The sequence below is a fragment of the Vigna unguiculata genome, chromosome 1, assembly GCF_037176805.1.
Source record: "Vigna unguiculata cultivar grain cowpea cultivar isolate G323 ecotype 2 chromosome 1, ASM3717680v1, whole genome shotgun sequence".
In the NCBI taxonomy this organism is placed as follows: Eukaryota; Viridiplantae; Streptophyta; class Magnoliopsida; order Fabales; family Fabaceae; genus Vigna; species Vigna unguiculata.
This window is the reverse complement of record NC_140792.1, coordinates 29,780,700-29,840,441: the sequence shown is the minus strand read 5'-3', so window position 1 is coordinate 29,840,441 and position 59,742 is coordinate 29,780,700. Positions and strand designations below refer to the sequence as shown.

The 59,742-nt window shown below is 30.7% G+C and overlaps 5 protein-coding genes and 2 pseudogenes across 5 annotated transcripts; 2 read left to right on the top strand and 5 right to left on the bottom strand.

Annotated features, from left to right (window-relative positions):
* Window positions 1-13,524: 13,524 nt before the first annotated feature.
* LOC114165184 (BTB/POZ and MATH domain-containing protein 4-like) lies at window positions 13,525-16,923 on the top strand. Its single transcript, XM_028049850.2, has 4 exons — window positions 13,525-13,957; window positions 14,769-15,120; window positions 15,806-16,085; window positions 16,563-16,923. The coding sequence occupies exons 1-4, from the start codon at window positions 13,575-13,577 to the stop codon at window positions 16,715-16,717; spliced, it is 1,170 nt and encodes a 389-aa protein (XP_027905651.1). The 5' UTR covers window positions 13,525-13,574; the 3' UTR covers window positions 16,718-16,923.
* A 3,530-nt stretch (window positions 16,924-20,453) lies between these two features.
* LOC146888850 (cation/H(+) antiporter 15-like) lies at window positions 20,454-22,182 on the bottom strand (annotated as a pseudogene).
* Window positions 22,183-24,193: 2,011 nt separating this feature from the next.
* LOC114192327 (Ribosomal protein L25/Gln-tRNA synthetase, anti-codon-binding domain-containing protein) lies at window positions 24,194-27,179 on the bottom strand. The gene is made up of 3 exons (XM_028082055.2): window positions 26,669-27,179; window positions 26,385-26,514; window positions 24,194-24,838 (listed from the first exon to the last, which is right to left on the bottom strand). Exons 1-3 carry the CDS (start codon window positions 27,080-27,082, stop codon window positions 24,615-24,617), a joined length of 768 nt encoding a protein of 255 aa, XP_027937856.1. The 5' UTR covers window positions 27,083-27,179; the 3' UTR covers window positions 24,194-24,614.
* A 1,061-nt stretch (window positions 27,180-28,240) lies between these two features.
* On the bottom strand, window positions 28,241-33,806 carry LOC114162821 (guanosine-3',5'-bis (diphosphate) 3'-pyrophosphohydrolase, putative (DUF2215)). The gene is made up of 10 exons (XM_028046803.2): window positions 33,592-33,806; window positions 33,221-33,434; window positions 32,605-32,762; window positions 32,327-32,472; window positions 32,154-32,216; window positions 31,965-32,057; window positions 30,911-31,075; window positions 29,913-30,004; window positions 29,247-29,416; window positions 28,241-28,787 (listed from the first exon to the last, which is right to left on the bottom strand). Exons 1-10 carry the CDS (start codon window positions 33,692-33,694, stop codon window positions 28,471-28,473), a joined length of 1,521 nt encoding a protein of 506 aa, XP_027902604.1. The 5' UTR covers window positions 33,695-33,806; the 3' UTR covers window positions 28,241-28,470.
* Window positions 33,807-41,327: 7,521 nt separating this feature from the next.
* Window positions 41,328-42,054, bottom strand: LOC146888849 (uncharacterized; annotated as a pseudogene).
* Window positions 42,055-43,540: 1,486 nt separating this feature from the next.
* Window positions 43,541-52,131, top strand: EGY1 (Peptidase M50 family protein). Its single transcript, XM_028084965.2, has 10 exons — window positions 43,541-44,046; window positions 44,665-45,126; window positions 45,291-45,431; window positions 46,156-46,257; window positions 46,499-46,710; window positions 47,940-47,990; window positions 48,131-48,200; window positions 51,309-51,377; window positions 51,659-51,709; window positions 51,821-52,131. Exons 1-10 carry the CDS (start codon window positions 43,696-43,698, stop codon window positions 51,977-51,979), a joined length of 1,668 nt encoding a protein of 555 aa, XP_027940766.2. The 5' UTR covers window positions 43,541-43,695; the 3' UTR covers window positions 51,980-52,131.
* A 2,113-nt stretch (window positions 52,132-54,244) lies between these two features.
* On the bottom strand, window positions 54,245-55,745 carry LOC114190209 (uncharacterized). The gene is given in 2 exon segments (XM_085666542.1): window positions 54,245-55,307; window positions 55,309-55,745. Coding segments are annotated over 2 exon segments (1,500 nt in total).
* Window positions 55,746-59,742: the final 3,997 nt, after the last annotated feature.

The window sequence follows — 59,742 nt, the reverse complement described above, 5'->3', positions numbered from 1 at the left end:
GTAAAATCTATTTAAAGCAACAAAAATAATAAAATGATATATACTATATGTCTTCTAGGACTTTATTATACAGTCGGTTGTTTGGATCACAGAGGCATTCAGTTGGAAATGAAAGGTTAAGCATATATATATATATATATGTATACATTATTATTGGGATTATGCAATACAATTTGATAAATAAGTAAAAGATTTAAGACTTCAGACTGTTATATTATTTTTTTTCATTTTATGAATGGATTTAATAATTTAAACTTGTATTTTTTTTTTCATTCAATTCACTGATTCAGTCTTAGAAATAGGAGCTTTTGAGTGTAATCAAATTATATATCTATCATTAGTTATCCAAACGAGTTTAGTCTTAGTTATTTAAGAGAAACTTCTTTTCTTTTTTTTTTCAAATTCTTGTATTTTAAATTGTTCATATTTAGCAATATAAGTTCTTACAAAATTGAAGGTTATATATATTTGATTCTCAGTTGTTCATAAAAGATATTTGTACATATGAAATAGTGGAACTTCAGAATAGTTGTAAGTATATGTACCCAACATTTCCATTCTAAAGATTCCATAAAATATCATTCATTAAGAGTGATACCTTCTCTAGTATTTGAGTCAATCAATCTTTCTTCTTTATTTTATTAGAAGAAAAACATACTAATTAATTTGCATTTTAGAAGAAAAGCAACTTATTTTTAAAAAAAATTAATTAATTTATAACGTGAAGAATTAGCTTAGTAAAATCTTGATAAAAATGTTTTTAGCTTGCCTTACTAGTATTAGACCATGTCCAATGTTAATATGCAGTAGATGGTTTCAATAAATCGTGTGGTCTCTTAACGTTTACTAAACCATGGACCGTCTAATGAGACCGTTTGGTTAGACACTATAATAATTGTTTTGTTCTGCAATCAGAAGAATTGTTCATGTTTCTTCCTCCTTAGTTTGGCGAGTGTTTCATGTGTCAGTCATAATTGTATTTATCCTATAAATAAGTCTTTCTAACTCTTTCTAACTTCATTAGAAGCTAACTAAAAAGTTGAGTTGTATTCTAACTGAAGGTTTTCTAAGAGAACAACTGGGTTAAGTGAAGTTGTATTATTTGGGTTAAAGTGATTCTCCCGTTTGAATTTTGTTAACACTTCAATTCAACCAAACCGTGTTACTTTTGTGTATGATTATTTTTATTCATTTGTTTACCTTCTACCATCTAACAAATTTGAATTTCTCTATTATCAAATTTTTGTGTTACACTGGTGCAAAAATTAAATTTTATGATGACTTATTATGATGGATAATTCAGTCGTCATAATAAGTGAAAGAGTGATAAAATTATAATATGATGAGAATTTCTAAACTAAATATATCGAGAACTGGCAAAGAAAGTGGAAGCAGTGACATTTTTGTAATAAAGTGCAAGATTTTTTATGTCAATATACCTAAAACTGGCATAGAAAGTGAGACATTATATTATTTTAAGGGTTAAATATGTTTTTGGTCCCTCAAGTTTCAGTGAATTTTGGAATTAGTCCATCATCAAAACTTTATACCAATTTAGTCATTCATCTTTCAAAATGCGTAAATTTAGTCCTTTTAACCAAATTTTGCTAAGTTTATCTCACGTTTCAAGCACATTTCATGATAGTATTTAAGTTAACATTGAAGCAAAAATGTGTCAAACAGTGTAAATAATTTAAATACTATCATGAAATGCGCTTGAAACGTGAGATAAACTTAACAAAATTTGGTTAAAATGACTAAATTCATGCATTTTGAAAGATGAATGACTAAATTGGTCAAAAGTTTTGATGATGGACTAATTCCAAATTTCGCTGAAACTTAAGGGACCAAAAACATATTTAACCCTTATTTTAAATTTAAAATAAAGATATTATGTCAGTTTTTCACTAAAGCCAACATAATATGTCTAATTTCCTTTTCCTCCTCAATATTCTCCAACTACATTTACACTTTCTTCCTCTCTACACCATTGTCTACTCCTCACTCTAGTGGCCATCTCTCCTCCTCACTTCGATGGTTGTTGCTCTTGTGGCGCTCATGTTTTCTCTCACAACTCTCTCATTTGGTAAAATGTGTTTATTGTGTTTGTTATGCCGACACTAGAGTCCTAGACCTTCTTGGTGAAGAAGTACGCAACGAGAGTGGTATTGAAGGCGGAGAAAGGGGTACTGAGAACGCAGACCTCGTGGATGTGAATGAAGAGTTTGAGGTTTAAAGATTTGAGATCTTGCGCCATTGTTGAGGGTTTGAAGGTGAAGAACAATGGTGGAATTAGGGCCTCATGGAAAATTTGGAAATGAAATGAGAATGGATCTAAATCTGATGAAGATGGAACGAAGAAGAGACATGGAAAGTTTCAATGCCAGCTGTTCCAAAACCGACATAAAAAGTGAAAATTCTCTATGTCGACTCTATCTATGCCAATTCTAGAATCGAAATAAGAAGTTTTTTTTAATCAGTATAAAAAGTCTTTGTTGCACAGTATGATCAACGTTTTGCAATGAATTTATGAACTAATTCCTACCATATAAGTTACAAGTTATTTACTTTAATTTCTAATTATAAATTATTTAATTCTTTTTATCATTATCTCTTATATTTTAGTACATTTTCTCACCATCTTTATTTCTTTTTTTTGCTTATTTTTACATATTTCAATTTTATATAAACAATTACTTATTAGAAATTAAAGTAGCTAACTAACCATTATTAGTTGTTGACTTACTTTTCAATTTTTTTAGTTCAAATTAAAAAGTATTTAATATTGCAAACTAAAAACCATATTGAAGATAATATGCAATGAAAATTGTAAGAAAAAAATCAATGTTACAGTAATTTAAATTGAGAAATGAAACATTTTAAGTTTATGAAAATAAAAAATAATAATTAATATTCACTATATATAAACTTAAAACTTAAATGACTTATTTAATTAAAAAATATATGCAACTTTAAGAAAAATAAACAGAATTACCAAGCAATTTAATTACTTGAAAAAATTAAAAGTATATAATAATAGTTTTTTGTCTACAAAATACAACGTAATCATATTTTGTATGTCATTTTATATTTATCAACGAATTTATAAAATAATTTTATCAAATACTTCCAGTTAAATAAGCTAATACATTATATTGAAACTTATAAACTAAAAGTTTATTAACTACTTTATTAGTTACTGCCTTTCAAATAAAAAAGTTTTAATGATATATAGACGACCAATTGAAGATTCAAATATACGCCAATAATACACGAAGAAAATTAAGAAAAATGTAGTTTATTATATTACGGATATAGGTTGTTATTATATATATATGGTAAGATGATTATGTGGCATGTATACCTGGTACCATGTTATTTGAACTTATATAGATATTGGTACACTATAGAGAAATAGTTTTTGCCACTATTTAAAGGATTGTGAAGCTAAAGGTTGAATTACAATTTATTCAAAATCTTTGTAGTGTACTTTCATGTACCCTTTATGGTTATTCTCATTCTACCTTTAATTTATGACTCATCTAATGTTACCCCATCTAGATTAGGTAAATATAGATCCATGCATTTGTGTCTATCCATGAGTCAACATTCCCAGATTCATTTCATCTATAAGTTGGTTCATTTTAAAGTGATTACATTCTACATTAGGTCCCATTATTTTCTTTTACCATGCGTTAGATACTTACATTTTACTTGTTTTTAGTTTCTCTTTACTTTTTTTCTTATTGTTTAGATTGTGGTTTTTCTACTATTGCTAGACGACATTATCTATCATAAAATAGTGTGGAACAAAGAGAGATATCATTAAAATATTCGTGTCTATGGGAGGTATTCCTAGATAAAAACTAAGGTGAATAGATAGTAATCGCAGATAATAGATATGTGTAGATAGAAAGTATTTTAATATACATTTATAAATAGGTTAGGTGCGAATATTATAGTATTTGTACCTATTACCTAGAAAAAAATTACTTTTTTATCCACTAACACAAAAAAAAAGACATTTTATGTCTGCGATTCATGAGTGATGATCTCTGACGAGTACCTAATTGTTTGGTTTTGCTCCATTCATAAGAAACCCAACCATGACATGAAGAAGTATCTACAAGGGTAATGTTATAAGTTCCATAACATCCAATTAGTATATAACAATTATGACTGACAATTTTTCAATTTAACCAGAGTTATGGTAGCATCAAACCAGTTACTAAACAGAAGATAAACAAAATGTTCAATTTATAACTCCAAAGGTTGGGAGTCACGTCTATAAGTTAATTAATATTTATATAAGTTATATGTTAGAATAATTTCTCTCTTTGCTATTTTAGTGTAGCAGGCAAAATAGTTCTTTTGAATGCGGACATTATGTGATGTATTGGATTAAAACTATAATTAGGGCAGGAATTGATGATGATTGGATAAAGGTATATTTGTAAACACTTATTACTTGTCAATTGTATGCTTTGTAGAACTTCACACATACTTTAATCTAATAAAATATAAATTTAAAATTTAATTTTCGTAAATTTAATTTAATAAAACAATTTTTTTTTACGGGTAACGGAAACCCACAAGTATAAATAGTATGATACCTGTACCCGACCCATTTATAAGAAGCGGGTATTAAAATACATGTTATCCGCTACCTGCGGATAACAAATACCTATGGGTACCAACTATCCATCACGAATGTTATCCGCAGATTTCCACAAACACAAGTAATTTTGTCATCCCTACTATAAACCATTAGAATACTAACAACATCAATACATCAATAGAAAGGTTAGAAACACCCAAACCATTACAATAGTATCGATGTTTTTCAAGCCATTATAATATTGACTATGCTTTTGCATTTTGTTTTGTGAATGGTATGAATATATAAATGTATAAACGTGGAGACACATATGATAGAAAAGAGATAAAAATGATGGAGGCAAACAAAAATATTAAAAAGATCGTGTGAGTGTTATTAGGAGACAATAGCTACTTTTAGTATATATGGGTAGATGTTTTTCGGAGTAAATAAAGAGAAGGAACTATCTTATAATCTTCTTTTAACTTTGTGAGTGCAAAGTAACTAATGTTCTACCAATAAAATAATTATTGATTTGTAGCGAAAGTAGAAATTAATTAAATTTTAACTTTTTAAATAAAAAAAGTAGAAGAAACCAAGATAATCGAAATGAAATCATCAGACAAAATAAATGTTTCGTGTGTATCCAAGATTAATGGCTAAAAAATAAAATTATATTAAATTTTAGTTAGGTGGTCTTGTGATAGTGTAACTTTGTATTAATTTTTAATTGCAAAATGAATTTTAACAACTAATTTATTAATCTATAATTTGATGAGATGTGATCACTACACAGTAAAAATAAAATTTTTTAACTTAGATTGGTTTAGGTTTAATTTAAACTAAATACATTGCAAAAAGAAAGAAAGTAAAGAATACATAAATTTATCCTATTTTACAATTTTGTACCACGATTTTATGATATTACTATGTTACAATTATACATAGAATATAATTTGTAAATATGATGTAAAAGCATAAATCTTATTATTCTACGATTTAAATATTAATTTTTGATCCCTTGCTTGTAACTGATATGGAATAATATAACTCCTAATAATTCTTACTGTGCCCCCATATAATGAACGTTTGCCTAAATTTCAAAATCTTGTGTAACATTAAATGAATTTAATTACGGTTTATTATTTAAATCTTAAATAGCATTTATTATTAAGAATTAAATCATACATAACGTATCTAATGCATTTAATTATTTATTGATTGTATTAATTGTAACGGATGAGTTATAGAATTTCATTGAACGTTACACTTTAGGTTTATTTGATAATAAAACTATTATTTTATAGTAGTCATTCCAATTATTCTTCAAAAATAAAAATTTGTTTATTTATATAATTAAGTAGGAAAGTTAATTATTATACCTTTTTTCTTTCAGTTTTATAATTTTAATGCAGTTTTATAATTTTAATGTAGGTTTAATTATGTTTTAGATAAATTTGAAAATTTATAATTGAGTTTCTATTATATTTTTGTGATTTATTGAGTTTTCGATATATTAAAATTTTTACAATTGAGTTACCGCGGTCAAGTTTACTGTTAATTGGATGACATGATAACATAAGTGTTCCACATAATACTCTCTTACAAGAGACATTATAATGACCATGAATCATTATGATCTCTTTTGGGTTTTATGTAGTTAAAGAAAATTATTCTCAAAGCAAATTAAAATTATAGAATTAAAAGATAAAAGATATAAAATTAGACAATAATAAAATTATTAACTTATTAAATAAAAAATAAAATTTTATAATTTTAATTTCATATATTTTTATAATTTTTTAATCATCTAATTTTACCGTTAATATTTTATATTCTATAATAAAGTCATTATAAATTTATAAAAAATATAAAAATATATTATTATATTATTATAAAATTGTAAAATTGTAAAATTACAAAAATAATATAATTATGAAATTATAAGATTAAAAAATTAAAAATTTTAAATTATGACATTATAAAATTATAGAATATAAAATATGAATTGTAAAATTAGATAATTAAAAATTTATGAAACTAAAATTATAAAATTATATTTTATAAATTTTATTATTATATAATTTTATATTTAATATATTATTTTGTCTTTTAATTTTATATTTTTAAATTTTTTATTTTAGTTTGCTTAAATATATTTTTATTAAATACAGTTAATTATGTGATAACATTTAAAGTGTAAGGTGACTACCACCACATAGTTAACACACAAATTTGAGTGGCATGAACGTAATTTAAAAGTTTTAATATTTTGAGGACTTTATATATCATAATAATTTTTTAACAACTCAATTGCAAGTTTTCAAATTGATCGAAGACTCAATTCATAATTAAGTCTTTTATGTATATTTATTTGTTATTGTATTTATCTAAGTTAAATATGTTTTACATTTGGTTTGATTGATGATTTAATCCTCCAATTTCATAATTTTATTATTATCTAATTTTATATATTATTTTATCTTTTAATTTTATATTTTTAAGTTTTTAATTTTAGTTTGTTTAAAAATATTTGTTGTTACATACAGTTAATTCTCGAGGGAAATCTCATCATTAAATTCTTTTAGTATTATGTGGTAACATTTAAAGTGTAAGATGACTACCACCACATAGTTAACCCTCAAATTTGAGTGGCATAAACTCAATTTAAAAGCTTTAATATTTTGAGGACTCAATAGATCATAACAATTTATCAAAAACACAATTGAAAGTTCATGAATTTATGGAGGACTCAAATCATAATTAAGTCTTTTAATGTATATGTATGTGTTATTGTATTTATCTACGTTAAATATGTTTTACATCTGGCTTAATTAGTAATTTAGTGCTATAATTCGGTACTTTAGTTCATTTTCATCCTCTTGTTATTATTTGGTTCAATTTAGTCTTCCAATTTTTTTTAAATGTTTAATTTGGTCCCCTTATTAATTTTTATTCAATTCAGTCCTTTTTGTTTTAAACAATCCAATTTTGTTCTCTCCGATTTGAGACCAAATTAATAGTTAAGCTTAATTATAACTTATATATATATATATATATATATATATATATATATATATATATATATATGTTAAAATAATTTTTTATAATTTATACATCAAGTCACCCTACCTAAATACTTAAATGATTTAATTTTTTACACCACACCTAAATACTAAAATTTTTTACATTTAGGTGCAATGATTTGATGTATAAATTCTAAAAAATTATTTTAACATGTACATATGTTGTAATTAAGCTTATTTTGTCCTTTTCAATTTGAGACCAAATTATTAATTAAGTTTAATTACAACTTATATTACATTTTAAAATAATTTTTTATAATTTATACATCAAGTCACTCCACCTAAATACTAAAATTATTTAATTTTTTACATCCCACCAAAATACTCAAATTTTTTACATTTAGGTGGAATGATCTGATGTATAAATTTTAAAAAATTATTTTAACATGTACATATAAGTTGTAATTAAGCTTAATTGCTATTTTGGTCTCAAATTGAAAATGACAAAATTGGATCTTTTTTTTAAAAAAAAAAAAGGATTAAATTGAATCAAAAATAGTAAGGAACTAATTGAACATTTTTAAAAGGTTGGAGGACTAAATTGAATTCAAAAGTAGCAAGGGGACCAAAATGAACCCAAGCAAAAAATTGGAGGACTAAATCAATAATTAAATCTTTTACATTTTTATTTATGATGTTTGGACTAAAACAAAAATTTTAGTTCCTCATCAAAATATATACAAAAAAAAAATTCTTGAAACCCATAAATTGAAAAGTATCGAAAAACAAAATTGAACTTAAAAAAACACATTTATAATTCTATAATACAAATTCAACAAATAGAATAAAAACAACAACACAAATAAAAAGATAAATATACTAATCATAAATAAATGAGAATAAAAATATTAGTACTATTTTTATGTATGATATTGGACTATTTATATCATTTAACAGTTTCTACCATTGAAATGCTTCTAGAATGTTATATAACACGTAAATTTTTTGTTTTATATATATATATATATATATATATATATATATATATATATATATATATATATATATATATTTTGATTTTAAAAGTTTAGAGACGGACTAAGTTTAAGATAAATATAAATTCTAATTTTGCATTAAGTATAGACAAACATATTTAACTTTTTTTCTCTCTATTATATCACACTTATCACTTTTCCTTCTCCCTATATTAATTAAATGTCAGAGTATAATTAAAATATATATATATTATCTTTTTAAAATTTTTAAAATGACAAAAATAATATTCTCTAAAAAACTGGCAATTATTTACTTAATCATAAATTGTACCAATTTCTTAGGTAATTTCAACATAAATATTTTTATTAACTACGAAATTTGTTTTGAAAATAAAATGAGAATAGTCTCAAACCAAAAAATAAAAATAACCTAATTATTGAAGAAGGAAAATTATGACAAATATTAATTAAGAATGACAAAATAAATTAATATACCCTCATTATAACAAATTCCACCGATATTCATTGATTGATTCAAAAAATTGGGATACCTAAAACAAATTTAAGAATAATGTCTTTTATTTTATTGTTTTTGGAAGCTTTTTTTTATGCAAATTATCTATTAATTTGTCGTAATTAACTTTATTTAACTTTTACACTATTATCCAATTTCAATTCGTATTCATTCACTTATTTCATTAGAAATTTCATCTTCATTATTTACCAAAAGGATCTAACCTAATTAATAGTTATACAATTCAATTCAAACAAAAATTTTAGTTCCTCATCAAAATATATACAAAAAAATTCTTGAAACCCATAAATTGAAAAGTACCAAAAAATAAAATTGGACTAAAGAAACACATTTATAATCCTATAATACAAATTCAACAAATAGAGTAAAAACAACAACACAAATAAAAAGATAAACATACTAACCATAAATAAATGAGAATAAAAAGATTGGTACACAAAGGTAAAATGAGACTCAAGGAATGAAATTTGTCAAAACCCTAAAAAAAGAACTTTACAATAGAAAAAAGCAAAGAGAGACAATGAGTGAGATTAGTAAATGATAAGTCACATAGAGATCAAAGAAGTAAGAAGAAATCAAAATGACTATAACTAATGATTATCTTTTTCCTATACAAAATTATAATTTATTGAAAAAAGGTTTTAACACATTAAATATAAAAAAAAAGAAAATTGAAGCCTTATTTTTTTATATATAATTTTATAAATAATTTAATTGAGGAATATTAGTACTAAAATAAATTCAGACCTTTACTTTTTGGATGTTTAAAACAAGTGTTTTACTTTAACTTTATATCGATTCTGCAATTAGGATGAACTTATCTTCATGTATAGAAAAAGCAAAAATCCAAACACACCATGTGAAGAATAGGACTAGGTTGGAGTTGACACATTAATTTCTTTTAACATATATTAGTGAAAACACATGCACTACGTCTATGTTGTTGAAAGGGGAGCTTGCTCAATCCAACAAAGTTGATTTTGATGATGTCCAAACTCCTTGTGTCACTGTTCTACTGTTTTAGGCTTAGTCCTGAACTTATCTTTTGTATAAGTGATGCATATCTAGGATTACATGTAAGTCAAGCTTGAACTGTATAAATTAGCTGTCAATCTATTGAAGATGTCAAATGCAGAACTCGTTAATGGATTAGATATTTAACTAATGGATTATCAGAGGGCATTGCGCTGATGCAGTGAAAATTCACCTACGATAATCGATTAGGTAAATTTCCTAATTCACTAATCTCAACAGTAGAACTCTGATTTAAAAACAGATTTGAAATCAGTTTGAAAATTACGCATCACTGAATCAAGAAGAGATTTTTTTGAGATTGAGATTCGTAGAGTTCTTGCTTTATTGGGAGATCATTCAATTGGACATTCAAGAATATTGATGATGGATTCAATCTTGGAGGGTCAAACCTGTCATTAGGATTGAGTGTCACATCTGCACATCTATTAGGTGTATTCGTTCCTTGTTCTCTTTTGAATTGTATTTCTATTCACTATTGATTCACTGTGTGAGTGAAGGTCTAGGTGCAATTGTGTGGAGGCATTGCCTCTAGGGGAAGTTCTTGATTTTTAGATCAAGCTCCTTAGTCTTTAGGGTCTTGAATTATATAGATGTTCTTGTAATTCTTGTAACTCTATTGATTTAGTGGAATTCTCCTAAATTCAGGTTGCTTAGGAGAACATTGGACGTAGATTCATCTTGAATCGAACCAGTATAAAAATTGTTGTGTTCTTTTGCTTCTTTCATCTTCTATGTCTTTCCTAATTGATTAAATCAGTCCATTGACTACAGATTTGGAAAACTGGTTATTGGAGTTTTAAAGATTAAAGATACTTTCAAGATTCCTTTTAAAACAGTGAAAAACCAAAATAACCAATTCACCCCCCTCCCTTAGTTGGGTTATATTAAACACATATGTTTTAACATATGTTCATTTTTTTAATTTTAAAAATATAAATAATTTATAAATTTTATTATAAATATTTTTTATTTATTTTGTAGATATTTTCTTATCAAAGATACTTAATTGATTAATTTAAAAGAAAATTTATATGGATGAAACAATTAAATATAACAAACACTACAAGAAAATGCTTAATTAGTAACCATTTTTAGTGATCAAAAGTTGTTAGTCACTACAGTGACAAATTTAGATACTAATTTAAAAAATAAAAAATTATTCGTTACTAAATTAGTCACTATTATAAATAAAAATTTATAATTGGTCACTAAATTGATCATTAATTAAGTAGAAACCAATATAGAAACTAAGTCATTTTGGTAGCCAAAATCTAAGTAGTTAATATTTAGTGACCAATTTTCTTTGGTAGTCAAAACCATGGTAGCTAATTTTAAAGACCAATTTAGTGACCAATTATAATTTTTTTATTCATAATAGTGACTAGTTAATAACTGATAAGTTTTTACTTTGTAAATCGGTATCAAAATTGGTCACTATGGTGACTAACAACTTTTGATCACTGAAATTGGTTACTAATGAAACATTTTCTTGTAGTGAAAGCGATTATTGGTAAAATGGTAAAACAATTATTTTAATTTTAAAAAAATAGTTATTTATTAAAGGGTAAAATTAAGAACAAATAAATTGAGATAATTGTTGTTTTACCTATTAAAATAATAACAAATTAAATATTTATATTTAAAATATATCAATTAAATAATACAATAACATAATTTATTTTATTTTAATAAATTAATAGAATATCGGATTGCTTATCTTTTTTTTTTTTCTGTTAAACTGCAGATTGATAAATTATATACTAATTATATACAAGAGGTCTTAGGAATGTGTTAACCTATATTCAAAAAAACTATCAAAACTTATATAGTTATAACCTAAATAGTCAACCCCTTTACGGACATATTTTCTTTTTGGCACATATAGTAAAGGTTAAAATATCCTTTTCATCTCAATTTTCGTTAAGTTTTGTTAAGTTTTATCAAATCAATTATAATTTTGTTTTTATGTTCAAATATGTCTCAATTTTGTGAATTTTGTTCAATTTGGTCCTTTTTTGCTAACATCATTTAAATTATTAACGGTAACGAAGAGTGACTGTCACGTGTCACTTCATAATTTCTTTGATTTATTTTTTAATCTTTTTTAAATTTTGTAATTTTTTTCTTAATTTTTTAAATGTCTACGTGGCAACCAGAAGTGTACCATGTCATGTGTCACTTTGTGATTTTTTTGATATTTTATTTTAATTCTTTTAAATGTCCACATGTCAACACAACAATATGTCACATGTCTGAATTAATGTTTTATATTCAATTTAGTCCCTATATTTTTTTTTTTTCAATTTAGTCTTAATTTTGTTTTTACCTTGAAGCAACTTTGTCTCTCTCCAGATTGAGACCAAATTTAATTTTTATATTAAAATTCACACTTTTATTAAACATTTTTGTTTAAGGTTACAATTAATTTAAAATTATAACAAAAATTTGAAGGATAAAAGACTAATTTTAAAATTTTAGATCAATGATGTTAATATTCATCATTGCAATTTTTGTTGTAATTTTAAACAAAAAATATTTAATAAAAATGTGAATTTTTGCAAAAACATCATTATAACTTTTATATAAATATTAAATTTGGACACAACTTCAAGGAAGACAAAATTATTCAATTTTAAACAAAATTGAGACTTAATTGAACAAAAAATAACAAATATAGGGACTAAACTGAATATAAAACATTGATTCTAACACTTGACACGTTGTTGAGTTGAAACATGGACAATTAAAAAAATTAAAAAATTAAAAAATTAAAAAATATCAAAAAATAGATATGAAAAAAAGTCAAAAACACTCTGAAGTGATATGTAGCGGACATTGTTCATTGTCTTTAATGATTTAAATGATATTAACAAAAAAATCAAATTCAATAAAAATAACAAAAATTAAGACTTATTTAAATATAAAAACAAAATTATAACTGATTCGATAAAATTCGTCGAAAATCGAAAAAAAAAATGATTCTAACCTATAATAAACTATTCATCACTTGGCACATATAATAACCTAAATGGTCAAGCCCTTTACTGGACACCCGTTACCTTGTAAAAGTAAAAAGTAGGAAAGAAATATAAATTTGAACCGGCGAGATTAATCATGCAAATAAGGATAAGATGAAAAAAAGTATTAAATCAATTAATAAATAAGGTATTTAATACGCATTAAACATCTCTTTCAAAATGAATAGAAACCGTGTCTCATGCACACAAAACATTAAATTTTCCTTTTAAATCATTAAATCTGTTCTTCAAACAATTATTTTCTCTTGAAATCATTAATTATCTCCTCCGTTTTAACATTTGAAGCGAACAAAATGAGAAGCCATTGACATATCCCGCAGAGTGAGTGTTGGTTGGAAAAATTGGAAGATGGCGATGGAGGAGGTGACAGAAGAGCGTAGCAGCAGTTCCGAATCCGTGACAGAGACAGTGTTGGGGTCTCACACGTTCGAAATAAAGGGCTACTCTTTGACAAAGGGAATGGGCATTGGAAAATGCGTTGCGAGCAACAAGTTCAGCATTGGAGGGTACGAGTGGGGGATGCAGTTCTACCCAGATGGCAAATACTCCAAAGATAACTCCACTTATGTTTCTCTCTTCATCACACTCTTCTCCAACGCCACTGATGTTTCCACCTTTTATGAAATCAACTTGCTCGATCAGAGACCAAAACGGAAGCGCCATGCTGCTACCCACTACGATCACTCCTTCCAATGCGGTCCCTGCGTTTTCAAAAGCCGTGGCAGCATGTGGTTCGTTTCTCCCTTCTTTCTCTTTCATTTTTTTTCATTCTAACCAAACATCCCATAGCAAGTAGAACAACAATTAGTCAACAATTGGTTCAGCGTGAATCGATTCTCGGATGTAGACCACCACCGATTAGTTGCTTCTTATTCAACGTGAATCTTTTATTCTTTAATTGATTTTGAAAATCAAACACACACTAATTCTCTAGTTTTGTGTTAAAATAATCAATTCTAACTACATAATCTTGATTTTTCAGTGTAGACCTAACAATCAGTTACGTGAATCTTTTATTCTTTACTTAGATTTTGAAAATGAAATACACACCGATTCTATGATTCTGTGTTAAAAAATCAATTTTAACTACATCATATTGACGGATAACCAAACATACACTAAATCCAACAAACAATAAATTTTACTATAATAAATTTTAACTTATAATTTTGATATCATGTTAAAAAATTGACTTAAAATCTAATTCAACCCTACATATATTTTGTAATTGATTTTATCTCTAATTGATGTATATTTTGTGAAATTGATTTTATCTCTAATTGATGTGAGACTTATTTTCGTTAACCGTTTTACAAATTCAGAAGATAAAAAAGCGTTATACATTTTATTGTCAGCCAAAAGCATGTTATTTGTATCAACTAACCATATATCAAAAGTTAAAATCTGAGACAAAAAAATTAGCATGTTAATCAGACCTTGTGATTTTCTGAATGTGATATGGAGTTAACTGTTTTATCTGTTTTCGATGGAGTGCATTTTGGATTGTGAATAATGATGCAGTGGTTTTGTTTTGTGTGTTAGGGGTTATAACCGGTTTTGCAATCGGAAAGATCTTGAAGCTGCAACTTTTCTGAAGAATGACTGCTTGAAGATAAGGTGCACTATTGGTGTTGTGGTGACAGCGTGCAGTGATTCTTCAAAGTTAAAAACAATACAAGTTCCTGAGTCTGATATGGGAGAACAGTTCGGAGTGCTGTTAGATTCTGGGGCCTTTTCTGATATTACTTTCTCAGTTCGAGGACAAAAGTTTCATGCTCATAAGCTTGTATTGGCTACTCGCTCAAAACTGTTTCTAACTGAGATTGTTAATGGAACGGAGAAGAATGAAGATGGTGAAATAGTTGTTAATGACATTGAACCTAAGGTTTTCAAGGTAACAACAACACATTGGTTAAAAATGCTCACTTTTTCTTTATGTTTTTGAAACATTTTGTTTTCTTATTAGCTAGGTTACTTTCAATGTGTCATGCAGCCAGGACCTCCATTTGTTTGGATAAAAAAAAATCATTATTTAAGGTTTCAAAAACAATGTTTTAGCAATTCTATTGATAAAAATTGTTGGAAGAAAATATTCATTTTCAATCTAGAGTTAATATATTCACTTTTAGATTTTTTTTTTCTCTTTTATTAAATTATTCACTTTTACTAATAAATAAAACTAGTACACCTTTAAAAATATATTAAACTACATACAAAGATTATATTTTTTTTTCCAAATACATACATCATTTATAGTTGGAATAGGTTTTTTCAAACTAAAATTATTTAAATCATATCTAAAATTAACTATGTATATACTACAAGATATATGGGATATGAGTTAACCAATATTGTCTATCTAGAGTAAAATATTAATTAGAATTTTTGAATTATATATAAAACTCTAATAAATAATTCTCCAGCTTAAAACATTTAAAAATGAAAAAAAAATATATTAATATACATTAACAATTTTTATATTAATTTTCATTGAAGTCTCCAAAATTTCTAGATATACCTGATATACAGAATCATTTGCTTGGTTATCTAACGTTTCTTTGTTACATATTGTCGAACAGGCTTTGCTTCATTTTATTTACAGAGACTCTCTAATACCAGATAAAGAGCTTTATAAGTCACGTCCATCACTGTATTCTTCGTTATCTGAAACATTTCCTGTAAAGTTGTTAGCAGCTGCAATAAAGTTTGATTTATCAAGACTTAAGCTGATGTGTGAATATGTACTTTGCAATAATATATCCATAAATTCTGTTGTCTATATTTTACTTCTCGCTGATCGTAATCATGCAGCTGAATTAAAGTTCGCGTGTCTAAAATTTGCTGCTCAAAACCTTACTGGTGAGTTTTCCTACTAAACTCTGCATTATACAGTTCATAAACAGCTACTTTTTTGGTTGTGCTATAATTTAATTATTTTTTGTCTGGACATTGATATTTTGATTACTAAATTTTGACAACTTTTTCTTATAACATAATATGTCATTTTTTAAGTGATTTTGAAATATTAAGAATTAGAAAATGAAGAAATGAAAAACTATTTAAAAGATGCCACTTAAGATTGTAAAAGAAAGTTGTCAAAATTTAGTAGTCAAAAAATCATTTTCTTTTTTGTCTGTATTATTAGTGACTTTACAACACTTTTGTATAATATAGTTGAATCCAGATTCTCTATTGTGTGTTTTTGATGTTATATTCTATTGAACATTAAAAATATATTATGTTGGTATAGTAAAAAATAGTAAAAGAAACTAACAGAAAATAGAAATTCATGACGGTTGATACTCATGGTTTGTTTCATTATTATGACTGTTGCAGCTGTCATGCAATCTGACGGCTTCAAATATCTTACTCAAAATTATCCATTGATGCAAGCCGAACTGCTGAAAACTGTGGTAGAATGCATGGAACCATATATTGGAGAACAAAAACATGAATCTGTGAAGAGCCAATCCTCAGATAATGGTCATTGAGGGGACATGAATGTAAGACAACCAACTTAGGAAAATTAGTCCAAGGATGATATTGGATGTGAAAGTTTGATATATTATCAAATTTGTTTTATATTCTTATGTTCTTTTTTAGGTTCGGTCTTGGTTGTTTATCAAAGCAACTTTAATTATGATATCCCTAACTTAGTTAAGATCCAAGCATTATCGACTTATATATTTTTATTTTTCCAACATATGTGAGCAATGATTTTGTTTTTGTGTTGACATCAATTATGGTTATTTGATGAGACCATGGGAGATGTAATCCATGGAAAATATGACGTCCAAAACTAAAGAAAAAATAGATTTGATTGAAAACTAAAAATAAAATTTAAAATACATCTATAAATTCATAAATATTAAAAAATTATTTTCATGCGAAATTATACCATTCAATTGTAATTCTCTTTTTGAACTTAACGACTTTTGTCAATTTTATTTGACTTTATTTATCTAATATTATTCATTTATTCAAGTCTAATAATCTATTTTATTCAAATTTATTTATCTAGTATTATTCACTTACTCAAGTCTAATTAATAATACTTCAAACATTCTTTAAAATCTCTTTGAATAGGTCGAATGATTTTTATTTGCTTAAAGGTACATGAAAAAAGTTTAGAGTTTGAATATTTGATGCAATTGATGATAACTTTTGATGTTATATTTGTATATGTAAATTATAATATATATATATATATATATATATATATATATATATATATATATATATATATATTAAAAATGTTGTAAGTTGTTTCTTTATGTTTATCTAACAGAGATAAAGAAAACAATTTATTTGGAAAAAAATAGTTTGTTTGAAATCTTTACTTCTATTTTAATAAATTAAAATATACTTAATTTTTTATAATGTTCTTTTAAGTTTTTTGAATTTGAAATGAAAAATATTTTAAAAATTTGAATTTATTATTTTACTTGAAGCTTTAAACATTGAAATTTCATATTATTTTAAAGGATTAAGTCGCTTAAATTTAACACTTTAATTATTTTAATAAACTAAAATATATTTTAATGGATTAAAATATTTAGACAAGACATTCCATTAAACTTAGAGTTATATATGCAACTTATTTAGAGCAATCTTTATATTATAAATTTGAAAAAGCTTTATAACTTTTCCAAAACTTTGAGATAAGTTTTGTTAGCGAAGAAACACTTGTTGGAATTATTATATTGATTTAATGGCATCATAATATTGAGCAAATAAAATTGAGATCACATTTTTTTTAATATTTTAAGTTTAAACTAAAATAACATATAGGTTCAAAAAGAGATCAATAGAGCATGAGACTTTTTAGTCAAAGTATTATAATGTTTAACAATAAATCATCTAAAGAGCAAGAACAACATAATGTTTTTATATTGATTTATCCTAACATTTTGGACTATGTACAATTCTTCTTTAAGGAACTCTCAAAGGGTTCTACGATCAACCATTCAACAAAATGCACAAGATACTCTTCACAACACAAGTACATAGGTCACTACTATATCCTTTTTTTATATTCCCATGAGATTAAGAACTTCAAATATTTTTTCCATCACTTCTTACTACAACCAAAACGAAGGTTGAATACAAAGGAATAACTTTTGTAGAGAGAATTCACAACATGGACTTCTTACAAGGGTGTTACTTCACTGGAAGAAAGATACTATAAATTACACTTACTCTTGATGTTTCTTCTACTATGGTGCTTTTAACCTTTATTTCTTTTTTCTTTTGCTCACAGGACCTAAGGTTAAAACAAATTAGTGATATGTAACAACTTAGTAATGTTAGATATGAAATGGTGATTTAAACCAAGAAGGGGGGTTAAATTGGTTGTTTAAAACTTTTTCAAAAGCTTAAAACCCCTTTTGATTGAATCGAATAGACCACAAAATATGAATGCAAAAGTTGCAGACTAGTACACTTTCAATCGGTCAAAAAATAAAACAATATACTAATTTGTTCTTTAGCCTATGAATCAATTGATTAAAATTTCAAATCAATTGACTAAAATTCTAAGAATTTATGCATAATGCAGAATTCACAGATTTAACTCAAACAAAAAACTTTTACACACAAGACTTGTTCCAATCAATATTTCTAACAAGTATGCAACATCATATTACACAGAAACGTATTAAAGCTCAACAAAGAATGAATTACTTGGTTTTCTCGAGTTTTTAAAGTGAGTGAGATGAAAAGAAGAAAATGACACAGTTGTTTTTATACTGGTTCACTCAATCATAGAGCTACATCTATTTTACTAGGACAACCTGAGTCTGGTTTCCACTATATTCAAAATTTTTACAAATCACACACCAAGATTACACTTTTGAACAAAGAAATACATAATATTTTTTACTCACGCAAAAATCTAACCTAACACCCTGCAAGAATCACACCAGGTAAACAACCAAAAGCACAAGAACTACAAAATCTGATGGTAGCTCTCCCTAGCCAACCATACACTAGTTCTTCAAGCTAATCCCAAGCCAAAATGTCTCCAAGATCTTCAATCAACACCTTGAAGCTATGAGAGAAAGAGAGAGAGTTTTCCAGTGATGAATGACAACTTTTTGCGCTCAAAAACTCAAGAATCGTGTCTTTGCTTTCGAAAACATAACTTATATAGTTTGGTTTAAGTGAAATCAATCAGTTGAATTTTTTGTACAATCAGTTGATTTCAGTTGACTTAAGTGAAATCAGTCGATTGAAAAATAATTCAACTGATTGAATACATTCATACCAGAAATTATATATAGCAAGTCTTTTAACATGTTAAAACTCATTTTAACTGATTAAAAAGGACACACTAAGACTAACAAGACATATAACCTATGTCATGTAGTCCACCAACATGATATAACATGTAATCATTACATTTAACACATCAATTACATTTTAATACAATTGAAACATAATCTTCAAGCAAATATTCATCAATCTTCATCAACCACATATGATCTTCATGCACTTGACTTTATCAAATCTTTGCTTCAAGCTTGTTTTTGCCAACAACTACAACATCGACAACATAATTCCAACTATACATTTCTATTTATGGTGTCATTATATCGTTAGTTGAGCAAATGATGTCATCGATATAGTAGAAGAAAATAAAAAAGGATTTATCTCATTCTCTTATCATTATAATTTTTCTTTGTATGTTAGGTCAATCATGTAAACCTTAGATTCATGTGATTACGTAACAAGAGTATATACAAATATAAAAGAGAACAAGAAAATGATAAAACTAAAACTAAATTAAGTTACAAATGTTGCATAATACATGTATTTGTCGAATAAAAAGAAAAATATTTTGCGAAAAAGAAAAAATATTGCAAATAAATATCAATGTATAATAAGAAAAATTGGATTTTAAAAAATAATAAAAATTAGTATTCAAAAATTGGTTAAGAAATATAAGCAAAATGAAATTTGTTCGTTTATTAGTTTAATTGAGTTATATAAAATGATATCAAAACAAAACAAAAACTAAAATTAAACACAAAAGAAATTATATGATATTGAACAAATAATCACATTTGCTAAGAAGTGAATTTTAAGTCTAATTCAATCTTACAAAACTGGTTTATCAAGTAAGGTATGCAACCACTTATATACTGTAAATTAATATACATCAAGCAAAGAAAACATTTTCTTGTAAGTCCTTGTGCTTCATTACAGGCCTTCATACTTATTTTGTCTTTAGACGACAAACTCAAATGTGCCTTTGTTAGTGGTCTTCTGGTTAAGATTATTTCCAAAATTCATTCCTCCATGTCCATACTGTTGAATAACTAGCACAGACGAGCGTCAACCAAAATTGCTTGACATCAAAATGTTCCCTATAGCTATAAGTTCTAAGCACTCACACCACTTTAACAAATTTGAGAAGACCTTAGAGTTCCTACAATTCCCTTGACCAACTATGTAAATATCACAACCAATTTTTTCTATCTCATTGAAGACTACAAGAATATCTCCACCATTATGAACATCAATCTCTAAGCAGGACATTGAATCATTATTGTTAACTGCGGTAAGTCTGAATGTGTTTATATATACTCTTCATCTAACTCTTCATCTAACCCTTGTGCTTCATTGTGAACTAATGTATCTACTTCTGCCATTTCACCCAATAGAAGAATTTGAACCACTAATAGTTGTGTTCCTAAACTTCTTGCCATCCTCCATGCAATGGCTAAGGCCTCACGATGATCAGGGGGCCTAACAAAGACCACACGAATATGATGGTTCATTTTGGGAACTAACCCAAAATCACGATTAACAAATATTCCCACATAGTAGGAAGCACCTTACATTACATTTTGATTTATATCTTTGTACACAATATTGGTGACTTCTAGACTACCTTCTAAACTTAATTGTTTGTGAAATGGAAGAAGAATTAAGCTTGCGTGTTTCTCTTCTGCTGAGTGGTATATGTCCTCATGAATAATTGTATATGCTGACACCACATTTAAGGTCTCAACTCTAACAACATTAAATGCCTCTCTAAGTGTATCAAATGTGTTGTGAATGCTTTCTAACTTTTCCTGTGACCTGCTCAAGTTTTGTTCTCTGACTTGGCTCTTATGCTTCCTTATATGTGCAATAACTAGAGTAGCAACACATCTAGTAAATTCAATAAGGTACAAGGCAAAAATATGCACAGGGGAAACTCTCATGGCATTAAAACATTCAATTATGCTAATCATGCTTGCAGCTTGACGAGTATTGTGAACACATGCTATAAATCAGACCTCTACATCAACTCTTAGTTTTTGTATAATCTTTAGCTTGTTTCGTTCAAATCTATGCTTGGTTTGTAGATGACATTGATGACGGGAGACACAACTATGGTCACCAGAAGAACAACAGAAGTTATAACGGCATAGGTAGGTACAAAAAATATCTGCAATAACACATCACAAGAACTTATAGATTAGACTACGATTATATATCTAAGAAACTAAAACAATTAAATACAACGTTTTAAATAGATCAATATCGTTCTACTCCAAATAATATTCAACATTATTAATATCATGGCGCCTTTATTATTCAAAATCAAGCTTAAGGTCAGCACAGAGTAACTGTTGCACAATTTCACCTCGAATAAACTTGTACTTATTATTTACGGGTCCTCATTATTTGTTTATATTTTATCTTTATTTATTATCTTTATATTATTTAACTTATTGTACAGGGGTCATACGTTGATAAGCCTTTCGTACTTTCAATTTGTAGGACTTATGTATAAGGATAAGAATTTGATCAAAGTAGTTTGTTTATTGATTCATGATCGTCTACTTTTGACATAGATGTCTAGTGTTTCTTGGAGATTGGTCTCCACTTTTATATTTATAATCAGTTGATATTTAAAAGAAATAGGAATGTAAAGAGTATAATATTTTGATTACAGAATAGGCATGTTAGAAGTATAATATGTTCGCTATGAAATAAGGATTCTGCATGTTTAGGGAAATGTTTCATGATACATATATTGTTCTGATCACATATCCTTATACATTTTTTAATGTAGCTCATTCAAAATAGTTAATATTTAAGTTACAAAAGCTACTCCGGAAGAATATCACTAGACGGTAAAATGTTATGTAATATGATGTACGGATACAATAAATGTATTAGATACGATAAATGTATTAGATACGATATGTATATAATACATCGATATGTTTATTTTAAAAATCATATAATATGATATATGATAAATACGTGATATAAGAATATTGAAAAATATACAATAATTCTTAAAAATATATTAAATATATGATTGTTATTCTGTAAGTTCAAATTAAAATCATATATAATAAAATTGTCAACATAAAAAATAGGGTTAAATATGTTTTTGATCCTTCAAGTTTCAGTGAAATTTGAAATTAGTCTCTCTGCGAAACTTTAGACAAATTTAGTCATTCATCTTTAAAAATGCGTGGATTTAATTCTTTTAACCAAATTTTGTTAAGTTTATCTGACGTTTCAAGCGCATTTCATGTTTCTCTTGAATATTAGCTCAAATATTATCATAAATCATGTTTGAAACGTCACATAAAGTTAACAAAATTTAGTTAAAAAGACTAAATTCACGTATTTTCAAAGATGAAGAACTAATGGTCTAAAGTTTCAAAGAGGACTAATTACAAATTTTATTGAAACTTAAGGGATCAAAAACATATTTAACCCTAAAAAATAAATTGTCATCATAAAAATATCATTACAAGAAAACTCTTAAATAATGACCAATTTTAGTAACCAAAAATATGTTATTAGAGACCAATTTAAATTAGAGATCAATTATTTTGTAGTCAAAACCTTAATAGCTAATATTAGTGACTAATTTAAAAACCAATTATTTTGGTAACCATGGTAGATAATGTTATTGACCTATTTAAAAATTAATTCATAATAAAAATTATTTTAATTATCAATTTAGAGACCACTTATAATCTTTTGGAACTATTTTAGTTGTCAATAATTTTTAGTTTTTAAACTGGTATATAAATTGGTCACTAAAAGTAACTAATTATTTGTTATTACTAAAATTGATCACTATTCAAAGATTTTATTGCAATGTAATACAACTTTATAAATTTAGATACTTTATTAATAAGTATCAATAGAATATCCTAAAATACCGACTACGAATATGTGTCAAACATAAATACTTGACCTAAATTGAAATTTACATAATTTATGCATAACCTTGTGATGGGTTTAAAAATATTGAAAATAGTAAAAGCAAAACAAAAAAACAATTTGAATTAATCTAATTTAAAATTGTTTATTTTTTAAAATAATTTCATTTAAATAAAATAATTCCAATTTATTAAAGTTAAATTTCTTTTATTTAAATAAAATATTTCAATTATCATCAAATATTAAAAATTATTTAAATATCAAATAATTATTAATAATTTAAAAATATCAACATTAATAATATCTTAAATTTATTTTAATTTGTATTATTTGTTATCAAAGTTCAACAAGATTTTTTCAATCGATATTAACAAAAAAAAGTTATCAACATCAGCTAAAATTACTTCAGTTAATATCAACAATTATTTATATACATTGATCAGAACTATGTTTACAATCAAATAATGACTAAATTAATGTTAGGACAAGTTTGTTTCTGCTCACATTCTTTGTTACGACACTAGAATAAATAACTTTATCCTGAAAACATATGAAGTATTACATTAGGCTCATAGAGAATTGTTTCGACTTACTAGACATCTATAGATTTTTGCACCAACTAGAGTTACCATAGAAAACTACTTTCACAGGTAGGAATCTTTGAGTGCGAGTTTACACTGATTTTGTAAACAAGACACTTTGCAGCAACCGATTTTCAAATCATTTGGAACTATTGATCTAAAAGCTCAATTTTTAGATCATGGACGAAAAATGTAAACTAGTACTGTGACAAACATTATACAAATTTATAAATTACCTGTCAGATACCTTAACAGTCAAATTGGAGTTCTACACAGGCGGTGTGAAGTATTATTATCAAGGACATGAGGACATCAGTGGTAGTAACCCTCTCTGCTTGCTCTCAATAACTCAAAAAAGACTAATTGATATTGCATACATAAACTCATCGCTTGCTATTCTCATCCCCTAGGTATTCATTTTTGCCAAAAGAAACGGCAGAAACAAAGATTTGAAATATGGGAGAAACTGTAAGAAAAGGAACCTGACAAAAGGCTAACGTTGGAATTCTACATCCGTGTCCCCCACTGCTGCCAAGAATCAACTAATAAAAACATAATGAATCATACATGCTAGCTATAAAATGCTTCAGTGCAGCAGCGTTAGCCCCAAAGATACAAAAGGCAGTTACTTAGATTTCTTTTGTATTTCAGAAACTCTTTGGCCCATAATTTTACAAACAGCTTCATCTTTTGGCTGAAGAAGTTTTAAAGCAGGGTGAACTTTGAGATCTCCCATTACTATTTTCTGGCCCACATCCAACTCACTTAAATCCACGTCAATATATGGGGGAATAATGTCAGCAGGGCACAAGTACTTAACGGTCCTTTTCACGGTATTCAAAGAAGCACCTGCCAAATTTGTAAAGTGATTAAAATATTCAACAAAGTAAAACATCATACACGCAACACAACAACGAACTAAACAAAATGTTTTGACAAGTAGGTGTCAAGCAATAAGGAAAAAATGTCGAATAATGAATCACGAACCATTCGCTTTGCATAAACAAATCTTACATTTGAATCATTTGAGCGAACTGATGTTCTACCATTCTAATAATAACTATCAACATCAGGCACTTTGATAAGACAATAGACTAAGTCAACTCTCATTTTTCAAATCTACAAGTTAAACAAGTATCCTGCGAGTCTCCAAATCATATTCTGAGCCGGTCTTTCCAGTATTTCTTCAAAAAAATTTAATAAATACTCATAAATTACAATTTCCCGGAGGATCCAAATTGTTCTTGATCTGAGTGAGTAAACATTTATCCAAGTATACAACAGTTGACTACAACTTACAAGGCAGAAACAGCATATTATTAAGAAAACAACTCAATTGAATTATAATAAAGGAGAACAAGAACAGAAAAAAATAAAAAAATAAAAACAGACGCATAATTAGACGATCTAGTAGTATACTCATAAACTTGCTCAAGATGAATTCAAGATCACTCGGACTACAAACAATACATGATAAAATATCAAATGCCCATATATAAGCAACTATCAGTCAGATTAAAATAGCACACACTACAAATAATAAAATTATGTAAAAAAGCATCCAGTTTACCCTACGCAGACATTATAAAGGATAAGCTTCAAAAACAGGCTTGTTATAGGAGGTTATTCTTCATAAAGAGCACTAAATCAATAAAAGTAGGGTTACATGATACCTAATCAACTAGTAGGCATTGCTTTAATGGTTACAATAACAAAAACAGCCTCTCCATTCAGACCTTACAATCGTAGGAGCCTCTTACACTTACTTGACCATAATAAAACTAAGCCTTAAGACATATTTATTTACCAATACCAACTACCATAAGCAAAAAGATTATCCATGTTCCACAGCACTTAGCCACACTTTTGGTATACATGCCACATGAAGAGACATCAGAACTCAAAATTATAACGAAAAAAGTCTATCACATTCACCACTTAGCATGAAGCCTACTACAATTAAATTCAAAATATCCAATGCTACAGATTTTCCAGCCAAATAGATAGAGTTTGGCCATGATAATTAGGTTTACAAATAAACTATGAAACTTTACCATCAACTCAAGCTTCTCTCCTGGCCTAAAAAATTTATGATACAGTATAGACAATTCAAGCAGAATAATTTACAATACAATAAAAAAGTTGATAAAATTATTAAGAGGCGATTCAAACTGTATGTGAAAATCATAAAGTTCCCCATATTTTGGTAAAGTTTTCTGTAAGCAGTTATGAAAAGCAAAAGTAAGATAAAATAAATTCAAGTTTTTCTCTAAGATAAAATCAACTTATGCAGGTCACGAGAAGTGAGATGGAAAAAACTTCAACTAATAGGAGAATCTAAATTAATTTTACGTTTTTAATTAATACCACAAAAAATTATCCACATAGAGCTAACCTTTCTTGAGTCCAGGCGATACATCATCTCCTCTGAAGACGAGAGGAACATCAACTTTCAACAAGGCGTGCGACGGAGCCCTTATAAAGGTCACATTCAACGGCGCGTCTGTGCCAGCTTTCAAATGAATCTGCGAAATTCTCAAATGTTCAATACAAACCATAATCAAATTTAACGCCACTCATTGTATGAGGAAATTCACAATCATAAATTCAGAAGTAGAGGATCAGTTATCAAATAAAAACGATGAATATAATACAATTAGAGAGAGAGAGAGAGAGAACATTGCGAGGCAAGACGCGAACGCTCTCAACGACGTCATCAGAGTCGAACTGCGTGCGGACTTCTAGGTGAAAGAGGCGGGAGAGGAAGAAGGACCGGCCGAGGTGGTTGACGAGTTTTCTGATCTGGTCGGTGCGGACGGAGATGAGGCGTTTGTTTCCGCCGTGCTGGCCATCTTCCTGCTCGAAGATAATGCTCGGCACGCGCCCGACGCGTCGCTCCTTCGCCGAAATGTTCTTCCCGGAGTCCGCGCGGGGAACGGCGAAGATCGTCTCATCGTGCTTGGGATCCGGGCGAGGAAAGCCGTCGAGGTACGTGAGCGGCTCCGGCAGGTGGAGGACGGCAGCGGCCGCGGATTGGGAGAAGTGGCGGCGGTGCGGGGAAAGTTTGGTGAAGATGTGGCGGGGTAGATACATAGTTTGGAGTGAAGGAATAAAGGGTTTAGAAGGGTTTTGTTTTGGGTTGTGACGCGAAGTGGCTGCGGTGCCTCTCTTGGTGATTCACTCACTAGCTAGCACCTGAACCAAATGTGGTGCTCCTCGCGTGACATACACGTGATCTCAAATCTAATACTAACCATTTTTTTTTCTTAAATATACTTGTAAAACAAAATATAGTCCAACTTAATTAATGACCGTTAATTTACTCAGAAAAAAATAAAAATAAATGATAGATTAGATTTGGTTACTTGCAGGACTAGCATAAGATTATTTTGTTTTCAAAATGAATCTCAAAATATGAAAACTGGCACCCTAATATTTGAATCATGTAAGATTTAATTTCTAACATGATAGCATGAGTTTATAATCTTACATGTCATTTAAAATTATGTTAACTTTTAAAAAATAATGATTAATGCTATAAATTAGTTTCTATTAAATGTCTGTTCGTGAAAACAAGTTTAAAAAGTACATTTCGCTTTGCATTTATACAACTTTTCACCATGCATAAAATATGAATGCACAACTTCAAATTCAAAAGTTAAACTTATAATTAACTTTTCTGTGGATAAACAATACATGATATATATTTTTTTTTTCCATCTTTAGTTTTAAACATAAATTTCTGTAAATCAATTATGTACATTTTCATTGTAATTGTTTTCATCTTTTTAGTCTTAAAACATACGTTCCACATTCCTTAAAAGTTATATATTTTTCTTATGTTATTTAAATTTACATAAATTTAATGTGTGATTACAGAATATTTACTGGGATTAGAAAATTAAATACACTGTACTACTTCGTAACTCGTCAATTATAAATATTCCAAGCATAAAGTTAGTAATGTGAAAAAAAATTGTGAACATTATACCATATCAATACCAGTCTATTAAAAGTCTAAAACTATCCAAGAATTCATTTACCAGTACATTTTACTTAAGTATATTGAATTTCTTTATAAAATAAGAACTTGCTTATGACTTTTTGATTGTGACGTTTACTATAAATAGGAAAGGGGAAATATAAAATTTGTTCAAGTACTTAACACATTACACATTGCAAACTACTACAAACTCAGAATAAAAAGCACATTACAATGAACTAAGAATTAAAAAAACATTACAACAAAAATAACATAAGAAAAACAATAAAATAATGGCAAAAAAAATAATAAGCAATGACAGTAAATTTAGTAAGATTGCCCAGGCTTTGCAGTTTGAAAAATCCAGGCAAACTGATAAAACTATCTACGGTGTTGCGCTGGTCAGCAAAGAACCCTAAATTCCTACCTAGATCAACTATTGTCATTGCTCCCTAACTCCCTATTTCTGCTGGTTAGTACATTATAATCCATTCTCCAGTCACTGCCAGTTAAAAAGTCGAAATCCACTACCACTTCCTACATCCGTTGAATCCGATTCACTTCCCATTGTCTCGTCTGAGCTCTCACTTGGAAGGACTTTGATCCTGTCTGCATGTTCAACAATCCAATCAGTGAATTCGGGAGAGGCAGCCCATTCTGCTAGAGCCTGCTTAGTGGATTCTCTTGTGAACTCATCCCACTCTTGCTTTGTGAACTTCTTTCTGTTCCGGGTCTTGTGAAAGGTTGAATAATAATCCCGCCCCGTATGAATCCCAGGAGATTGTGATGAAATCCCAGAAGATGGTGTTACAACGCCTGCAGTAGACAATGAATCAAATAACATATTCACACCATTTTTGTTCTAACCAAAATATATATCCAGACACTCAGGTCTTTGAATAATAGTACCCACCAAAATTCATAATAAAAATTTGCCAAAAAAAAGTACACAAAAATTATAAGCAAGCAAAGTATGTTCGTTCTTTTGGAATTTAGACTGAGGGCCAATTTGAAAACACAACTCAATGCTGAAAATGGAAATAAATAATCCAGCACTGACTTATTTTGTGGTATTTGTTTAAATCATTCCAAAAAAGAAATAACTGAATGTGAAAAAGAAAAAGGAAATTTCCAACATATAACTTAAAGATCATCTTCACAAACAACTAAGTGCAAGAAATTTCCAAAATATTCGGAAGTAGATAAAAAAAATTCAAAAGATTGGACAATATGTAGCAATCACACATACAAGAAGACTGCAACAAGAAACAATACCTCTCACGGGAGAGTCAGTCCATGCCAAACTTCTAGGGCTATCCCACATTTTTCTTTTAGGGCTACTCCAAAGTTTTCCTTTAGGGGTTGACTTGCTAAGGAATTCTGCACGACCTCGTCTTCCTTTCACCCGTTGCAGGGAATAGTCATCATATCCTGAAGTTTCATACCTACATGAAATCGTAAAAGCATACATAGAAGTGAAAAGCTTGAAAGCTTTCAACTTGTTATCAATGACAGGAAAAAAAGATGCAAGTAAAATAAGTCCAGTATATGTTGATAGATCCCACTTTCTCCTTGTTCCTTTTGTTGGTTCAATAGACACTAATGAATCTTGAATCTAAGACCTCTACAATGTTCAACCTTTTAATCAGTGATCATTTCCAACAAGATGATTAAATTCTATTAAATTCTTCAAAAGCAAAATATAAAAAAATGCATGAAAACATCCAAAATGCCTTATTAACAAATGGTCAGAATTGTGACAATCCTCTAATCTAATGTTCCTCGGACAAAACTACCATGACCAATCAAAAGCAGAACATACAAAAACTCCCTTGCTTTTTGAAAGTGAAAGGCGAATCATGCAAATATGGCCAACATGTCCAGCAGACAATATTCTACATCAATAAAAAAAAATAAAGCAGAAAGAGAAGTCATACTTACCATCCATGAAGCCATTTTGTGGCAGAAAAAAGTTTGCAAACAATTCCGCAAGAGATCAAAGCTCCAATAGATAGAAGAGGATCAAGAGTGCTCTGAAAGAGAAATGAAAATTAGAATAAACAGGGAAATGAACATTATCCGTCAGAGTATGTGGCCAACCAAAATGGTGAAATATCACACTACAAGAGGGTTTTAATTAAAAATAAGTTAAATTTTAACACAGATAAATATAACCATCTCATCGCAATCTGAAGTAGTCATGCATTCAACAGAATTTAGTGTGCAAATCAGGTGAAAGCAGTGGCATTGTTTCCAAAATATGCCACAAACACAAAAGTTAACAATCTATATATAGTCTACACTATTTTTATTTTAAAACTTATCATTGCAGAAATTTTAAAATTAATGATAAATATTCTCTCTCTCTGTATGTGTGTGTGTGTGTGTGTATATATATATATATATATGAGAGTGTGTATGTGTGTGTGTGCATTATGTGTAACTTATTTTCACTGTTCGGTTGTCAAAATACTCATTAACTACTATATTTCCTTTACTTTTAAATCCAAAAGAAGCAGACCATTTTGCAGTTTATATTATATATTCAATTTTCTTATATTTTATCTGTTTTTACTTAAAATATTTTGAAACTTTAACTGTATTCTACCTGAATGAACATATAAAATTATTCCAAAAGTCAAATATTGTATCTTTTATTGATTTGTTAAGCTTAATTTATGTTGTAAATTTAGAGTATACCAAACTATGACTCCTTTAAAAGCTATTTTCAAAGATAAAAAGCAAAAATTAGAATACTTGATGCAAACCTGTATTCTACCTGAATGAACATATAAAACTATTCCAGAAGCCAAATATTGTATATCTTATTCATTTGCCAAGCTTAATATATGCTGTAAATTTAAAGTATACCAAACTATGACTCCTTTAAAATATATTTTAAAATATTAAAAGCAAAAATGATAATACTTGATGCAGACCTGTAAAATGAAAGTGGTTCCAATAATGCGCATTGCCCATTTCACAAACTGAGCAACCCCAGCATCCACACTACCATCTTCTTTTGAAATTACAAACCTCCTAACAATCCAGTAGCCTAAAGCAGCTCCAGCTAATATGATGCCCAGTATTACAAAAATAGCAACCTGAAAAGCATCAAGGGAAATTAGTTAACGAGAAAATTGAAGATGTTTGATAAACAGGCAATCACTAAAATTATGACCAACATTTGATAATACATGTCCAACAGACAAGCAAACCCGGCTAGCATTCCATAAATCATTAAAAACTATGCCGCCAAAAAGGGGAAGAGAGTGTGTGAAAAGGGATAGGTAAAGAGGAAGTGAGTAACTACAGATCAGGGACTAACCATTAATGTTTGAAGATGTTTGATAAACATGCAATCACTAAAAATATGGCCAACAGTTGATAATATATGTCCAACAGACAAGCAAAGCTGGCTAGCATTCCATAAATCATTAAATATTATGCCGCCAAATGGGGGAGAGAGTGTGTGAAAAGGGAGAGGTAAAGGGGAAGTGAGTAACTACAGATCAGGGACTAACCATTAGTGTTTGGTGATTGATGGTTCGCACACCAGGGCAACAAGGATATATAAAAATGATTATATAGTCTCAGAAAACCAAATTACTATACTGGAAAAGACAAAGCCATTGCCACCTCTTTAGTAGCTATTTTCTGTTGACCAAAAGCTTTTTTAGCTAAGCGAAAGAGAAATAAAAATGTACCAAAAGTTATTCTAAATGGACAAAAAAGATAGCACAACATATTGTAAAGATCAGAAACAAAGTCTGGAAATATTTAAAAGAATTATTCAATGAAAGTGAAAACATAATGTTTCAAATGAGTTCCAAAATGTTAGCTTATCATTCATTAGAAATATACGTGTAGGTATGAGAAAAAAAATGTAACAAAAAGGATCAGAAATAAAGACTACAAAGTAGTGGTTAGTTTTCAAGATGTATTGTCTAATGCACCGATTTATATAAAGTAGAAATGGACTAGTATACTTACTGGATTGTACATCTCTTCACTCATCCCAAGACTCTGAAAAATAGAATTTAAGATCAAAGAGAATTGGTGCAAAAGGAATGATCCAGCTCCAACCTGAACAACACAGGTAATAATGTCAAGACCAATAATTTTGCCATGAAACATGAAAATCTGCAAGTGAACAATGGTCAGAAATAAAATCAAACTCACCACTGATCCGTAGATGGTAAGGTAAAAGATATTTTTCCTTCCAGTCGGCATTAATTTCATGCCCTACATTATAATAAGAAATTAGTTAAAAACATGTCAAACAATCGAGGAAAATTTGGAAGCATAAAATGGAATTCAAATATGATACGAGAGTAATTTATATAATTAGATACCTGAAAAAGAAGGATAATAATGACAAGAAAGATCCCTATAGCCATCGAAGTGCTATAATAAAACGGAACCCAACTGCTAACAATTGGAGCCAACAACAGCAGTATCAATCCCACTGCAAGACAAACCAGGCGCCATTGCTGAAAATCTGCAACATATTTTAAAAACATACAAAAATTAGCACCAAAAGTATAACAAAAAAATCACAAAGAGAAGACACAACAAAAGAACAATCCCCCTATCCCCACCTGCCCAAGTTTTTAAGGTGGAACAAACTAACCTTCTTCAAGAGCAACCGTAACCGAATCCAATATTTCTCCATTGATCTTCACATCAACATATCTAGTTTCAAATGGTGACATAACAGCATTCCAGACCCCTTTCTGTACACTCCTCCACTCATCTTTCTCACATTGACACCACCCAAGCGTATTATTCCTGAACATAGTAAATTAGAAATGGGAACCTCCATAGATTAGCTGAAACAATAATACCGACAGTGTACGTGCCAAACGTGCACTTGAGCGAAGTAGATACAGCGACAACAAAAAAAAAAAAAAAAAAAAAAAAAAAAAACAAGGTATAATTGCATTTTCCTCCCCTATTCACGATCTCATGAATTTCGCCTCCCCATTTTTTTGTGTATTTAATCCTCCAAGTATTCTAATAATTCAATTGTGATTGACCTATAACACGACATCCAATAATTAAAGAAATATTGATACATGACACGACACTAGTTTGCACTGTCACGACAAAGATATTGTGTACCAAATTAGAGTACCAGGATAAATGATGGGACGAAATTCGCAAAATTGACGAAGTATAGGATAGAAAATACAATCAAGCAGCCAATAAATAAATAAACAATCCTCAACTCCATTTTTTGTTCTTACCTGTGAAAACAAACCTGAATTTTGCCATGCAACTTTTCCGGAATCGAAGCGGAGGGAGCCAAAGTAACATGAAACGAATTAGCAAAGCTCCCAAGTTTCACTCTCGAGAGGCCGGAAACTCGAACACGCTCGCATCGCAAAGCGTCTTTAGCACCTCGAGAACCCGAAAGCACGGAAGGTGAAAACTCCAAAACCGGCTTTTCAACATCCACACCTGCAGTAATGACAACCAGTAAGAACCGGCATTTGGAAAAGGAAGCTAAGAATTCAAAAAACGAAGGTTTTGCAGTGGAATTTGAAAGGGACCGAAGAAACCCTAGGAAGTATCACTGTGTTTATGAAAATGGTGTTTGAGAGAGGGTGGTTCTGACCTTTGAGTGTGAGAGGGTTATTGTGGGGATCCGAGAGTGAAGAAGAGAAGAAGAAAAAGAAAAAGAAAAGAAGAAAACAGAGGGAAGAGTGGAAAGATCCCATAGATATGTGATTGGAGCCTCTGAAGCAAGACGCTCCGCACCGCGCTCTTTGCTATTCGATTTCTGCTTCCTCTGCTGTTAAGTCACAAGACATGGTTTCATAGATTTGGGTCTCGTTCATTCTGCTTATATATCAAATACATTAAGATATACTAGTGTAAACACAGGCGCTATCGCGCCTGTGTGTATTTTTTAAATATGAATGATATTATATTAGTAGATGATAATAGTATAATGTTATTAAGTTAATATATAAAATAAATGTATATTTATTAAAAATAAAATGAAATAAATAGAGAGAATAATTGTTGATGAATAAAAAAAAGATAAACAATTTTATAAAAAATAGATAAAAATAATTATTAATTTTAAAAAATTAATAAATAATAATATTGTAAAGGGTATATTTGGTATTATGAAATGTGGACACAAAAGAGAGAATCCTCTTTATATATTGTTATAGATATTAATTAGTATCTTATGAGACAATGATGGTTATGTGTGATTTATAATTTTTATTAAATATTACGAATATAAATTATTAAATTTGTTAAACTATAAATTTTATTTTTAAATACTGAAATCAGTCGAATTAATTACTTTTATTAACACCTAAGAATAAATTATATATATATATATATATATATATATATTAATTAGAGAAAAGAATTGATTTTTTACAGCGTTGCGTTGTTTTGAGGCAACAATGGTTTTTGCTTACGCGGGGACTGATTTTGGAAATGCGTAGAGGATACGTAACGTTGAGGTACTATACAGCTACAAACATTCAAAATTATACTCATTGCACAGAAAATTACTATCTCCTTTCTTTGTAAGCTATTTTTATGAAAATTAAGAAATATAATAAATTTATTTAATTGTAGTAAAATATTTATAATTTTTTATATCATATAATATGTACCTATGAATTGAAGATCGGATAATAGCATGAATCATATAAAAAATTAAAATTGATTTAAACAATTAAAACAAGAAGAAAATTCTTTGAAAATGTGACCTTTTGGTAGAAAGAGTCAATAATAAAATTACTGGAGAGCTGTGCTACTTTGGAGTGATGAAGGGACGTCATATTAATAAGGTGTAATTATTTAAAGTTTAAGTATATTTTTAATTCATGTAAATATGACAGTCTATTTTTAATTATTATAAAAATTATTTAAATTTAAATATATTTTTAATTCATGTAGATATGACGATCAATCTTTAAATATTATAAAAATTATTTAAAGTTTAAATCTAGTTTTAGTTCATTAAAATAGTATTCATATTATTTATAGTTAGTTTAACATTAACAATGAAATATATTATTTAATGTAATTAAAGTAAATAAAACAGTAATATTGATTCAGACAAGTGGTATATTTATACTTTTTTAGTGTGCAGTTTGAATATTGGTGATTTTACTTTGCTTATGGGATAAAACATTTTGGAGGGAAATAGAGACATTGCGTGGCCGGGAGATTTTTTACGGTATAAAATTATTAAAACTAAAATGTCTCCATCAAAAAGAAGCTTCCAAAAAACATTTTTAACTTATAAGACTTTTTTTCTTTAAATATTTGAAATAATTTTAAAAAATAAAATATATATATATATATATATATATATAATAATTCTATATTAATTTACTTCAACCATCAATGGTTCATCTAATTCTTCTAAACTTACAAATTCTACCAAAAATATTTTTTAGGTATAATTACTGATTTGGTATCTCAACTTTTTGATTAAGTTCAATTTGATATTCAATAGTACCCTAATTATCTAAAGAGATTCAATTTGGTCATCTCCGTTAAGTTGGAGTTAACATCGTGTCCGTATAGGACACGTGTCAAGTTATGAAATTTTTATTTTTTTTATTTTATTTTTTTTATTATTTAAAAAAAATAAAAAATTTTAAAAACTGCCACGTGTCAGTTTATCATCGTGCCACGTGACAGCTTACAATCATGATACGTGGCAGTGGTAATAGTTGTTTTCAATTTAGTACCCCAATTTAAATTTTTAGTTCAATTTAATACTCAAATTTTTTAAAATGTTCCAATTTCGTCCGTTCCAATTTAAAACAAATTAGTAACTAAGTTTAATTATAACTTATATATACATGTTAAAATAATTGTTTTGAATTTACATATCAAATCACTAAACTTAAATATTCAAATTATTTTATTTTTTACAAGTGTAAAAAATTTCATGTGTAAAAAATTACAAAGGTTAAAATGTAAAAAATGAAATAATTTAAGTATTTAGGTGGTAATAGTTGTTTTCAATTTAGTATCCCAATTTAAATTTTTTGTTCAATTTAGTACTCCAATTTTTTAAAATGTTCCAATTTCGTCCGTTCAAATTTAAAACAAATTAGTAACTAAGTTTAATTATAACTTATATATACATGTTAAAAAAGTTGTTTTGAATTTATATATCAAATCACTACACTTAAATATCCAAATTATTTTATTTTTTACAAGTATAAAAAAGAATTGTGTAAAAAATTTCATGTGTAAAAAATTACAAAGGTTGAAATGTAAAAAATAAAATAATTTAAGTATTTAGGTGAAATGATTTGATGTATATATTAGAAAAAGTTATTGTAACATGTTTATATAAGTTGTAATTAAGCTTATTTACTAATTTGGTCTCAAATTGGAGATGACGAAATTTGATCATTTTAAAAAATTTGGTTATTAAATTGAACTAAAAATTTAAATTGGGGTACTAAATTGGAAACAACTATTACAATTGTCACATGTCATGATTGTAAGCTGCCACGTGACACGATGATAAACTGACACATGGCAGTTTTTAATTTTTTTGAAAAAAAAAATTTAAAAAAAAAATTAAAAAGTAATTTTTTAAAAAAAAATTAAAAAAAATTAAAAAATTAATGGCTTGACACGTGTTATGTACGATCACGATGTTTGCTTCAACTTAACAGAGAGGACCAAATTAAATCTCTTTAGATTATTGGGGTACTAAATTGAACAAACTAAAAGTATGGGTACCAAATTGAACTTAACCAAAAAGTTGGGGTACCAAATCAATAATTATACCTATTTTTTACTTAATTATCTTTTTGAAGTCATTTTAGTAAAATCTCAAGTATTTTCTTAATTGTTTTTTTCAAGTAACTATCTTATGTATTTATTTGAGAAGGTTATTTAGACGTTGTATTTATTCTAAGATTTTACAAACTACAATATCTTAGATAGATTTTAAAAAATGCGGAGAGGTTTTACTCGGTGGATGTAACATCTCATTTAAAAGTCCAAACCATCCAACAAAATATTTCATATCTGATAGTTTACATCATAAAACTTAAACATATAAATACCATATTACAGTCATTCCACAAAGTCAAATAAACTGAAATACAATTTTATATACAAAATTGCCTAAGAGTTTTCAAAAGAAGTCATAATTCTTATATAAATTATCTAGATACAACTACTCTACAACATCTCTTCTACCTTCTTGCATTGAACCAACAGTAGAATCTTCAACTACTCACATCAATCAAGTGAACATAGCAAAAGAGAAAGAGACACCAAAACAACAAATACAAAAGAATGGTAAGCTAATGAATTTTTAAAGAATTAACTCAATTCATAATGTAACAACATAAATCATACCCAAACAATTAGTTATTTACATGCAACTATATAAAACTAAGACTCAATTTATCCATATACATGCACTGAGGTTGGATTCAGATAGTTGTGCACTTGTAGTGGCATCTCATACTCTGCAGAGCAACAAATAAAGAGTAAAACTCTACCACACACAAGGTTAGTTTGTTAACACCTTTGGTCAAGAAAAAAACCCTAGACTAGGACCTTCTACTCTTCTCACCACATACCTCATTCCTCTCTATTTGAGAATTTGAATGGTTATTAGAGCATTGGGATAATTGTCAAGACAATCCTCACTTCAATACATACAGTACGACAGTTCGTAACTAATTCTTCTTGAATTAGTATTAATACATCTAATTCTCATATAAAATACTAAACAATCACACAGAATTGCAAAACTTCTCAATTTAAAATCAACCAAAATTCAAAATAGGTATCCATACACTCGCTCAACAAACATATCATCTTGTTGGGCGAAGAGTACATTTTTGCTTAGCGACAGGTTGCTCGCCCAACGAGTATGTCACTAGAGATCCAGAGGAAAATTATTCAATTTAATCGCCTAGCAAGTAAATGCTTGCCCAACGACCTCCAAACTAGAGAATCCCTAACGTGAAATTCGCCCAGCGAGCAAATGGTCACCCAGTGAATTTTGAATCAGTGACTTCCTTATGTGAAGCTCGTCCAACGAGTAAAGACTCGCCTAGTGGGTCTGCATAATTCTACAAAATTTGAATTTTGCAAAATTTTACATTCCTAAAGCATTTCTAAACTTTCCTCATAAACTTCACAGATACCCAACATACATCACACTCAAATTTATACCAGACATCCATACCATATAACTCCAATTGCAATACAAGATTTCAACATTTTCAAACAACTTCATTCTAACATCCACAACTTTCACACATCACAAACAATACCACATCTCATATACCTCAATCAATCACAAAATAATCACACAATCTGCAGTTCTAACAGGTTCATGAATTAAGACATAGAAATTAGCTTCTCTTACCTGTGATACTACATAGACAAATCAAATAGAGTATCAAATCCCTTCACAACCTAACAGAGTCCTCAACTCAACCTAGAAACAACAAGAACATTATCAAAGCACATCATTAAAACCATTTATCAATGGAAAAACATGAAGGAAGCTCAAAGAACACATGCAGTTTGAAATTCTCTACATACATAAAAATCTAAACTAAATCAGAGAAAAGAGCCAAAAATCAATTTACTCTGCTTGAGAAATTGATCGGGCAGAAACAGAGAGCTCGCCTCAGGGATCCCTAGTTGTCTATGATCGTCAAATAGAGGAACACAAACGTGAGATTTTTAGAGGAAAGACAGAGAGTATTGAAGGAACGATTTCTAGAAATATTAAGTGTTTATAACTAATGAAACCCGTTTTTAGATTTTCTATTTATACTTAAGAAATTTAATAACAAATTAATCGAATTTCATTATTTTTAAACACTTATCCATTTTAAACTACCATTTCGTAGGTTCTAATAGTGTGTGAGTTGATGTAATTTTTAAAATACTTTTCTAATTAATATATCTTATCTTTGTGTTTCGATATATAATTTTACCATTTGTAAGATATTCAAATATATTAAGTTTGAATTGATCTTATTTCTAATTATTTTTTTCATATTTCAAATGCATTATTTGAATAAGGCAATTCAAATATAATGAATATTAATTTTGTTATTGGATAAAGTATTTTAAATATACCAAATTTTAAATAATTATTTAAATGTCAAATCATTGTTAAAATTAATATATATCAATATTGATTATCTTTTATGGTTGATCTTGATTCATGTTATTTTTTTTGTCAAAGTTCTTCGAGATTTTTTTAATTTTATAATTACAAAAGAATTTTCAATTTACGCTAAATGAGGTTTGAGCCAAATCAACATAAACTAATTCATCTCAATATTTGTCCAAGGTTGACTCGAATTTACTTTCGGCTTAGACTAACTCGTTTGGACCTTTAACCTGACTCATCTTGACCTTCAAGTTAGACCGGCCAACTCAACTCGACCATCTCAGGTCGACTCAACTCGACCTTTGGCCAAAGCCAAATCGACTTGACATTTAGTTGGTGTCAACTCGTCTCAACCTTTTACCAAGAATTCTTGACCCTGGTGTCGGGACAACTCGTCTTGACCCTCAGCTCAGGTCAGCTTGTCTATGACTCTACCTTGGGTCTGAATCAAATCAACTTGACCTTTGGTCCAAGATGAATTGGCTCGACGTTCAGTCGAGATCGAATCAACTCAATTAGGTCGAATTAATACTTAATTTTGTAAAAATATTTACATTTAATCAGTTTTAATCTTATAGAAAATGAATTAAAAATTATTTTAAATATTAAAACAAATTTTGACAAAATTGAATCACACATAAGTATGAACTAAATTGAATCAATAAGACATATATGTGGACTAAATTGAAATCAAAATAATGACATTTGACAATGACACATAACATAGCCCTACCACATGGCAGTGACAATGTCAAATGTCACATACAAGGACGTGACACATGGTAATAATTTTTTTTGCAAAAAAAAAAAAAAAAAAAAAAAACACAATTTGACATGTGGCATGTCATTAACGATGTTATTCATTTTTGTTTGAAAGAGACCTAATTGAGATACTTTTTCAAACGTTTTGATGCAATTGACACTTTTTAAAGCAGGGAACAAATTGACACACCCTTACCAAAGTGGGTACCATTCGAGTAATTAAACCTTAAATTATTAGTAAGAGTCAAGGGTCATTTTCCAATAACAAAGGTTTTGTTACAATTAGTAGGGGAAATTAATTCTTCTAAGAAGGATTCATGAATGAAACTTGTCTACAATCAAAAGTCATATGATCAGTAATACCTAAATTAATTATCCATGCACTATTATCAATGATCTTTGCCTTGGTTGCTGCTGCCGTGAAATTTTTTCTTCATTGATCTCGACTATGATCCCACTGTTATGGGTATCCGTTAAGTTCAATACAACAACTTTTAATGTGTCCTTGTTGATTGCAGTAAGTGAATTTAAACTTAGACTTATTTGTATTTGAGTTGGCTTTAGGGTGATTTCCTTTTATTTGACCTTGCCAATTTCGATTTCGAACTATCATTGTTGTGTTATCAAGGCTTTCAAATTCACCTTTCAAATTTACTCGACTTATTGTCTCTCGATGAATTAATGCATAAGAATTCTTCGAACCTGGGATAGGTTCTGATAGACTCCTCCTCAAGCTAGATTGGGCCAAAGCTTGAAATGGTGACTATGGTGGATGTGGATTCGCGGAAGCTTGGTGTTGAGATAAAATGGATCTCGATTTTGGTGATTTAATGGTGGGATGAAGATTGTTTGTGAAGCTCTAAGAGAGGTTAGGCCAACTCTAGAGAAATGGATGTTAGAGGGACCTCTTGGGATGCTCTAGCAAGTGACTAAGAAGTATGGCTCAAAAATAATTTTGGCAGCATAACATTATCATTCTCAAAGTGCCAAATACATGGGGGGACACCTCTATTTATAGAGTAAGGTGTTTCCAAAATGGTTCAAACCCTAAAATGCTAACATGCACCAAAACCCTAAAAATGCTATCTTGGTGGAGGAGAGTTTGACATGTGACAATCCTCACTCTCACAAAACAAACCACTCATGTGTTGTCATGTGGAAAGCTACTTTATGAAAAGCTTCTTCAATAGGACAATGACACATGGCCACTACCTTTATAAGAGAACTCTCCATTAAATAGCTTGCCATGTGGTACATGTGGGATGCTTTTCCTAAGCTAGCTTGATTAACATAAGTAAACATCAAAGAGTTGCTTAAGCTAGGTGCATATGATGTTCCCTACTTAAGCAAGATTGTTTTTAAAACCCTACACTACAGGGCCCTTAATACAAGGCCTTTAAAGGAAAACCTACACTACATAACCCTTAATACAAGGTCTAAAAATGCTCAATGATGGCCCAAGTGAAAATGAGTTTAGCTTCACCTTGACTAGATGTTGCTAACTCTTCTTGAATTTGCTTAGCCATGCTTCTTATGATTAGATCCTTAGCTAAGGGTGTGCCATCAGGTTCTTTGCATAAAATCTATCCACAGATTTGTTCAAACTCACCATCTAGTCCAATAAGAAATATATGCACCCTTAGTCGTCCAACAAATTTTATATAAGTTGTAACATCTTCAAGATCTTTCATGACTACCTTATCACAATGATCTAATTCTTAGAAAATTTATATCAATTCTCCATAGTGACCTACCACTTTGTTTGGCGGTGAAGGCCTTTTGATTTAAAGTAAAGATTTATAACTCATCATTTCTATCGTAAAATGCCTTAGATAATGCACTCTGGATTTCATGCGTAGTGGCTAAGCGTAAATAACGCTTCATAATTGTTTGCCTCATGGATAACAACAACCACCTATTCACCTTTTAATTCTCCACATACCATTTATCATAACCATGATCTTTTTCTATAGGTTACTTATCTTTTCCACAAATATATGAGAGTTTTTCCCTCTTTGCAATATGCGTTTCCATTTTTTGTGACCATATGTCATAATTTATTTCACCAAGAATGAATCCATAATTGAAAGCACTCTTAGATTGAATGATGATATGAATTGATGTAGACCTAGACGATTTGGATGCATATAGTTCATCAAACATCTTATAGGTTCACACTTCACAAAATGGTTTTAAAAATAGTAAGAACGTGGTGGGTCAAACTTAAAGAAAGGGGCTCTAATGGAAAATGGTTTTAAGCTTGTATATATGATTACAAAGACTACATACATACATACACACACACACACACATATATATATATATATATATATATATATATATATATATATAAATAAATAACAAATAGCAAAGATATATCTTTGAAAACAATGATTCAATATCTATAATTAAGATAATCTCTATAATTCATCCGGAAAACTATATAATGCAACAAATCAATCTATATTTTATAATTTACAATATAGTGAATTAATAAAAAATATCAACAACTAGTGTTTAAGGTTGGTTACATTTGAGGCGACAAAAACATTTTTCGTGTTTTAGAATGGGGATTGGGGTTTTGGGTTCTTATTGACACATTGGAAATTGGAGTTTTTATCAAATTGATTGGATTGTGCTTGTCATTAAGGGAAGATGCTTACTAAGTTTAAGACCAAAAGTAATAGAGTGAAGGACTCTGTTTCCACAGCAAGAGACCCTGGATCCTTACGAGTCTTCATAGTTACGTGATCCAACTATGGGATTACCGAATGAGGACTCTTATATAAAAATTTGATGAGCATGATTGTCCAATCATGCAGGGAGAAACTTCAATGACCATGGAGGGAGAAAGGAGCCCCACGTAAAAGGAAGAAGATAAGGGATTCAAATAGGAAAGGAAGCCTCTGACAATGATATGTAAACAATGCAAAAGTCACATTGGAGTGTCTTAACACTATTGAGTGAGAGAGACTATATCCAATTATTTACAATGTTAGGAGACCATACAAAGACAAAGTTTTGAACAAGAACCAATTCCAAGTTTCTATTATAATCGAAGGATAAAAACATTTGATTTTTTTTTACAATGAATTTTGCAATTTCTACATGTGACGTGAAAGCAAACAATTTTCATGCGTCTATGACACATGTAAGTGTGTGTTTGATTTTTAGTTTGGGAGCTCAAACCCAAGTTTACTTTACATTAAAAGTTATAAATGATGTTTGACAAATTTTTGTTATATTCATTGAGCTCCAAATGTGGGTTGTTTTCAAAGCAAAATCATAAAAATTATTACGTTGAATGAATTTTTCAGTTTTATTTCGACGAAGTTAACTTTTCTAACCGAATCTAAAGACACCCTAAAATATTGAAAACATGGGCTTAATGTTGAAGGGCTCAACGACGTTTAGTGGCCTGACTTTAGATTTCAAAACTTGATTAGCCAACATGACATTGTAGTATAATATCTTTGTACTTAGAAGCAATTGGTAATGGAAAACAAGATTTGGTTTATGGATGGGTGTGTTCAAAGAAGAAAGAGAAAGGAAGATATTTTCATTAAGAAAAAAAAGAAAAAAAAAGTGAAAATATATTTGCTTATTTTTTTTTAAGATATTTATATTAATAATATTATTTTTATTCAAAGGCTGCAGCAACCCGCAACCACATCCAAATCAAAATCTTTGAACAACACTACAGTGTTCATCGGAAGCCTCGCTCACTCATGCGTGTCGCACTTTCCATGCTATTCTGAAACGCTTCTTCCTTCAAACGCCGTCGTTTCGTTATTCCTTTCCGAAATGGGGACTCTAACGAGTTGCAGTTTCATGCCTCTGAACTCGGAGTTCCGCTCCAACCCGGTTCGCCGTGCCTTCAGGGAGAGGATTCAGTGCCACAAACTCACGCGCCTGAGGGGCACCTCTTGCTTCTTCTCACGCGCGCGAGTACCCAAATGGGGCAAGTTGAAGCATGCCAATTTGGGCATTCGTATGTGTTTTGGTACTAATGACAGCGATAGTGACAAGGACAACGTTGGTGCTGCGGAGGAAAGTGGTGGCGATGAATCCAAATCCAACGTTACAACGACGATGCCTGAAGAAGAAAGAGGATTCAGTTCGGAGAAATCAACGCCTCCTTCTACTTCTCATAGGGTGCGCCTTCATTTGCAAATAATTTGATTTATGAATTCGTTGCTAAGATTAGTTGAAGTTAGCTGTTAAGATGTTGTGTTTAGGTAGCTTCAATTTAAGTTATTTAGTTTAATGTCGAATCGTGTTGTGTAAAACCTTAAGTTTGTTTAAAGATTGATATTTGCTAATGTATATGTAGATAAAACCCGGAGAGAAATTTTGTAGTAAGAAGTAGGCACTTTAGTTCTCAAATTAGACTTAACAGTAGTCCTTCCTTGAAGATCTGAGGGGAGTTATTGGAGGACAAAACTCAGAGATGTAGTTCCTTAGGTGTTTGTGGTGTTCTTCTCCAATCAAAATTGGAGTTTTACTTTTGTAATCCATGCAATAAAGGTTTGGGTTAAAGGTTAACATAGAGTTTTACTTTTGTAATCCATGTAATAAAGGCTTGTGTTAAAGGTTAACATAGATTATTAAGGTAAAACTCCAATAAATTCTGATTGGAGAACATATATCCTGTTGATGGGGAAGTTTTAGTGCTAAATTATTTATTCAGTAACATATATTCTGTTGCATTATGTGCATGTGAATTATCTTTGTGACTGCTAATTCTCGTGTTTGCATCATTTACTTGTTTAGTCATCTTTGTCGTCACTTGGACCAACTTACAACACTTTTCAAGTTGATTCTTTCAAACTTATTGAGCTCCTTGGGCCTGAGAAGGTTGATCCTGCTGATGTAAAGCTGATTAAGGATAAGCTTTTTGGTTATTCAACTTTTTGGGTGACAAAAGAGGAACCTTTCGGAGACTTGGGAGAAGGCATTCTTTTCCTTGGGAATTTAAGGGGCAATAGAGAAGATGTTTTTGCGAAACTCCAGAATCTGCTAGTTGAGGTCACAGGGGATAAATACAACCTTTTTATGGTGGAGGAACCCAATTCAGAGAGTCCTGATCCGCGTGGTGGGCCGCGTGTTAGCTTTGGCTTGTTGAGGAAGGAAGTTTCTGATCCAGGACCGACGACTCTTTGGCAATATGTCATTGCATTGTTGTTGTTTCTCCTAACTATTGGTTCCTCAGTGGAGCTAGGTATTGCATCTCAGGTAGGCTAGTTATTGATAATATTTGAACATCAGGTTATGATTGATAAATCTTTGTGAACATGTTTCAATAGCCTTTCTCTCAAGATGTCATTAGTTTCATTGATGTCTTGCCATCTCTGTCATTTCTCGATATTTTGTTGATGCCATGCTTTTTGGTTAAGCAGATCAATAGACTTCCCCCAGAAATTGTGAAATATTTTACAGATCCTGATGTTGTTGAAGCTCCAGATATGGAGCTGCTATTTCCATTTGTTGACTCAGCTTTACCTTTAGCATATGGTGTCTCGGGGGTTCTTCTGTTTCATGTAAGCATTTCATATTTTTGTTTTGGCCTTTTTTAATATAATTTCAAGAAAATTGAAATTTCTTCATTTATCTTTCTGTATTACAACAAATTGGTATGTGTTTTATTCAGATTATGGTCTGGGATTGGTTTGTTTGCTTTTATTAGACTTAGTTTCTATTATAGAAATGAGGGATCTGAATGATCTAAATAAACTTAGTACTTTTTAGACTATTGTTTTCAACAAGTAAACTTTATTTTGATGCAAGTGACCAAAGTGCTGTGATGAAGGTGGTGCTTATAATAATGAATTATAAAGAAATCATATCCTATAGTTCTTAGGCTCTCCTTCTCTCCTCCTATACCTAACTCTATAATTTCCACAATACTGTTTTGCAATCTGTCATATGAATCTATCAACTAATCTAGTATTGCTGCCAATATGTTGTTTTGCTCACTATTGGCAATGTATGACAGCAGTCAGAAGTTTGAGTTAGTTTGCGGACTCAGATAATCCACTTTATTACATATAATTTTTATTGCCAAATATTGTATAAATAGGAATACCTTCCATGTGCGCTATGAAGGTCACTTTCTATCGTATTTATTTCTTATGTCTAATGGCCCAACCCTTACTTCCTATCTTATTTGTTTAATTTTGTTTCTACATATTGTTACTAAATTGCTTAAATTACCGTTATTGCTTTTTGGTTCTCTGTATTCCTGATAGATATGGCTATGTGCAGGAGGTTGGACACTTTCTAGCAGCATTTCCTAAACAAGTAAAATTAAGCATTCCCTTCTTCATTCCAAATATCACACTTGGCAGCTTTGGTGCTATTACTCAGGTGAGACCATCTAATTTTTCTTACACGTCACTTTTGCATTGAATTTGCGACCACTGGCTGAACTTTTACAATATCAAGCATCTATTGACCATCCAAATAGTCATCTGTAGCATCTTTTAACTGTCTATTCTGTTGCAACTTTATGACATGCTATATAACATTTTAGTTAGACTGAAGTTCATTTCTTAAGTTTTAATATGCACTTAAATGCTGATCCATGGTTGTTTACACTCCATTGTAGTTTAAATCCATCCTTCCTGATAGAAGTACAAAAGTAGATGTATCACTTGCGGGTCCCTTTGCTGGTGCTGTATTATCGTTTTCAATGTTTGCTGTTGGCCTTCTTCTCTCATCCAATCCGGATACAACAGGAGATTTAGTGCAAGTTCCTAGCTTGTTGTTTCAAGGTTCTTTGCTTCTTGGATTGATCAGTAGAGCAACGCTTGGTTATGCGTATGTCCCCTTCCATGTTTTTTAATGGATTAAGAATATAATTATCTAAACACAGGTCCAATGCTTTGTGATTTTTTGTCATCAATTTAGTTAATATACACTATTGGGATGGATAAAATGGATAATTACACGTCGGGCATTTTCCAAAATAAGTTGTTTCTAAGTGTATGGCTTGATTGCAACCCATGGTTTTAAGTTGTGTTTGGCCTGCTTTTTTAGAGCTTAAAAGCTGTTTAAGGTTAAAGTTGAATAAGTACTTTAAATTTAAAGATAAAATTGTTTGGTAATTTAATGAGTTACTTTAAACTTTAATAGTGTGTTTGTGGAGAATTTTTAGAGAGTGTTTAATTTAGAGAATTTGAAAGCTTTCTGATAAAATATGCTGTTTGGATTGAAATTCTAGAAATTTATGACTAATTTGATTACATAAAATTGGAGAATTTAAATTTAACCTAAAAAGTAAGAATTTAAAATTCTTCATATTCACTCACATCTATGTCTCTTCTCTTCATGCTCTCTCTTTGACTTGGCCTCAACCTTGTAGACACAACCTCGGTCGTAGCATTGCAAGCTCGACCTTGGTCGAGACATAGTTAACTTGGTCTTGATTGGGGCATTGTTAGTTTTTGTGTCAGTCAAGACAACATTCATTCTGCCTTAATCAAGATGTTGTCAAATCCGTCTTGATAGGGTGCTGTTGACTAAACACTGTTTTATTGATGTGGGACGAGGTTTCTTCTAAATTGAAGTTGATCGAGGATTCCTTTTGGCCGATGTAAGTTAGGGTTAAACACTAAATTTCCAGTAATGTTTTATCTAAACAAAGCATTTAAAAATGGAATAATTTAAATTGAAAGCAATTTAAATTTAATGTATTTTAATTTCCTATCAAAAAACAAGGTAAAGCTCAAATTTGTTCGGTATGTCTTCTTGGATCTTGAGTTTTAACCAAATAGGCCCAATGAAGGAAAAGGAGAAGTAAAAGTCAAAATCTTCTAAAACTAGCTTTTTAAAGAGCTTTTTTATTGTTTTTCAACCTTTTCTATATTTAAAGAAGCTACTTTTTCTTAGAAAAATTGGCCCAGCTTTTCCTTTTAAAGAGAGAATCCAACATAACTTGGGCCAAGCATTATCTTATATCTAGATTGCAATTGATGCTTATATAGGTAATTTTTCATTCTGGCCTCAGTTAACGTCATACATTGCTATTTGTTAATGTGAACGTGCAGAGCGATGCATGCTGCAACAGTTCCGATTCATCCTCTTGTGATTGCTGGCTGGTATTCAACTTTTCCTCCTGTAATCTAATTTACTTTCATTGATCAATGAAATTTATTTGAGAAATTTGTGCTTCCAGACATACTCTTAAGTATTAATTTTCCGTAACACACTTGCTTATTTATTTATTATGATTTTTCAGGTGTGGCTTAACCATACAAGCTTTTAACATGCTTCCAGTGGGTTGCCTTGATGGTGGAAGAGCAATACAGGTATCTTGTTCACCTTTCAAGCTTTAGCTGGTGAAAAATACATTGCTTACTCTGTAAATTCTTAAAGTAATTTGGGGCAATATTTGAGTCAGGGAATATATTGTCTGATTATTTTCAGTTTTGAACTAAAATGAAAAATATTCTCCACATCATCAAATCCAATTAGGATAATAGGTAAAGCAACATAAATGCAATGGTCGTGTAGGGCCTTACCTTGTGTTTGGATGGAGCATTTCAACAATGCTTAGAAATTGAAATGCTTTGTATTTGAATTGCTTGTAATTAAATTCCATTCATTTTTTAAATAACTTGTTTGGATAAGGAAACTAAAATACCTTACATTTCAATTTCTTGTTTGGAAAAAAAATTTGAATTTATTGTGAGATAAAATTTAATTTTAACAATATTTATTTTACGCTTAATTATGTTTTGAGTTCATAATAAATTTGGAAACATCACGATTGTGTCGTCAAGTTCATCAATATGGCCCGGTCCAACCTGTCCAGGTCATTGGCCTAATGCTCCAGACGGGTTCGACGACCTGGACGGGCCTGACGACCTGGACGAGCCCGATAATCCGGACGGGTCGAATACCTGGACGATTCCGAATACCTGGACGGGTTCAACGACCCGGACAGGCCCGTACAACCAGACCAGCTCGAAGACCCAGACTAGTACAACGACTCAGATGGGCCCGAGGACCCGGACAACCCGACGACTCAGATGGGCCCGACGACTTGGACACATCCGACGACCCGGACAGGCCCGATGACCTAGGCGGGCCCGAGACACGAACGAGCCCGACAACTCGTATAGCCCCGTTCAAACTGTCGGCCTCGTCTGGATAACCTGGCCCGTACGAGTTGTCGGGCTCATCTGGATCGTCGGGACCGTCCATGTCATCGGGCTCGTCCGGGTCATCGTTCTTGTCAGAGTCATCGGGCCCGTCTGGGTCGTCGGGCCCGTTCCGGTCGTCGGGCTCGTCTTTTTTTCAGGCATGTCCGCATCGTCCTACACTTCTGGGTCATCGGGCATGTCCGAGTCGTCGGGCCCAATGATTTGGAAGAGCTCGTCCGGGTCGTCGGGCTCGTTGGGGTCGTCGAGCTCGTCCAGGTCGTCGGGCTCGTTGGGGTCGTCAGGCCCGTCCAGGTTGTCGGGCTCGTCTGGGTTGTCTGGCCCGTCCAGGTCGTCAGGCCCGTCTGGGTCATCAGGCTCGTCTGGATTGTCGGGCCCGTTTGGGTCGTCAGACCTGTCTGGGTCATTGGGCCCGTTTAGGTCGTCAGACCTGTCTGGGTCATCGGGTCCGTTTGGGTCGTCGGGCCCGTCCGATTCGTCGGGAACGTTTGGGTTGTCAGACCCGTCCGGGTCGTCGGGCACGTTCGGGTCGTCGGACACGTTCGGGTCGTCGGGCCTGTCCGGGTTGTCGGGCCCGTTCGGATCATCTAGAATGTGAGGTTGAGTGAGAAGAATTTCAAATTCCACCTATTTTGAGGGTATTTGAATTTCTACTAATTTAGCTCATTGAAATCCTTCAAAAAATGCTTGCATTTGAAATGCTTTTTAATTTCTCTATCCAAACAAAGCATTTCATTACAAAGAAATCTAAATTCTTCAAAAAAATGAATTGCTTCATTAAAATTATCTATCCAAACACACTCTTAAGCTTCAATTGAGGGTAATGCTTTGAGAGCATTCTGAAATTTTGTAGTAGATGCCAGCTTAAAGCTCATTTCATCGTCCTTTCTTGTTAGCAATTAATAGAAATATGACCAAACACACTATCACACAATTAGTTAGCTAACAACCTTTTTTGCTAGATTACTTGGGACATTTTGCCGTGTGTTTTATTTTTTTTTATATCATTACAGATCCTAATTCTAATATCAATTATCAATTTGTTACTTTCTGACTGTCATCAATGCAGTCAATGGGTTAAAAGACTCAAAACTTAGTTTGCTAAGTTGGGTGGATGGAATTAAGGAGAAGAAGCTCGTTGAATGACTTGAATGGGAAGTGAAATGAGGAGTCAGAAAATAAGGGGACGGACCATTTTTTCTGCCACTGGCAGGAAAAACCAAAGTTAGGCTTCAACATATTCTCGGTGCCTCTTGATGTCATGACCTTTTAGGAACAGGTTGGAATGCAGTGAATATTTTAGTTATATACATCATGACGATAACCACAACTTGTGTTGGCCATTTTGGTACTAAGGGTTGGGGTGAGCTAATTTTTTGTAAGTAACCATTTCTGGGCTAACAGTGGGGAATTTGTCGGAAAGAAGGGATCTTTCTAGGGAAAAATGCTGAGAATTAAAAGGGATGACACTGTTATGACATGACTTTCCCCATTTTTTATTGTAATTAGTAAAGTGGGGACATACCTGTAACAGGAATGATTTGAAGTGAGGAACTAGAATGACATAATAATTAGTCAAATACTTTTTGCAAGGATCAGAGGGACCCTTTTATAACATTATTATCATAGTTTGGTGCAAGGTAAATTTTGGAGAATTGAACTCTATGTAAGATTCATGGCTCCTTGGTTATTAATGATGATTGATGACGGTTTACCTTCTCTGTTCTCAGGGGTCGTGTAAATTCAAAATTCATATTTATACGTATTTTTAATGGCGTATGATAATGCTCTGATCTGATGCTAAAATGTTGATAATGTATTAACCTTTGGGTATAAACTTTAAAACCTGACATGGACATGTATAAATTTTATTGATTATATGAATTTGTACTTTTTCGTTTGCCTCCTATGTATCCTCCCAGGGGTCACGTAACTTCAAAATTCAAACCAGCTTTAATTCATATTTCAAATATATTGATTACTTATGATAGTGATCTGATGTTGAAAGTTGATATATTATATTGAGGATAGGGATAAAATTTACAACCTAGGACATGGAAATATACATAATTCTTTTATTGGAAGATGTGAATGAGTATCCTAATTCATGAGTAGGTATCGTATTATTTCTTGGACGTGAAAAATATATTTTTTCTAGTTTTTCTGAACTATCTAATTGATGGGGTGAGCATTATAATTTAGGTTCTTAGTGTCGTAAAAAGCATATGCTAATTCTGCTACATGTTTTTGCAGGGTGCTTTTGGAAAAAATGCGCTAGTTGGCTTTGGTTTAACCACTTATACATTGCTTGGACTAGGAGTTGTAAGTCTGATCTTTCTTTTAGATTAAACAAATCAAACGTATGGTTGTTCAGTAAAATTGTTAAAAGTTCAACCATTACATGATTTGGTTGCACACATAGTTACCAGCCTTTTGTGCATTTTCTAGTTTACTAACTACCCCAAAAGGAAATAGGACATATGTGCTGTAAAAACAGTTGGTGTCCTTAGTTCCTCATTTTTCTTGATTTATTATAGTAATTTTTTTCCATATTTATTGAAAGTTAAATTGCACCTTTTGTTTTCTTTTACTCCTTTCAACAGCTTGGTGGACCTCTTTCACTTCCTTGGGGGCTTTATGTTTTGTTATGTCAGGTATGCAATCCAAATACTTGTCTTGAATATGAAAGGAAATGATGAAACTGTAGCTAATTGTTTTTTGCAATTATATTTGAGTTTTTACTTATTATTTGTAATTTTTTTCAGAGGACACCGGAGAAACCGTGCTTGAATGATGTGACAGAAGCTGGAACATGGAGAAAGGCACTTGTAGCAGTTGCTATTTTTCTTGTTGTCTTGACTCTTGTTCCTGTTGGAGATGAGCTTGCAGAGGAACTTGGTATAGGTCTTGTAACTGCATTTTGATGGTTATGCTACACTAAGGCCATTTTTAATTAAAAGAGTAGTGAAAATATATAGGTAATATATTTACCAAAGCCAAGTTTGTTGGGCAAAAATTATCGACTAAAAAAAGAAAAGAAATCTTGATAGTAAAATGTGAAAATCCAATTTTATTATCCTTTTCTTCTAAAAGAAGATAGAAAATTATCATGAACTTGGTGGGGAAATTGTATTTTGCACAAGGTCGTTTTATTTTGCAACAGGGGCAAAGGAAATGTTAATATTTTCTTGAAAACTAAGATAATGGGGAGCCAAAAGGGGAATGAAAAAAAGTTAATTATCTCTCTTTCTCTTCTATTCTTGGAGGCTTGTTCTGTCCTCGAATCCAGAACTTTGCACACACATCTCCCAATGTAAGACTAGTTTCCATTTCCAATGCTTAACATAGTAAACCATCTACTTCTAGTAGCCTTCCTCAAAATCTTATCATACTTTAATATTTTACATGACCATATGTTGGCTTAGTATGGTCGGTTGACATGTATAAAATAATTAATTGTTTATGATAAAATGTCTTTAATTAAAGTTTTGTTCACTTGTATTAAAAAAATAAAAAATAAAATAGTGTACGTCATTTTAATTATATATCATAATAAGAGTAAGAGAGGGTGTACAAAAGACGATATTTTCTTCTATCGAGCATCTTTGTGATATCACTAGCCGAGTTTTTTTTAGTCCATTTTCTTTACACAATAAAAAACTAACATATAAATAAAAAAATTTCTTTTAAATTTTAATAAATTTTATATATATTGACCTCCTCAAATTTATTAATTTTTATAAAAAAAATTTTGAGATCCCTACAAGATGTGATATTTTCATCACATTTCATATAATCAATTTATGTGGATATTTGGCAAGTAATATTTATTAAGTAATAAATTTTTGTTGAAAGAATATTAATTAAGCTAAAATTAATTTGTAGAAAGAATATTTGGTTAAATAAAAAATAATTTGTATAATTTTTAATTTATAATAATTTACAATATATAATTTATTTTACAACTTGTAATTTTTAATTTATAATTTATGATTTTATGATTTTATAATTTTATATTTTTATAATTTTAATATTTTAATTCAAAATTATATAATTATAAAGTTATGATTTTATGAAATACAAAAATATATTTCAATTATTCATATCATAAAATCATAATTTTTTAATTATGCAATTTTAAATTAAAAAAATAAAATTATAAATTTATAAAGTTTGAAAATTATAATATCATAAATTATAAAATTATAAAATATAAAATATTAAAATTGTAAAATTATAAAATGACATAGGATAACAATTCAATATATGATAAGACAAGATTCCAATATTTTTTTAGTAACCTTAAATATATTAAGCCTACTTTAAATAGTATTTTAATTTTTGTTCAAATTATAGCAGCCGTAACGTCTCAATTAAATAGATAAATCAAATTTAATTAAATACCTCATACATAAATATTCAGAGAGTACGAAGATTTGAGATATGAAGTACACATTATCCCAAACATATTCATAGCAAAAGAAAGAGGTTCCACGTGGCCTAAAACAAGATACGAAATCTCATTAAGGAGAAACTTAAACTACTAAACTCCAAAAGTTGTGGGCCCCAAAGTGAGCCCGGTACCCGTCCAAGATTCATGATACGATCCTATCCAGGAAAGAGTATGATCGTTTCTGAATTTGAATCCTCAAGAGGCATGACACGAATAAATCAGAGAAGAACACGGAATAAGACAGAGATGGAGGACGCCACAATCTAGCAGATTGATAAGTCAAGTGAAGATTCGCCACAAAGATGTTAATCTTTGATAAGAACCATAGGCCTAAGCCAAGAACAAAGAGAACCCTCTCTTTAATGAAAATCAAATTCATGACTAAAAGTGTCTACATCAGTTTTTAGTACCTTTATTTATAGGCACATAAGTTTAAGCAAACCTGCAAACCCTATAAGAAGGCCCAAGCCCAAAACATAAAAGCATAAACTAATTATAAAAGAAAGCTCAAAACCCAAAAACATAAAACATAACTAATTTCTAAAAGAAAACCCAAAAGTTCATCTTCAAGTTCTTCTTGTATGGAATCTTGGGATAGTCCTCTATCATTCCCTCCTTCTTGAAGAGAATTTGTCCTCAAATTCGTACCACTTGAAGTTTAGGAAATAGACTTCTATCGTACTCTCTTTCTTAAAGAGAATTTGTCCTCAAATTCGTCTCACTTGAAGATTGTTTATCATTCTCCCCTGTTTGGAAAGAATTCGACCCGAATTTTGAAAGGTCCTCCCGGGTCAAATACGCAACTTATAATGATATATTTGATGGCCCTGCAGGTATTGCACATCGACCCCAATCTATCTTTCATAGGTACCGGAATGACTAGAATAGCACAGGGACTCAAACTTTCCTGAATCGATCCTTTGTCCATAAGTTGCGCCTCATGCTTCTGTATCTCTTTAGTTTCTTCTGTGTTACTCCTATAGGTTAGCCTATTAGGAAGGGATGCACCCTGAATGAGATCCATATTATACTCAGTACTCCTTTTAGGAGGTAAACCATGAGGGATGTCTTTAGGAAAGACATCATCATACTTTTTGAGAAGTTGTGTCATACTAAAAGACAAATAAGCTTGCACAAAAGAGAGACAAATATTGTTAGGCATAAGCAAATATAAGGGTTGTTTCTTAACCAACACTCTGTTTATTTCTTTTTCTCTCAATAAAAGGCTTTTATCACTCCTTATTTTTTTACCTTCCTTTTTCTTGTCTTTTTCTGGAATTTTCTCTCTTCCTTCTTTTCTCTCTTGCTCTCTTCTCACTCTCATCTTAATTTGATCCTCACAAACTTCTCTAGGAGATAAAGGTGTTCGGGACACCTTCTGCCCCTTAAACAGAAAAGAATACTTATTGGTTAGACCATCATGGGTTACCTTTCTATCATATTGCCAAGGCCTCCCCAACAATAAGTGACTCGCCTCCATAGGTACCACATCACATACTACCTCATCGACATATTTACCGATAGAGAAAGCAATGTTCACCTGCTTCTCTACCACCAATTCTCCATCCTCACTCAACCATTGCAAAGTATAAGGACTAGGGTGCATAGATGTCACCAAACCAAACTTTTCCACTAGCCGTTTACTAGATACATTTGTACAACTTCCTCCATCAATGATGAGTGAACACACCTTTCCTTTAACCATACATTTAGAATGGAAAATATTTCTTCTTTGGGTCTCATCTTCTTCTTTATTCATACTACCCAACAACCGCCTAACCATCAAGAGATCTCCCTCCGCAGGGGGGACTTCACACCTTTTCCTCCTCATCACTACTAGATGATTCACCCGCAGAATGCTCACTAATGTACTCACCATTCGCCAACAACATCATAGTTCTTCTGTTGGGACATTCAGCTGCGATATGTCCTCTACCCAAACATTTAAAACATTTTATTGCACTAGAACGTGAAGAATCATTATTACTAGCTTGAGAAGTTACTTTACCATTTGAGGACTCCTTCTCCTTAGATTTAGGAATGGTAGAAGTAACTTCCTCTTTCTTATATTTCTCCGTATCTCTCCATGAGGTAGATGACTTCCTATAGGCGCTTCGTCTCTTGAGCTGTTGTTCCACTCTGGTGGCTTGGTGAATAAGATCCTCCAAGGTCTCATAATGGTGCATTTCCACCACATCTTGAATCTCCCTATTTAATCCATTCAAGAATCTAGCCATTGTAGCCATATGTGTTTCTTCCACTTCAGCTTTCATCAAGGTGACCTCCATCTCTTGAACATACTCTTCAACACTCTTATTTCCCTGTGTAAGTCGTTAAAATTTGTTGAAGATTTGTTTTTATAATAAGGAGGCACAAATCTTTCCTTCATAGCTACCTTTAATTGCTCCCATGTAGAAATTGGCAACCGCCTTCTTCTAGCTATGTCCACGGTGATTTGATTCCACCAATTCATAGCATAGCCTTCAAACTCCAAGGAAGCCATAAGTACCTTATCATCATCCTCATAATCGTAAGAGTTGAAGATTTGGTCAAGCTTCATTTCCCATGCCAGGTAAGCTTCTGGGTCATTAGCTCCATTAAATTTAGGAATTATAATCTTCTTCCACATCTTATCTCTTCGAGGTGTGTGGTTCCCGAACTCCTCTCGTCTTTGACCTTGTCTTGGCCTAAAATCATGCTCCTCCTCATCATTATCCCTCCTAAGCATGTGGTTCCCAAATGCCTCACGTCTTTGGCCTCGCCGTGGCCTAAAAACATGTGTCGCTTCATCATTATGAGAAGAATGGTCTAAATCATCATGTCTCCTTCTTCTTCTCTCCACTCCTTCTAATCTCACGCTCACATCTTCATTAAAATTTTGGAGCCTTTCGAACTGTTGTTGATTGTGTTGTTGCATTTGATTCATTTGTAATGTGAGCTTATCAAGTGCAACCATAAGTGTCGCAGTCTTAGGTGATAGAGGCTCACTATTCTGGGAAGAAGTCATGCCCTACAAGCAAATGTTAGCAACAATATTTTTTTTTGGACCTCACCACTCTGCTAAGTGTTTCACTCAATTTTTCACTCATGTATCACACTTATAGGCTTTTCTATAATGTACTCTCTTGCCTTTTACCACTCAAATTCCCTTTAGGGCTTGACAAAGAACTCTAGTAATTTAAGCAAAGAGTGAACAAACAATGTTAAAAATGTTGCGAGATATAAATTTTGACTTGAGAGGACAAAGAAAATTCAAAACTCTACACAAAACTTCAAGGAATTTTAAAGACACAAAATAAGAAAATTAAAATTAGAAAATAATAGGACTACCAAAGAGATTTAAATGAGACAACACGGAGACTCTAAGAGAAAGGCCAAAATAAGAAAATTAAAATTAGAAAATAATAGGACTACCAAAGAGATTTAAATGAGACAACACGGAGACTCTAAGAGAAACACTAATTGCAAGTAGATATTAATAAACCACAAATAAATTGCAATAAAAGTTGTGTTGAACTCCTTTTTTTTTGGATCCTTCTTTTTCTACTTTTTTTGTTCAATATATATTTGTTTCCTTTGGACTTGATCCACAATATTTTTTTTGTGTTTTTTTTTGCAGTTCAACAAAAAAAAATTAAACAATTGATCCTTCAAAACCTCATACTCATGTAAATCAAAAGTAAGTGTACTTGCACATCTCAAACACAAAAATAAATAATTTTCATGAATCAAATGTAGAAATATAGAATTAAATAAAGAACAGAAAAGAAAAAAAATAGGCCAAATAAAAAAAAATTCAACCAAATTGGAAACAACCTTAAGAATTTTACTCCTTACAAACGAAACAAACAAAATTTAAAACAAAACACAGAACAAGCAGACATTGACAAATTGTAGTTTTTTTTTTCATATGACAGAAAAATAACATAGAAGATGAAATTCAAACTAGAACCTTGCTCTAGATACCAGATGATACGATCCTATCCAGGAAAGAGTTTGATCGTTTCTGAATTTGAACCCTCAAGAGGCACGACACGAATAAATCAGAGAAGAACACAGAATAAGACAGAGATGGAGGATGCCACAATCTAGCAGATTGATAAGTCAAATGAAGATTCACCACAAAGATGTTAATCTTTGATAAGAACTAGAGGCCTAAGCCAAGAACAAAGAGAACCCTCTCTTTAATGAAAATCAAATTCAATATATGACTAAAAGTGTCTACATCAGTTTTTAGTACCTTTATTTATAGGCACATAAGTTTAAGCAAACCTGCAAACCCTACAAGAAGGCCCAAGCCCAAAACATAAAAGCATAAACTAATTATAAAAGAAAGTTCAAAACCCAAAAACATAAAACATAACTAATTTCTAAAAGAAAACCCAAAAGTTCATCTTCAAGTTCTTCTTGTATTGAATCTTGGGATAGTCCTCTATCAATTCATCAAGCTGCAACGTCTCTACCATCGTTACCACTGCCAGAGATTCTCACATCTGCTCACACCAATAAATTGGTGATCATCGCAAAAGAGAAAACCACACACAACATACAAGCAAGTAAAAGGATAAGCTAGTGTAAAGAATTCTTACATCATACAATCAACATACAGTTTCATAGTCAGACACAAATAACCGACATTCACTCATAGATTTCCAAATTATTTGCGACTCCAAGACTTGACTATCTGGATACGTAAACATAGGCACCACCACCAAGCAGTGGAATTACGTCCTAGTAATGAGGCGTCGCCGCGAGGCCTTCGGGAATTACACCCTTACAAGAGGCACCACCACGATACTCGCGTGGGATTACGTCCTTATGTTGAGGCACCACCATGAACTCTCACCACGAGGTCCATGGAATTAAGTCCAATAGATGAGGCACCACCAGGGACTCCAATTAGGAAGGTCCATGGGATTACGTCCAACAGATGAGGCTCTACCATGAGCTCTCGCTACAAGAGTCATGGAATTACGACCTGCTCACACTTTGTACATGATTCACCAACCAATCAGAAAGTTCCCATAATACTAATATCATGCATAACAACCCATCATATAACTCATGCTTTCCAATTCAAACACAATGAAGCAACATATCATTTACATCTCAACCTCATATATAATCAAGGCATCATCCTCACTTTTCTAGTAAAGCATTCAAGTCAAGCAAACAAGCAACCACATCATTGGCAAATCATGTTATAGCACAAAACCTACCCCAGTCTCGCTTAGGCTGGAAGACCTCGCTCAAGCGAGAGGCCCTTTCGCTCAGGCGAGCCCCTTCTCGCCTAGGCGAGAGCTCGCGCAGTGGAACAGTGGCTCCTGCGGATTCTCGCTCAGGCGAGCTCCTTCTCGCCTGAACGAGATTACACCTCGCTCAAAATGAAGGCGAGTCGCCTGAGCGACAGTTCGCGCAGAAAGCTTGGGCGAGCCTCTGCTAGTCTCGCTTGGGCGGAGCACGCTCGCTTGGGCGAGAAAAACAGTGCTCACCACTGTTTCACGCAGGCAAACACCAACATTCAACCAGAATAATACACAGTACATATTCATGTTATTTTAAACAGTATACGATCACCAAGAGCACTAAACAGAACTGGAATCAAACCATACACATTACAAACCCGAAACCTTAGCTTCCCTTACCTAAATATAGCTAGAAAAAGGGATTCCGACACCCAACAACTGAGCACAACAGCTCCACGAGCAGATTCAAAAGCTGATAACAAGGGAAACAGAAAGAACATACTGTTATCACGACGAATCTTTGTTGGCTCAAAAAACCAACTTGGAAAAGGCGAAGATGAGCTAAGAGAACTTACGTGGAATAGAGGAATAGAAAAGATCGATTAGCTAACTTGGAAGGAGGAGGGAAGGCAAAACCCTATCAGAGCTCTGTAACGAAGAGGAGAGTTGAGAGTGAGCTATTTTCCAAGTGCAAGCAGAAAATGGAAACTGAAAAGGCAGCTTAGGGTCCTGAAACCTCTAAATGGACTGATCTTAGGCCCATTAAAAAGTCAAGCCTTAAACCTTAAGGCAGTAAGAAAAAGAGACTTTACAACCGCTAATATGTTCCATTCAGAAATATTAAAAGAAGAAAAGAAATAATTGTTATCCGTTAAATGTAAATAAAGAAAAAATAAATGAAAATATAGAGGGATAAGATAAAGATGATGGTCGATTTATACCAAAGAAAATAACTGTGAACGGAAACAAAAATTTCAGCTGGAATTTT

What these genes read in the sequence shown, in the direction of transcription:
- EGY1 (XM_028084965.2), top strand. Translation starts at nt 43,696, where the DNA reads ATGGGGACTCTAACGAGTTGCAGTTTCATGCCTCTGAACTCGGAGTTC. An exon ending in CTCCTTCTACTTCTCATAGG is followed by an intron (nt 44,047 to 44,664) that starts GTGCGCCTTCAT and finishes TTACTTGTTTAG; the next exon opens with TCATCTTTGTCGTCACTTGG. An exon ending in CGGGGGTTCTTCTGTTTCAT is followed by an intron (nt 45,432 to 46,155) that starts GTAAGCATTTCA and finishes GGCTATGTGCAG; the next exon opens with GAGGTTGGACACTTTCTAGC.
- LOC114192327 (XM_028082055.2), bottom strand. Translation starts at nt 27,082, where the DNA reads ATGTATCTACCCCGCCACATCTTCACCAAACTTTCCCCGCACCGCCGC. An exon ending in TTCGCGTCTTGCCTCGCAAT is followed by an intron (nt 26,515 to 26,668) that starts GTTCTCTCTCTC and finishes AGAATTTCGCAG; the next exon opens with ATTCATTTGAAAGCTGGCAC. An exon ending in ATCGCCTGGACTCAAGAAAG is followed by an intron (nt 24,839 to 26,384) that starts GTTAGCTCTATG and finishes CAAATTTGGCAG; the next exon opens with GTGCTTCTTTGAATACCGTG.
- LOC114162821 (XM_028046803.2), bottom strand. Translation starts at nt 33,694, where the DNA reads ATGGGATCTTTCCACTCTTCCCTCTGTTTTCTTCTTTTCTTTTTCTTT. An exon ending in TAACCCTCTCACACTCAAAG is followed by an intron (nt 33,435 to 33,591) that starts GTCAGAACCACC and finishes TCATTACTGCAG; the next exon opens with GTGTGGATGTTGAAAAGCCG. An exon ending in GAACCACTTTCATTTTACAG is followed by an intron (nt 30,005 to 30,910) that starts GTCTGCATCAAG and finishes TTTCTCTTTCAG; the next exon opens with AGCACTCTTGATCCTCTTCT.
- LOC114165184 (XM_028049850.2), top strand. Translation starts at nt 13,575, where the DNA reads ATGGCGATGGAGGAGGTGACAGAAGAGCGTAGCAGCAGTTCCGAATCC. An exon ending in TTGAACCTAAGGTTTTCAAG is followed by an intron (nt 15,121 to 15,805) that starts GTAACAACAACA and finishes ATTGTCGAACAG; the next exon opens with GCTTTGCTTCATTTTATTTA. An exon ending in TGCTGCTCAAAACCTTACTG is followed by an intron (nt 16,086 to 16,562) that starts GTGAGTTTTCCT and finishes TGACTGTTGCAG; the next exon opens with CTGTCATGCAATCTGACGGC.